The sequence below is a fragment of the Peromyscus leucopus genome, chromosome 10, assembly GCF_004664715.2.
Source record: "Peromyscus leucopus breed LL Stock chromosome 10, UCI_PerLeu_2.1, whole genome shotgun sequence".
NCBI lineage: Eukaryota > Metazoa > Chordata > Mammalia > Rodentia > Cricetidae > Peromyscus > Peromyscus leucopus.
Window position 1 is genome coordinate 21,749,568 of NC_051071.1, and position 72,089 is coordinate 21,821,656.

Sequence of the window (72,089 nt, forward strand, 5' to 3'; positions counted from 1 at the left end):
GGTGGTAAAGACATGAGGCAGAAGGGTGTCAGTGTTGTTCAAGGTCACACAGACCCTCCCACTCCTAGTGCACATAATTGCCTGCTCCAGCAGGAATCCAAACAATAAAATGAAATAGCTCTTTAGTCTGGAACCAGTCACTTGCCGGCCCTTCACAACATATTTCTGTTTTCTTTCTGCTGGGGTAATTATTTGTATTTATAAGGTAATTTTATTTCCTTATCAATCACGGTTCTCACACACATTTAAGAATTTCCTTGAAATGATATTCCACTGCCACAGAGGAGAAAAAATTGATTGTGATATGTTTGAAAGAATTAGGTGCCCAATTTAAAAAGCAATTATTCTCATTGACATCTTATTTGGCAGGAAGCTGGGAGACAGGGCCCTGGGCTGTAGAAACAGAGTCCTAGTAAAGACAGGCAAGGGAAGAGCTTCAAGCCAGGAGTCAGCTGGGATACTAAGGCAGGTCCTACCTGTGCTGGGGAGTCCTGAGTTTATGCATGTTCCTTTCTGAGTCCAAGCTCCTCACTGCCTACCTGTGCTGGGGAGTCCTGAGTTTATGCATGTTCCTTTCTGAGTCCCAAGCTCCTCAGGATACAAGTGCCTGGGCCTTCAGATCAGGGTGATTAGTTCTGCTGAATTTTCAGGAGAAACAATAAATAAAGTTGTCCATAGGGAGTGTCCAAACTTTTTAATACTAATACCATTTTTTAATTCAGTTTCAGGTCATCATCCTTGGGCCAAACCCAACCCAAATGCAGGTCAAATCTACAGGCCATCAGTATGTGACTTTTGCATAACATCAAGTCCCATCTCAAGTCCTTGATTCCCACCACGGTTGGCGCTTTTGTTTCCAGGCTGGGAAAACAATCTATTGGCTTCTCCCTACGGGATGTCTGCTGTGAGGATAACCCTTGAACAGTGACAGAACTGGAGAGTCCCCGTGGGAACTCCACAGGGTAGGTGACTGCTTTGTCTCCTGTGACCTTAATGCCTTCATCCACTGGTCCTAACCCGGTTCCACTCCTTAACATGGGGTGTGGATGAAGCACTCTAAGGGGGCCCTGCCGTTCTCATCAGCGAGCCTTCTTTTCCTGTGGTTTCAGGCTGACCTCTTTCAGCATGGTGCAATCAGACTCAGCTGGTTGCAGCAAGCTTCAGATGACCTCCTCTTACCCTCTTGTCACCTCAGTGACAGAAATGCTGAAGATAAGGCATGCAAACTGGAAACACAAGGGTCTAGAGCCAGCAGTGAGAAGGCAGCGACCCAGACTAAGGGAATGGTCTGCTCCAGTGGCCAAGCAAGTGACAGGGCCATAAACTCACTCTTTCAATGTAGACGTACGTGAACAAACCTCTTCCGTTGGACTTGACCAGCCACCCGATGACTCCACCCACGGCTACTACTGCCTCCTTCACTCACTAGTGGGCCAGTTTCACAGGCCTACCCTCTGTCTTCAATTTCTTAACTTTCTCTTGAGCCTATCTTTCCTCTAAGTGAAGTCTGCAGGGAAAACTGAATATGCACATAAGCAGAAAAGTCATGTGGGAAAAAAAGAGAAAACTCTGCATTTTTGTACCTTTAAGAGGGGAGAAAAATACTTTCTGTTATATATGCAAGCTAGGGAGACCCATTGGGTAAGAAGCTATTCAAGATGGTTTTCCTTGTTAGCCTAGGCTAGCCTTGAACTCCTTATATAGCTGATGACTACCTAGAATTTCCGATTGTCCTGCCTTTACTACCCAAGTGTTGTTATCACAGACATGGGCCATGTCACCCAGTTTTGTTCATGGCAATTCTCCAGTTTTCTACAGACATCAGTTTGCTGTCTTACAATTTAATCCAGCTCTGGCAGAGTTGGAGCCTCGGTGCCAACCCTAGAGGGGAAGGCCAGACTTGCCAGACTGCCCCTGTTTCAGGTGCCGAACACAAGGTGGACTTGCCTTTTGACTTATGACTGAGGGAAGCCAGGGTGGGAACTCAAGGCAGCAACCTGGAAAAAAAAAAAGAACTTGAAGCAGAGGCCATGGAGGAACACAGCTTGCTGACTTCCTTCCCCTAGCTTTTCCTGCTTGCTTTCTTATACAGCTCAGGCCCACCTGCCTAGGGATGGCACTGTTTACAATGGGCTGGGCCCTTCTGCATCAATTAGCAATTAAGAAAATGCCTCACAAACATGGCCACAGGCCAATCTGATTGAGGCAGTTTTTCAGTCGAGGTTCCCTCTTCCCAGGTGACTGTAGGTTTGTGCCAACTTGACAGCTGAAGCTAATTATGACACTTACTATTACCGGTTTATGATAAAGGGCACAGCTCCAGAGCAAACAAACGGAGGAGATTATCAGGGCAAAGTCAGGGAGGGAGTTTTTCAGGGGCTCGTGGAGGTTTCTAGTACACCACCACTTAGGTTAAGCTTTCATGGAGTTGTCTGCTATGCTTTGGAAGTGTCCCTCAAAGGCCCTTGTGTTGAAACTCGATCACTACCTGCTGGCACTATTGGCAGATGATGGACCCTATCGCAAGTGAGGCCTAGTAGAGGGAGTGTGACCTAGGCCAGCCTCTGTGTCCTCTCTTTGCTTCTCTCTTTGTGAGGCAAGTGTCTTTGTTCCACAATGTGCTCCACACCATGATATGTGACAGGACCAGAAGCAATGAACCTGACTAAGCAAAGACCGAAACCTCTGCATCGATAGCCCAAAGTAAACTCTTTATCTTTTTCACTTATCTCAGGTACTCATTCACGTGTGGAAAGCCAAGATCGATTACACGCACTATGTCAGCAGAGCTCATGGCAACCAGCTCCCAGGACCCAAGATTTTCTCCCACTCGCATCAACCCTGGTAGGGTCAAGAGGGGTTTGTCACACATAAGGAAAGATGTTCCTCTCAACTCTGCCTCCTCAGGGAATCACAGGGGTCTTCGAAGCTGCATGCCAGGAACCAGGGGCAGCACTGAAGAGATATTTTATCGGCTGTTACAGCTCTAACAGTCTTCTTGTCCCCGTCCGCAGGAGGCCCAGCATTTTCATTTCACAGTGAACCTCACAAATTAGAAATCATATGTAACCTACAGAAATTGCCTAGTGGCTTTGGTGGGCCACAAGAGAGGTGTCCAGCCTTCCTAAACCCAAACCACAACCCTTCGACTGTACCGTGATGGATACCATCCTCACTCAGTAGGTAAGCTTGCTCCAAAGCCATTTGAAACCCGGGATCCCGTGCAATGCTCTAACCTTCCCAAGTGTCGGCGGACTCTGAGGACAGTATGCCTCGTCTTTGCCTCCTCTTCTTCCACTTGTGATCTCTCTCTGCCCTGACCAGCAACATTACAAGTAAAATGAGGAGTAGAGGAAGGCAGAGGTTTGTGGCAGAAAGAGAGAAAGGCTATGCAGTGAGAAACCCGGACCTTTAGGATTCAGGCCCCTCACGTTGGCTATTGCCCAAAGATAGTCACAGCAAATGTTTACTCTGTATGAAACCCTCAGCCTGCTAATGACACACTCCTATGGCTGTGGTGTGTATTTTAAGGACTTACAGGGAGATTAAATTTGCTTTCCTCGAATTCTCATACTCTCTGTGTGGGAAAGTACCTGTTTTATTTTGATTACATTTTTGTCTGTTGCTAAACTCTGCCTCTGAGCCACAGATGAGTAAGCAGCGTTTCTGGGCTACTGCCTAGGTAGCATCTACCCAACTGGCTGTCTTTATTTTCACCAACATGCCATTTTTGAAAATCCTAATTCAACTATTGCCCCCCTCCCCAGTCCCTCAAATACTCTCCTCACTGCAGATCTAGCCTTTGAAATACGCAATTTTTCTGCAGGACCCAAACTACAGGCTGATCCACTAAAGAGCCTTGGGGACTTTGACACCTACCTGAAATGTGTTTGTACAGTTTCCCATGTGTGTATGTATGTATGCCCATTCATGCATTGTTCTGGAAACAAATATTACTCGAATGCCAAAAAAGAAAAAAAAAGTTCCAGGTACTAGCCAGTGCATTCTCCATTCCTGAAACAATTACAATCAATTCTGCCACCGGGTCGAGAGAGTCAGGGGCAAAAGGCTGTTACAACTTTCAATGCTAAATTGTCCTCATGAATGTTCCAGTTCTCAAAACACTTAGGAAGAGACTCCCATCTGCTGCCCTGTGGTAGCAGGAAAGTTAGATTAGCTTTCTCAGCCTATTTGCCCATCAGTAAAGTGAAGCTATTAGCACGTTGCAGGGACTGCTGTGAAAATGTAATGAGATAACATTGTATGTGAGTCACCCTCATCCCCAGGTCAGGGCCACCATGGGCTTGATACATGTAAGTCCTTGGCCCTCCCAAGGGAGGTGCTTTCCTGATTACCAGTCCTCACCACCTATATTCTCCTGTGCTGCTGTGCTCTGCAATTCCCAGCAGTCTTAGCAGCATGACCCTCCAGCCCAGAGATAAGATGCCGTGGAATTGCCTCTGCTACTCTGTTCCGTGGTCCCAATTTGATATATTACTAACGCAGTCAGCTGCTTTGCCAATGTTAGCAATTCCATCCTCTGCACACCTCCATTATGTCCCACAGCTGTGAATACAAGTGCCATCCTCTCTGGCCTGGCTGTGAGTCTAGAGCACAAAGCAGCAGAGGATACTGAGGTGAGCTAGTTCTGCAGTTAGGCAGCTCCTTCTGTTCCTTCTCCTGCAGTCTTATGAGAGTGTTTTTATCCTAGATGGCAGACCCTCGGCTCCAGAGAGAACGGCTGCCTTGCCTTGGACCAGGCCTGGCTAAAGCTATTCTGGGAAGGTACATTTCTGGACTTCCAGGTAGAGGTCTTGGGAAAGCCATGGGGAAATGGATTCTTACATGGCCCCAGTCTCTTCTTAGCAGACAGCCTCATACTCAGTCCCCTTTAAGCAATGCTGCAGGCCAAAAACATGCGCAGAGCCCTGGCTCTGTGAGAGGGCTTTCAACTTGTAGGTGCCCAACCCTAACATCAACGTCACATTATCTGAAAACTTGAAGTCTTGGGTTCTGCCCAGGCTTCCTGAGTCAGAAATGCGGGGTCTGCTCTGAGGGTCAGAACCAAGGACAATGGTTCTAAGGTAGCTTCTAACATGCCATCCTGGTGTCTCTCTCTCTCTCTCTCTCTCTCTCTCTCTCTCTCTCTCTCTCTCTCTCTCTCTCCCTCCCTCCCTCCCTCTTTCTCTCTCTCCCTCTTCTTCTCTCTCTATCTTCCTCTCTCTCCCTCTCTCTCCTTCTCTCTCCGTCACTCCCTCCCTCTCTAATTCTAATATTCATCTTACTTAGGAGTCTCTCCAGCTGTTGTCTAGTTTCATCTGTGTCGTTCTGTGACATGACCCAACTATGTAGCCCAAGCTGGCTTTGAACTCACACTCATCCTGCCTCAGCCTCCTCAGTGCTAGGATTAGAAGATTATAGTACCACATTCATCTGCTATGTGGTTGAGGCTTTCCAAATGTCCTGATAACTAGAGAATCTCTACTCTAATAATAAAATCATCTTCTCTCTCTTTGGGAATCTGTAACATATTCTCAAATCTGCTTTGTATCCCTTTTCACAGATGCAGGACATTCACTTGCCAAATTCCACCAGGACCTGGGAACCCACTGAGATTTTCCCAGGAGGCAACTAGTGCCATTCTCTCTGTGGCTCTGGGAAGGTGATTCTATGTTGACTCAGTTCACACACACATACACACACACACACACACAAAAAAAAAAAAAAAAAAAAAAAAAAAAAAACCTAGACACTCAAAGAGTACTGGGGCAGGACCAGCTTAATAAAAGGTGGTGGAATGAGATCAGATGTGCCATCGTCAATTGGCATGCCCCAGAGCATATGTATATTTCCAGTGCTGCTGCAAACCTGTCGTTACAAGTGTGGTGCTAAGCAGGATTGGTTTATACCACGTATCCAATCGCAATTGTATCTACAAAGCACATTAGCGTCTCCAAGTCACTGAGAATTACTCTTACCCATCACTGACCATTTCGGATTCCAGTCTTAACAAGTGTAGGCCTGGCCTCCTCTTACTCCTGGCACAGCCTGGTTTGCTTCACTTTCTCGCTGTCACTTTACTTCACTGTTGCCTTCCTGCCAAATACGTATAATTTATACATATATGTATATATGTATAAATTTGTATGTATAATTCTCAATAGCATGCCTATATCCTCTCTGTGTGTTTCTCTCTGTCCCTCTGTCTCTCTCTGTGTGTGTCTATCTGTCTGTCTTTCTGTTTTTCCCCCCACACATACCCAATCATACTCTACTGCTCCAGAAGACAGAGGATCTTCTAAGTACTACTCATTCCTATTCCTCCAAACTGAGCTCATGATTCCTTTCAATAGATAATGACTCTTTGGAGTCCACAGCTTCTCTAACTAGAGGGGAACCCTCAGAACCAGGCCCAGAGCAGATGGCACATATCATCCTCAGGAGCAGTGGCCCACACACAAGCCTCACCTGAATGAAGCCTCACACAGCATTTCTCCCAGTGCTGCTACCTGGGGTTGCTAATTGTAAGTACCAGTTTTATTCACTCAGTAGTTCATGCGCTGACTGTTGGGTACTTCCTGCATTTCAGGGATACAATTCAGACCTCCCACATTAATGTCTTCTGTGTGTTTTGGGGTTTTGACAGGGACATACTCTAGCCCAGACTGGCTTCGAACATGTGATCCTCCTGCCTCTACCTCACGAGTGCTAGGATTACAGGCATGCATTAGCTGGAGTTAGCATTTTGAATAATCATATATAATTTTCAGTTCGGATTTAACTAGGGGTTACTAGACCCCCAAGGAATGACTATATATAGACACAGAGTCACAGTATTGTCTCATATTCTTAGTGTGGTCTACTGATTCCTACTGTGTTGCCCTTTGTATTTATTGCAGATTGTTTTATGATTAATGTCTCATGCAATGGGCTTATGAAACCCTTCTGAATTCCCTTAATGTGCAATCCTGATTTAACAAGTGTTTTGCCACTGTAATTGCATAATTATCACTTGAGACATTTTGAGTCTTTTCAGCCTGAGTTCTCTATCTTTTGTTCTATTCTTATTCCAGCATTCCGGGCTTCTTTGGATGCCTGTCCTCTTTTCTACATCCATTCTGCCCCTTGCTTTGTTCTCAGCAGCACCTGACACAGTGCAGAGCAAAGAGCCTAATGTCTGACTGTCTCAGGCCAGAACATTTGCCACCGTGGAATAGCTAGCTGGTCCTGTTCAGCTTACGAAACCTCCCTGAGCCGGGGAAGGTCTGTTGAGATGTGCAGTATGGCAGTGCCTTCATAACTGGCCACAGGCTTTCTACAGACAGGTCCGAGTCCTGCAGAAGCACACAACTGATTGACTGGGAAGGGGGAGTGCAGGCACTTGCCAGGTGCTGGCTACATTTCTTCACAGTGGCCTTCTGCACAGTGACTACCCAGCAGACAAACACAACAGTCTTCTACTATGTTCTGCTTGCTTGCCTGGGCCATGTGCAAAGGGCACATACCCACTACTAAGAAGCTGTACTTTGCTGGACCCGAGACCTAAGTATGGGCATTTCCAAGTTATATTATGACGAAGTCTATAGCTCCATCTACATCTCATCTCTCTTTTATGTTCATGTTTCTATTTATGTGTATCATAGACACATAAATAAAAAGACATATACAGGAATTCATCAGCACTGTTTGTAAAAATTTCTCCAGTAGATAAGATAAAAACATGTTAAAGCTGGTGAAATGTTTAAGTTGGTAGTCCATACCTGTAATCCCAACACTGAGTGCAGATGATCAAGAGCCCATACAGCCTGAGTCATACAGCAAGATCCTCTCACAAGTAAACAAACACGGGAAGGTCAGGTTTGCCCCGTCAGAAAGAAACAATGGAGCAGTCGGGGAGCCGCTTGCTTCACTCTGACAGTTGTCTACAGATACACGGCTCTCATCTTCCAACACATAACTGCTGTTTCTCCTTTGGTACAAAGGATAGAAACAATCCATTATAAGATTCCAAGGTCTGCAAGACAAGGAACATGACTGATGCTGACATTTAGACCTGCGAGAATTCCTCCTTTGGGCCTTTATGAATGGATGCTGTGCAAAAGAATAGATGCCTCTAGCCCGCATTCATGGATTCATTACAGATTTATTGATTTACAGACTTTCATTCCTTATCTGAAAATATTAAAATGAAAATAATAACACAGGAGGATTTTCTTTCCTCTAGTCTCTGCATAATCCTCGGCATCTCCCTTTATGCAGTGAAAGGTTTTAACCTGAAAGCATATTTTCCAAATGAACTTGACGAGGCATTTTTTTCAGGTCCTGACTTCTTTTTGTGCCTCTGTTAATATTGTCCACATCCATGCCCAGACAGCAAATGTGCTGGCTTGTGATTAGAAGGGTTGGGGGATAATGCTGGAAGAATAAAATAGCCTTTTATTTTGAATGCATGTGGACATTTTCTCATATGTCATTTTAGTAAAATATAAAGTGTATGGATCTTAATATTCATTTTGCATTTGTATACTTTTTGATCTTCATGTAAGTGGATTCTCTCAAGGAACTGCCATTTTCCAAAACATCAGTGCCTCCTGCTATTTCCAATCCCCTTTCTCATTCTCATTTCTTTTGAATTAATTCAAACCCAGATGTGTCACACACACTCACACACACACACACATACACACACACACACACACACACAATGTCTAGAGTAGGACTGAGTGCCTCACTGTGAGTCAGAAAAAAATTAAGAATATAAGGGATTTGCTCTTAATGAATGTTAGTGGCTGCCATTTAGAGCCATTAGTGATTCTTAGCCCTGACAATAAGTAAGGTTTGATCTGATGGCCAGAAAATAATCACTGTCCTCTCAGTGTTTACCCTTGCCAAAGCACCTCCAGGACAACACTACTGGTTTTCAACTTTCTGTCTCCTTAGCAGCCTCCTGTGAAGATGCACAGACCTCAGAGTCGGGAGCATACAAGCGCTGGAGCTTCATTTCATGATGGGACTTTTCATCCCATGGCTTAGAAAAGGCTATTTCTGTTGAACATGTCATTAAGTATTTCCAAGTGAAACATTTTTGAAAACGTAAGAGTGATGTTTTTCATCTTGGGCCTCCTTCTGTGGTTCAGCAGTGCCACCCAGTGGTAAAAAACATTTCCATGCAAAAATTCTCCCCTTTGCCTTGTGAACGTGAACCTGGGAGTGTCTTTGAGCATCACAGCATGGGAAATCCCGCATGAGAAGAAAGTGGACATCCACAGAATGGATAACAATACACCTGGGCAGTTCAGAGAAGTTCTGACCTAGAATGCCACCAAGATCACCCAGGAAATAAAAGGACCTTCCATAATAACAGGGGGCAAGCCAGAACTAGCCCGGTACCATGTACTCAGTAGCATCCCAACAGTGAGGGCCACAGAGACAAGATCACGTGGATGACGAGTCAGTCATGGCTGGACCAGATCCCAGAGATGACATCTTTCACTTTATACATGAACTAAGACTAAGCAAAACTTCACAATATGCACAAATCTACAGCCAATGACTTTGTAGCTTAGATAAAAGTGTGCACCACTCACCTCCTGGGTCATCATTCTCCTCCAAAATGTCAAAACACATGATGACCTAGTGTGACAGTCCATAAAGAAGTATATGGGGAAAGGTAAGAATAAAAACATCTGGGAGGCAGAGGCAGGAAGATCTCAAGGAGCCAGCCTGGGCTACAGATTCAGATATTATCACCAAAAAAAAATGAACAAGGAAAAAAAATAAGAATATATTTCTCATCTCTATGTCTTTTTTGAAACTCTAATATTAAAATTCTTAATGTTTGGAAATAACAGAGTTCTATATATAAAATTAATTAGAGATAAAAAACAAGTGCTAGAAATAGCTTGTTGTGCTAAAATGAAAGTAGAGGCCATGGGTATGAAGCAAATCAAGAGATGTGCTGGAGAATCTCACAGGCTGGGTCCTTGTTCTGTGATAATCTGCTCTTTGTATAGAAAAGGCCGTCCTTGATCAGGGCCAGGGCTTAGACATTTGCTTTCCCAACAGCAGTTAGATTTACCTCACCACAGTTCCCCCACGGTGCTTAGAATGTGTTTTGTTTCCTAATGAGTGAAAAGCCAGTGTTGTGATGGAACCTAGCGATGTGGACATGGATGGAAGCCCTATTGTTCATCACCTGCACAGTTGGTCAGCTTCCTTAGCCATCCTGGTTCCTGGTGGCTTTAACCTTTAACTCTCTCTCTCTCTCTCTCTCTCTCTCTCTCTCTCTCTCTCTCTCTCTCTCTCTCTCTCTCTGTGTGTGTGTGTGTGTGTGTGTGTGTGTATGTGTGTGTGTGTATGAGGTAAAGGAGTCAAATCTATTTCCACCCTGTGAGTTCTAGGTATAGAACTCAAGATGTCCAGCTTGGTAGCAAGTGTCTTTACAAGCTAAGTCAACTCACAGGCCCCCTCCTCCTGACATATCTTTAAATATAGCAATTAATGAAAATAAGATCAAGTTCACGGTACCCAGTATTCAACTGAGAATTGTTTTCTGACATTAGACTGCAAGATTCTCTAACATGCAGAAAAATTGGAAACATTTTCCTATATGCATATACCATCTCACTTCTGCAATTATTTTTCACTACACTGGATTTAAAACAATACATGTATCTACTATTCCTATTCATTGATGAACCTGTTATTTTTAAGTGCACCTCACAGGCTCAAACATGAGTAATTTTCTACATGACATTTTATTTGGGAAGTAAAACTCACATGTAATGAAACACTCCTCTCTCTCTCTCTCTCTCTCTCTCTCTCTCTCTCTCTCTCTCTCTCTCTCCCTCTCTCTCACTCTCTTGCTCTTGTTCCGTGTGTGTGTGTGTGTGTGTGTGTGTGTGTGTGTGTATGTGTGTGTGTGTGTGTGTGTGTGCATGCATATGAGTGAATGTGTGCATGTGCACGTGTGTGTGCAGGTGGAAGCCAGAGGTCATTCCTCAGAAGCTGTCGGCCTTGGTTTTGGAGACAAAGTCTCTTACTGGGCTCCACCAATTAAGCTAGGCCCACTGACCAGCAAGCACAAAGGATCCACCTGTCTCTGCTCCCCCAGCACTGTGACTGTTTGCTCACACCGCTGTTCCTGTGTCGTCTTATGTGGGTTCTGGTGAGAGAATTCAGGTCCTCATATTTGTGCAGCAGCACTTAATGACTGAGCTGTGACGCCACCACACAAATAACTGAAGTGTACCATCTGGAGAGTTCTGAAAAGTGCTCACACTCTACAACCCAAGCCTCTGTCGTGGCACCTGGAGCACTGATGCCACCCCCTAGAATGTTCCACATGACCCCTTCTGGTAAACTCCTGACCCAACAACCAAAGTGCAACCGCCACCCAGACTCCTTTCCACACACATTAGTTTTGCTCCCGTCAAAGGCTGGCCCGATGGGACCCAGAGCCTGTGTTCTATTAACTGGAGGCTCTCACCCATTAACCAACAAGATTACACCCAGACAGGTACAGTCTCCATTAGTGGTTGCTGCTGGCTTCCTAAGTGTCACATCTACAAGATGACAAACGCAGTCCCACATAAAAATCAAGACTCTTATGGGATAGTGCATCAGTCTGTCTTTTTCTTTTTTAAGATTTATATATGTTAATTAAATATATATATATGTGTTAATTATACGCAATAACGGTTTCATTGTGCATTGTAATATAGGTATCTAAAGTATTTTAATAATATTCACGCTTATTACCCTCCCTCATTCCTCTCCACTCTTGGTGATTCTCTTACCAGTCTGTCCCTTTTGTATTTTCATCTGTTCTTTTAGCCTATCATTTTTGCCTTGGCAATGAAGAGTTTGACCGCTAGATGGCAGGAGGAACTCATTGTATCATATCCACTTCAGTGCATAGCTCACTCCCTGTGACATTTGATTAAAAACATAGATGCAAACAACAATCAAGAGTGGCCATATTGATGACTAGAATTTATGCACGGGAAAACTAATAAGCAACTGAAGAAATCCACAGAGGAGGTTAATTACTAGATGAGAGATTCTTGAGTGTCTGTGCACCTGTTCAAGGGCTCTGGGCAGCTTCTGATGGGGTATAGGGTGTGCTAGATGATGTGCCTCTGAGGACTGATCCGTGGAGTGCTGACTGCAGTCAGATAGTGATAGCTAACAGTGTCCAGAGGAAGGACTTCCACATCTGCTTTAAATAAAATACTGTGAAAAGCTACCGTATTGACTCCATCTCCACTCTCAAGTTATGATTTAAATTCACAAGAAAATAGACAAAGTGTGGAAGGCTTGCATCTGGACCATCATAAATAGCATTAGTCACATATAAAAATTATTGAAGAATTCAGAACACCCAGAGAAGGTGCCAGGGGCCAACTCACAATCTGTGGCATTGATAATAAGGTTTGCAATACAGGAAAGGTTACACTCGTGTTAGCCACCCAGGGAAGCACTAACATGGAGGTTCTCAACCTTCCTGATGCTGGGGCTCCTTCACACAGTTCTTCATGTGGTGGTGACCACCAAACATAAAGTTAGTTTCTTTGCTACTTGTAACTGTAATTTTGCTACTGTTATGAATCACAGTGTATATATCAGATATGCAGATAGTCTTAGGTGACCCTGTAAAAGGGTCATTCATGATCCACAGATTGAGAACCACTGCTAAACAGAACAAGAACGGATTCAGAAGGCAAAACATCTTCCCAGGATAAGAAACATGTGTTCTGTTTTGTTTTCTGTTGTGTGATAGACCAGAAGCAGTTTGGCAATAAGGGCTCTCTTTTATCTACAGGACATCACCAGTGGAGGAAACTCAAGGCCAGAGCTTAAAGCAGAAACCAAAAAGGACTTATTGGACTGCTCACAGGCTACCTTTATTATATAGCTCAGACCCAACTGACTGGGGATAGGACCACTCACAGTGGACTGAGCCCTCCTTCATCAATTACCAATCAGGAAAATGCTCCCACAGATGTTCCTGAAGCCCCAACTGGAGGAGACAATTCTTCAACTGAAGTTCTTCCCCACCCCCCAGATGTGTCAAATTGGCAACCAAGATTAGCCATGCAAAAGTGTGACAAACTTCTTTTCCTTTATTGCATATCCTTTCACTGAATCATCCACAGTGAAGGGTCAGAGGACAGTGAGATCAAGCCAGTGGCGTGTTAGTCAGACTTTGAAACTTGCACCATCTGTAGCGTGCTCCAGGATTTCCATGTGAAAAGTGTATTTGGGGAAGTGCTTAGATAAATATTAAATAACAATAGCTCGTGGTAGCCAAGTGCATCCTGAAACACCAGATGATCTCTGTGAGGTTTTGAATCACATGCTGCACATTAGCTGCTCACAACTCCAGTAAAAACCAAGAGATTCTTAAAGTTACAGCATTTCTTGGGGGCTCCCCTATTGAGCCCTTCCTCACCTCACAGCCCACACAAAGCCTGTACCTACCCTAACACCCTCACATAGCCACTCCTGGATTCCCAGGTAGATATCCACATTTATTTTTCTTAACAAAAAAATAAAATTACTTAAGTAAAAAAGTGTAAAACAGTTTAATTGATTATTTGAGAATCTCACATCATGCAACCCAATTGTGTTCACTTCCCATGTGGCCTCCCCCTCAAAAAAAAAAAAAAAAGTCCATTTTGTGTTATCCTATATTCACTGGAGCGTGGAGCATGATCAAATTCCTAGTACCCAGCCCACCAAAGGAGGGTGAGTTTTTCTCCATCAGCTGAGGAGAGCTGTGTGGTTGGTGTCCAAGGGTCTCCTGCACCCCTACACCCACACCATCACCTGCACCACAGTGCTGAGGGCTGGTGAGGGGTGGAGCCTGCTGTGATGGGCAGGGCCAGATCTCCTGCTGCCCACTCACACTAGCACCGCTTCAGGTAGCAGCCCAAACCACAGGCATCTGCATGGCCTTTGGTGGTAACACTGGCTGCAGACATCAACATGGCTCTTGGCCATATCAGGACCACTATCCTACTTACGGCCCTCAGCGGCTGATGACCATGAGCCTCAACACGACCTTAGGTGGCGACACATGCTACTTAAATCAGCACGGCTCCCCAAGGCAGCAAAGTCAAGGCATGGGGCAGCGACACAGATTGCAAACGTCCACATGGATCTCAGGCTTCATGGCGGTCCAGGCAGCAACATGGTCCTCAGACACCAACATGCCCTCTGGTGGTATTGAGGACCATGGTGGTCCTTTCAGGAGGTCCAATCCAGGAAGTGAAACTTTCCCATTTCGGGCCTCCATCATTGCCCAGAGACAGGAATCCTGCAGCCAGGTGGCAGGTTCAGGGAACTTATGTGTCTGCATAAGTTCCCGGCTGTTGTATACCATCCCACCAACCCTACCCGGCAATGACAGCATGTCGACCTCAGCCCTCTCTCTCACCTGTCACCACCATCCAGTTCCACCTCTCCCTAGCAAGCGCACCACTCGGTTTTTCTATCTTTCCACTTCTCCATCACATATTTGTTTATTGTAGTGGCGCTTGCCTACCCCAGGCTGCAGGGGCCCCAGGGAGCACTTGGGGGTGTCCATCCTCCTAGGCCACCTTTAAAACATTTTTAAAGTGGCAATAAAATTAGCATAAATTATAGAAATGGCAGAAACATGAGGGGAATACACTAATGACAGAAAGTTTAAAAAAAAATTACCTCCCAAAAGGAGCTCTTCTTAAAATCATATGGTCAATGTTTGAAAAAAACTAATAGGTAATTAGAGTGCAAACTCTGGTCAAAGTTTTAAGTCCATGTATTTGTTTCATATTCTCTCTCTCTTCTCCTCTCTCTCTCTCTCTCTCTCTCTCTCTCTCTCTCTCTTCTCTTCTTCTCTCTCTCTCTCTCTCTCACACACACACACACACACACACATCTCTCTCTTTTTACAAGCACAAACGAAGACAAGTCCATCCCATGCTGAAGCATTCCATATTGGTGTCATCTTTTCCAAACTCTAAAAATTAAGTGCATTGTAACTAGGCCCAGGGTGGGGATGTAGCTCAGTTGGTAGAGCACTTGTCTAGCACACAGTAAGTCATGGGTTTGATCCCTGGTACCTCATAAACCAACCAGACCTGGTGGCACATGCTTGTCATCTCAGCACCTGGAAGGTGGAGGCAGGGGGATTGCATCCTCCACTATATAACAAAGTGAAGGCCAAGTCAGGAGACATGAGATTTTGTCAAATAAACAAACAAATAAACACTCCACCATTAAATGTTCTCTTTAACCCAAAGTGGTGGCTGTGGGTCTTGGTGTATTGGTCATCTCAGGACAAAAGTCCCTTGTCAATGATCTACAAATCTATCAATCACTTGCAACAGAAGTTAAGATCACCTTAACATATGATAGTACAATGACATTGACTTTGATTCCTTATGGGGACAAGAAGCCCATACTGAAGGGCTATTATGAGTGAATAACTGTTAAGTACTTAAATGAATATATGGGTGTATTAAGAACAGTCATAGTGTGGCAGGTGACTGAAGGTTGAAACATCAAGATTAACATATGATTTGTGTATTTTAATTTCAATTTTAAAATTAAAATATAATTACACATGTTCCCCCTCCCTCTCCTCCCTCCAACCCCTCCCATCACACCTCTTATCCTGCTTCCTCTCAAATTTATGGCTTCTTTTTCTTTAATTATTATTGCCACATATATAAACAGATAAATATATAAATACAATTTACTGAGTATGTTTAGTGTTACTTGAATGTATAGGATTTCAGCACTGACCATTTGATATTGGATAACCAATTAGGGAGCTCATTCCTGAGGAAGACTAATTCTTCTCTAATCAGTTGCTAATGCCTGATGATCTATAGCTCTTTGTCTAGGGCTGGGAACAGTGAGATTTCCCCCTTCCATGTTATCATTATCTATGGTGTTGTCATTGTTCAGATCCTTTATGCAGACATATTGTTGAGGTATCATGGCTGTCATTTCCCTGTCTTTCTAAGAGACATGATCTTGCAGCAGACTTTATAGTAAATTTTTTTAAAGAATCCCATGACAAGAGCCAGGTTGCAGAAGACTGGAAGTCCTTTCTCACCTGGGCTTCATGTAATGAATAGAGCCAGCTCACGAAGAGCCTGCAAAACATGAAGGAGATGGACAGCCATTACGTAAGTGTCCAATAGAGGACTGCAAGCCTCTTGACCTGGTGTGTGAGGCTCTTTCCTTGGTTCACTAGCCCACTCCATTGGATGCTTTTCTTTTCATGAGACACCATCTGTTTCTATTTCTAATCACATCTCCTCAGTGGGATCCTTTGTCCTTGGACACCATAGCCTGGAATTGGGTGCCCCTGAACTCAGATCTCGAGCTCAGCACTGAGCAGGTGTTTCCTTCTCCTTTTCTTTGTCTCTGTTTTGGATACTGGCCTAAAACCTAAGCATGCTTCCAAGACACCCTTTATCAATGTTTTCATGACTCTGCACCTGACTTAAAAAGCATAGTTTTGTTTGTTCTCATCTCCTCTCCTCCTGGCAGCTGCCAGGATTTGCACCTTGCCTATCCTGTTGTTTTTCTCTCGAAATTTGCTGTGCTTGAGCTTCTTTGAATCTTTTTTTAAATTCTTTTATTAAAGAGACTGAGAATCCAGAAGGACATCTTAGTTCCCCATAACCAAAGGACCAATGAGCCTTCAGAAGACATGTTTATCTTGGATATATCATTCTCCAGAGCAGTGAAAATAGTAACTCGGGTGCAAATAGGCCAGCATAGGCAATTCAGATCAGAAAAGTTAGTAAATGTGTGAAGGAAAATATCGAGGGCACTAACTCTCAGTGCAACTTTGATTGCATGAGCAATGAATACCTGGACTCATTGTTCATGAAGGATGACTGACTGGCCTGTCTTCTTAAGCAAAGAGGTCCAACATGAAGGAAGTCAGCTGTGTGACCACCTCTCTCTTTTGTTAAATTTTTTAAAATTCATTTTACATACCAACCACAGATCCGCCTCTCATCCCTCCTCCTGCTCCCTCTCAGTCTCCCTTCCAGACACGCCCCCCATCCCCTCCTCCAAAAGGGTAAGGCCTCCTATGGGGAGTCAGCAAAGCCTAGTACATTTAGTTGAGGTAGGACCAAGCCCTTCCCCACTGCATCAAGGATGAGCAAGGCATCCCATCATAGGTAGTGGGCTCCAGAAAGCCAGTCCATGCACCAGGGATAGATCCTGATCCCACTGCCAAGGGCCCTTCAAACAGACCAAGCTACACAACTGTCTCCTGTATGCAGAGGGCCTAGTCCAGTCCCGTGCAGGTTCCATAGTTGTCGGTCTAAAGTTTGTGAGTTCCTATGAGCTTGGTTCAGTTGTCTCTGTAGATTTCCCCATCATGATCTTGACCTCCCCTTGCTCATAGAATCCCTTTTCCTTCTCTCCTGCTGGACTCCTGGAGCTGGGCCTGGTGCTTGGCTGTGGATCTCTGCATCTGATTCCATCAGTTACTGGAGGAAGGCTCTATGATGACAGTTAGGGTATTCACCAATCTGCTTACCAGAGTGAGCCAGCTCAGGCACCCTCTCTACTATTGCTAGAAGTCTAGTCTGAGGTTGTCCTTATGGGTTCCTGGGATTTTCCCTAGCACCAGGTTTCTCCCTTACCCCCATAATGTCTCCTTCTATCAAGATATCTCTTTCATTGCTCTCCCACTCCATCCCTCCCCAGCTCAACCATCCCATTCCCTCATGGTCTCAACCCCTATCCCATGCCCTCTATTGGCCCCCACCTCATCCCCAGTTTACTCATGGAGATCTCATCTGTTTCCCCTTCTCAAGGTGATCCATGTGTGTGACCACCTCTCTCAGAAACACCTGCAGAGACAAGAACCTGAACAATGGAACTATCAATAGACACACTAACATGAAAGGAAGAAAGTCTCACAGGATCCCACACACAGACAAAGATCTATAGGCAACTAGTGAAATGCTGAGAGAGAGAATTAGCCTCCCCTGAGGATGAGTTGCCTGCTTGGTTATCCAACAGGGGGAGGTCAGCTCTGAAACCGTACATACACAGCTCTGAAACCAAACAATAAAAATAGATTTAGCAGGTTATATTTATATATTTGTGCATATAATGCAACAATAATGATCAAATGAAAAAGCTATCACGTTGAGAGTGATGAGGGCATTAGAGGAAGAAAGAGAGGAGAAAGTAATATAGTTATTTTTTATTCATTCTAGTTGAATAGAATTACATCAATTTCCTCTCCTCCTCCCTCCAGCCATTTCATGCCCCCACTGTCAGGTTGATAGGCTCTTTTTCTTCGATTGTTATTGTTACAGATATGTGTATTTATGTACATGCACAAACAAACACACACACACACACACACACATACACACACACACAACCTGAAGTCTGTTTTTGTTTGTGTGCACGTTTGTGTGCATGTTTGTGTTCTCAAGGCTGACTATTCTGCATTGGACAATCAATAATGGGGCTCATCCCTGAAATGGGATAATTCTCCTTTCCACAGCAGTCACTAGCTGCCTGTGGTTCTTTGACTAGGAGACGGACCCCATGAAATTTTCCTCCTTTCTCCACTAACTTGCCCATTGATATTGCCTCTGTTCCAGTCTTGGTTTTGCAGCCATTCTTTGGAGACACTACTTCAAGCAGACTTCTTGCTGTTCAGGCTCTTACAGTCTTCCTGCCCCTCTTCTTCTATGTTCCCTGAGCCATAGATGTAGGAGCTGTGATGGAGATGTATCCACTGGGGCTGTGCTCCCCACGATCCATTGATATTTGCCTTATATTTGGTTATGATTTTCTGTCACGGTCTCAGCTTGCTGCAGAGAGAAGCTTCTTTGATGAGGAATAATAGCTACACTTAGCTGTGGGTATAAGGATAAGAGTTAGAATTTCGATAAGGAATTATCCCATCTCTCTCATCTGCAGTTCCTAGCTCCAAATCTTCAGATGTGAGTATATGAGGAACTACAGAAATCAGAAAATATAAAGGAACTCCATGTCCGTGTGTGTGTGTGTGTGTGTGTGTGTGTGTGTGTGTGTGTGTGTGTGTGTACGGGAGTCAGGGATTGAGGGGGAATAACAGAATATAGGTGATAGGAAAGGGGGAAATCAGAACAGAGGCTCTAATTGGGAAGATGAAGAAAGGACAAATAACACTGAGGTCATTTGATAACTGTCGGGGGCAGCTCCCACAGTTATTTACCCCAAGTACTCTTCAGGAATGAGGGATAAAAGATTTAGACAGAAATATGGAGGAGAGAGACAGACAGAAAGAAATACAGGATAGCCTCGGGAGGGCCTGGGTCAAAACCTACCAGCCCCTTCTGTCTCTACTAAAGGCTTTTAAAAGAATGCCAAGAGGTGGAGAAAAAGACCTCCCCCTAGCACAACCAAGTGCAGAATAATCCCAAACACCTGGTGACCATGCATGTGGTCAAGTCATCCCCTAATGTAGCCCTGCTGTGTGAAGCAAGCTCAGATCTCACCAGAAAACCTTTGTGGGCCTCCACAGATAACGCATCACAGTTTTAATGGTACTTCTGTTAGTTATTTAGCTGCGTTGTGTTCTTACCCTGCAAGGAAGTGTCATGAAACACGACAGAATCCGCTTATAAGAGTTCATTAGAGATAAAGGGATAGAGAGTGCGCAGACCTGTGGGAGAGACACGTGCATGGAGAAAAGAGAGAGAGAAGAGAGAACCAGGAACATGGCGCTCTGCTTTAAAACCGGCTGGGGGCGTGGCCAGGTCACGTCACTACTCCACGCGTGTGCGTAGATCACATGGTCACGTTGCGCGCTTACGTGGCCATGTAAAGTCACGGATCCTGGTTATGCAGACGCCTTGACCCGGAACTGGCTCTCCTGACCTGGAATTGGCTAGGCGGAAGTGTCCACCTGGTATATGCGACCGTGGGGGCGTGTTGTGAACCCTTCAACTTCCTTGCTTGATTTCTGCTAGGCACTATTTCGTAATTAATTATGAAAACTTTTTAAATTTCAGTTCTGTTAAATCTTAGAGATCTTCCCAGGAAACGTATTTGTAAAAAGTTTGCCTTTGTTGGTTCTTTTCTTTTCCTTTGACAGGATTTACTGGATCTGCCTCCTTGACCTCTTTCTGACCGTCTTAGAATCATTGTCACCACCACCTTAGCAACCTGGATGGCCTTCTCCTACCACCTACCTAAGTCCAGAACTTCCCCTCAATGCAGCCAAACAACACACTGAGTAACCCTTGCCTGACTGGGCTCTTTGCTTAAATATCCTCAATGATTTCTCTTTGCCACAGGGTGGCACCAATAAGAAGACATTTATCGTCGCAGAACAGAAATAACAAATCATTAAGTTAAATGACATGCATGTGACTTTACCAATTAAGATGTTTTAAAATGGTTGAGGTTGAAGACATGTGATCTTTCAAGTTCAGTCTGTAGAGCAATGTATGTTCAATCAGGTATGTGTGGGGGTTATGAAAGGTACGGCAAGGCAATAAAGGTAAAAGTGAAGGCAATGAGCCTACCTCTTGCCTGTGATGACAAGTTAAAGTGAAGCCTGGGTATCCTTAAAACCTCAGCTTGGTGCACCTGGGGATAGGTAAAGTCATCCTGTGGCTCCCTCCCCTAACAACATTATATGAGGATACAAAAAATTCCATGTAGATGAAGCATGGAGCAATTTGGGCAATAAGACACACTTCTGCCTCAGGGTTTGAAAAAGCTGAGAGCAAAGACAAGGTTATGGTAAAGGGCTTGGGCCTTGGCTATCAACTGGAGCAAGTTCACAACCCGCAGGCGTGAACCTAGAAGGCCAACTCCCTGTGCTCTGCCGCTCTGCCAAGGACACGGCCGTGCCTACGGTGCTCTCCTGGTGATGTCCTAAAGCGGCTTGAGCTGCTGTTGATGTCAGCAGTTTGCTGCCTGGCCACTCTACCTGTTCTTCTATAGTGCTACCACAATTTGCCCTCTGGGAGCTGCCAGGCGGGAGATGAACCTCTGTCTTTAGGGCAGTCTATAATGTTAATTATGGCCTGTTCCTCCCTCCACTTTCCCCAGGACCCACTGCTGTCCCCTCATCTCCCCACTCTCTGTCATGCTCCACCTCCAGAAGTCCTGACCCTCTCAACGAATCTCCTGCCCTCAGAATCCTTGCATGTACACCTTAAGGAGCCAGAAATGGCCACTTCCTATTCCCTCTTCTTCGACTGACTCAGAGTGAATAATTTGGAATTTTAGCTTTAACATTATCATCGTCCTAGGAAGGAAGAATGGCCCAAATTAACTCAAACATTATTTGGGTACCCTATTTATTCCTAATGACTTTATAATATTTACAGTATTTAAATTCATATTTTAAACTGTACTTGATTAAAGATACATTGAGTTGTCATAACTTGGAGAATTAAAAAAAATAGACCTTGTTTTCAGACAAAGAATGTATTTATAAAAGGTTTGGGTACAAAACAATGTTTGAAAAATAATGTAAAAAACCATAATAGTAGCCTATGTCATAATTAAATATGGATTTCAAAGACTGGCAGGAAAGACAGAGTTTGTCCATAGAGGGAAAAAAGTACTGAGAATTTTTAAAATATAAACAAAGCTGAGGACAAAAAAGTCCATCTTCTAGATGTGCTCAGCAGGGGAGGTGGAAAGAGAAAGCTCCAAATTAAGTCAACTGTCACTTCTTGCTACATCTTAACATCATAAATGAAGTGTCCAAAAATTCCTCAGTGTCTGTTGTTCAAGGAAAATCCAAGCACAAGGATGACATTCTCATCTGCCCCACCTCTGGCGAAGAGAGGCCACAGCAGGAGCCTGGCAGGTGGCGTCCGCAGTCCTCCAAGGCTGCTGCTTCACTACCACATGATGACTGTCTCCCTCCAGTGTGTGAACACAGAGAGCCCCACCTCACCCCTCCAGCTACCAGGGTCCTCTCTAGCAGCACAAGGCATGTTGTCCATGTTCTCTAGTCACTCAGCCGGTGGCCAGCTTCTTGAGACTGGAACCCAACAGAGACCAGAGTGTGACTTCCCAGCAGGATCACATGAAGAAAAGACACTTGCTTGGAGGGTTGGACTTTCTTCTCCATGTAATAAATTTTAATCCCCGTAAAGCCTTAACTCAAGGAATTTATCACATACATGGTTGACGGGAGCCATAAGCCTAAGCAACCCTTGACACACACTGCCATATTTGGGTTTCTCTCCTCTTTTCTTAGATCTAGGCCTTGCCTAAGTCTTCATAGCAACAGAAACCTCTTCCCACAGATACCAGAACCTCTTCTCAGATATCAGATGAATGAGCTGCAGTTAAGCAATTAGGCATTTAGACAAGGGTAGATAGATAACCTTCATAGCAACATTTCCTGCTGACTGAACAGCCCATAATTAAGTCCCTTCCTGCTTGCAACCCCCATAATTAAGTCCCTTCCTGCTCTCAACCCCCTTTGCCTACCTATATATGCCTTGAGAGTAAAATAAAATTTTGGAGCTTGATCAGACGTCCTGTCTTGCTCTCATTCTTTGTGTCTCTTGTCCCTTTCATTCACCGGTCCTCTCTTTAGGTCCCTGTTGATGACCCCGCTGGCCGGGGCACATTGTGGCAAATCAATCAGATAAATGAAGTAATTGGGCTTAAGTGGAAGGAAGAACTTAGTCATAAAGTTCCTGTGAAAATTTGTAAGTTAAATATTCTACTACCTTGCATCCATTTTAAAGAAAAATGAAATAAAATATTATACATAAGCAAGGATGTGGAAAAAATAGAACTTTTGTTTACTGCTGGAGGTACTGAAAAATGGCGTAGCTCCTAACCATATGATATCATAATGTTACTTCTGTTTGTATTTCTAAAATAATTAAAAGCAAGAACTTACAAAGATCTTAATACATACATACACACACAACAACAACTTTATTCACAATAACCAAAAGATGTAAGCACTGAGTGTTTATTAAAGGATAAATGGAAAAAGGAATTATACAGTTTACAGTTTTGAATGTTAAAAAGGAAGAAAATGTTGGCATCCTGAAAATGATGCTACAACATGGAGTGATCTGGAGGACAAAAGGCTCATCAAAATAAGCCAATAACAGAGCAAAAATTATATCATCTCATTTATTACAAGTGTCTTGATTAGTTAAATGTCTAGAGACAGAAGGCAGATGACAAGGACCAGGAGCTGAGTGACGGGGGGAAGGAGAGTTATTGTTTAAGGATATTGGGTTAATTACTTTTCTGTGGCTGTGATAAGACACCATTATCAAAGGCAACTTATGGAAGAAAGAGTATATTTTGATCTATGGTTCCAGGAAGATAAAAGTCCATTATGGGAGGAAGGCATGGCAGCAATTATGGAGGCAGGAACAGAAAGCTCAATGCTTATATCTTTTTTTAAAATTTTTTATTAACATATTTTTCCTTTATTTTACATATCAACCAGTTTTCTATCTCTCCTCGCATTCCCTACACACACACACACACACACACACACACACACACACACACACACACACACACACTGACTCCCATCTACTCCCCTCCCCATCCATCCACTCCTCCTCCATCTCCATTCAGAAAGGGGCAGGCCTCCTATGGGCTTGAACATTGCATGGCACATCAAGTTGAGCTCCTCCCCCTGGGGGAGGTAATCCAGCATGGGGAACAGGTTCCCAAAAGCCAGCCAAGCACCAGGGATAGGTCTTGATCTCACTGCTTACAAACAGACCAAGCCACACACTGTCACACACATGCAGAGGACCTAGATGGGTCCCATGCAAGCTCCCTAACTGTTGGTCCAGAGTCCATGTGTTCCCAGGAGCTCAGGTCAGAATGCTCATATCTTAACCATAAGTACAAAACACAAAAGAGAAAACAGAAATGTCACCAGACTTTTAATCTCAAAGCCCCCCCCACACACACAGTGACTTACTTCCTGCAGCAAGTCTGCACCACCTAAACCTTACCAAATAGTTTTACCAATTGGGTACCAAGTGTCCAAATGCCCAAGACTATTAGAAATGTTTTTCCTTTAAAGCATCACAGATATAGAATATCATTTTTGAAAGGTGAAAAGTTTGGTGTACAAATAGTGTTGTCAGTAAATGTATGTTTCAGAATGGATAAAAGTTAGAGTTCTCTGAAGAAACAGAGTCAATTGTGTGTATGTGTGAGCAGAGAGATTAGATCATGGAGGCCAAGTCCTAAGATCTGAGGTTGGCAAGTTGGAAGGCTGATAGTGTAAATTTCAACCCAAAGGCTACAGACTTCAGACCCATGAAATGCCAATGTTTCCATTCATACTGAGAAGACCAAGTAGACGCCACCATAACAGGCTGCTCAGCCTTCTCTCAGAGATCAGGCCTCAATTTCAGTTTCCTAAGATTGAGCAAGCAGTTTCTGGGAGGGCCATGAACAAAAGACAATTAATAACTGATGCTCCTGTCAGCAGGGACAGAGATAAGACACACCAAGCCTGGGCCACTGAGTCAGCCCCACAGTCAATATGTGCTAGGCCAGCCGGCCTCCACAGCAGTTCAAGGACAAAGCTCCAGGTCTGCCTCAAAATGGCTTAGTGTAGCCTTGACTAACCCCCACCTAACCCTAGCCAATTAAAAGTTACTAACATGATCGTCACTCGCATAAACCAATCCTGAGTCTGTTCCTATGTAATCTGTAGACCCCAAGACTCCCCCAGCCTTGCTTTACCCACTATTAAAACCCTGTCCTGTTGCTACTCAGGGTCTCTCCTGCTCCGCTGCATTGCCAGCCAGACAGAGAGGCCTGAGCTAACTCTCAATAAAAGACTCTTTGCTTTTGCATCAGTTTACCTCTCAGCATATTGTCACTCAGCTGAAAGAATGACAAGCACAATTCTTGTTTATTTCCCTTCATTCTCAGCTGGCCTTTAGTAGTCTCATCTCTCAACCTCTAACATTCTCTCCTCCTTGTTCTTGTCTCTGCCAACCATGGCACTCATCCCCAGGGTCACATGGTATTCTGTGCTATTGTTAATGACAACCTTCCCAAATCAGGAACCCATCATTTCCAGCCTCTCCTGCTTCCTTCTCTCTAACGCAATTTCCCTGCCTACCTTCCAGGCTAACATCCTGCCACAAGTGGATGTGAGTGTGTTTTCAGAATCAGACACCAGATGGCAAGCAAGGACACCTAATCCAGGAACAGGCCTGGCCATTCACTCTATGGAGGTTGAGAGCATGCACCAGAGACTAGTGAGGGGCCTTAAAAGAAGGCATGCAGCCAGCACATTTCCATGTTTACTGCGGTGCCCAAAGCTCACAGCACTAGCTGGTCTCTTCACCAGCTCTTCCACCAAGTGCCTGATTTCAGAGTGCAGAAGCACACCTTTCCATCCCTTTAGCAGCAGGACATGGCTGTGGTTTTCCACAGCTGTCTCTGATGGTAATCTACTCCTCCCAGAGAGTCTATGAGATGAGGGATTTCAGCTTTAATTCCCAATCTAGAAAGTCAGTTTGCTTATAGAAATGGTACAATGAATACTATATGGGGAATTAGTGGGAAGGGGGCCTTCAAACGGATGGAGAATAATAAGAATTCGTGTCTCACTCTTCAGAATTTCAGGAGACTTTTCTATCATCTTTCCATTACAGAATCAAAGATTGGAAGACATTTTAGCATAAATTATGTTGGCCATGCCATCTGCTCGCTACCCACTCCCTGTTCCAACCACTGGTCTCTGGGGACGTAGTCACTGTTATTTTTATGCATCAGTCACTTATTTTTTTACTTTGTTGATTAAGCTATTAAGAAATGAGTTCTGCAGATAACCATGCATGCGTGGAAGAGAACCCAATGCCTCAGAGGAGATGACAGCCCCAGCCAGTATCTAAATTGTAGCCTTCAGACATCCTAAGCTTAGGAGAGAGCTAAGCCCTTTTCTGACCCACAGACACTATGAGATAACAAATGTATGTTGTTTAAGCTGCTAAATTATAGCAATTTGTCACACAGCAATAGAAAACAAATATAAGCAATGAGCAACACTGTAGCATTATGGTGGGGACACTACTTTCCTTCCATGAAACTCTTAGGTACAAAGTGTATCTTTACTAACTTAATCTCTATTTAATGTACCATTTCCTCTGCTAGAACAAAATGATAAATTGTTCAAATTAAACCTGAGTCATTTGAGAGTTCTGTTTTTCCCTAAATTTTCATTTAATTTTCAGGCACATTTCAGTGTGATGGTTAACATTATGTTTAAAGTTTAAACTTACTGTGGTGATATATTATGTCCCCCAATATATTGTACACCCTAATAAAGCTTAGTGCCCCCTAATAAAACTTATCTGGAAATCAGAGAAAAAAGCCAGCCACTATATTAAACATAGAGGTAAGGCAGTGGTAGCACACACCCTTAATCCTAGCATTCAGGAGGCAGAGATTCATCCAGATCTCTGTGAGTTCAAGGCCACACTGGAAACAGAGTGGACCAGGATTTATCCCTAGTGCATGAAATGACTTTTTGGAGTCCATTCCCTATGGAGGGATACCTTGCTCAGCCTTGATGCAGAGGGGAGGAGCTTGGTACTGCCTTCACTTGGTCTGCCAGACTTTGTTGACTCCCCAGGGGAAGCTTTACCCTCTCTGAGGAGTGGTTGGAGGCAGGGTGGGGGTGGGGGGTAGGGAGGTGATTGAAGGGGAAGTGGGGGGTGTGCAGGAAGTGAGGAGGGAGGGGAAACTGGTTAGTATGTAAAATGAAAATGTAAAAAAAAAGGCTTTTAAATTTTAAAAAATGGAAAATAAATGGTTCATTAGACCTTGTATGGAACTAAAAAACAAAAACAAATAAACAACAACAAAAATAAACACCTGTGACTCTCTCCAGAGCCTGGGGTCAAGCACAACCTTTCAGGCCTGTGCCTCCCAAGCATACCATCTGGGGCTTTATTCTTTGAGGGAACCAACCCTTCTTTCTTCCTCAAGTCTCCTGCCTCCTTCATCAGTCCCAAGAACACAAGTATGGAAGGGATGAGGGAGAGAATCTCTCTCTCTCTCTCTCTCTCTCTCTCTCTCTCTCTCTCTCTCTCTCTCTCTGTGTGTGTGTGTGTGTGTGTGTGTGTGTGTGTGTGTGTGTGTGTGCGCGCGCGCGTGCCTGTGTCTGTTTCTTACTGGAAATTAAACCTAAGAGCATGTGCTCTACCACTGAGCACACTCCTAGACCATGACGTATTTTTCCAGTGTTTGTTTTATACCAGACCAAAACACTTCTAGAACAAGGATTTGATGATATGCTCCCTAGTCTTTTAGAACACTGGAAATCTCAAATCTTGTGCCAAATATTGAATCATAATCAATAAGCCCTGTTTGACCTTCAGCAAGAAATACAATCCCTGAGAGTTAGTACATAAAAATTTGCTTTCACACATATAGCATCTGCTCTTAGCAAGACAACTCTCATGGTTGCTCCCTGCTGTAACTCTGTATCCAGGTAACTTGGATTTGATGGCTCTGTGTCCAATGTTGGCTCATGCTGGCTCGCCACAGCCAGGTCTTGGTATCTCCTCTCCCTTCACACTGGATGATAATACATACTAACATAATGTTGGGAGATACCAACATGTTGATTTACATTTATCAGCACACTACTAATGGTTTATTTCAACACATTGTCACCAAGGTAACCAACACAAAGGAGTATATATCTTGAGAGTGCATTGCTAGGTATTATATGACTCAATCTACATAAAACACATAATAACTCCAATATCTGCCCATTGAGCAGAGCATGCTCACCACCTATGTCTGAGTACAGAAAAGCTAAGAAATGTGACCTAGCACATGAGTATTCCATGGGAAGTAAAGGCCCATGTGACACTGCAGGAACGGCATTATCAACTACTAACATCAAATTCCCTACTACCTCCCTACAGAAGAAGTCTGGATGGGCTTACCTGGAAACACAGATGAAGAGACAGCTTTCACAGAGACATCAGAGGAATAGCAGTTATTTCAATTACAGAATAAAATGTATAGAAGTCGCATATGACAATTGCTTCAGATTTTGAAAGAAGTTCCATCTGTGTGAAGATGCTAATGGTTTTGATACACATCTCTCCAAAACACATACACTGAAATCTACTCACAGAGGCGATCATATTAGAAGGTGGGGTCTTTAGGAAAGAGATGAGGCTATGGGCTCTTCTCCATGGACTGGAGTGGTGCTCTTATAAAAGAGGCTGCAGAAAGCTGTCGTGTCTGTCCATCCTTTCTGCCATGTGAGCACACACTATGTTCTCCTCCAGAAGATGCCACATCACAGTGCCATCCTGAAAACAGAGAGAATAGATACTGATCAGACTCCAAATCTGCTGATGCCTCGGTGTTGGACTTCAAAAACACTGCACACCTTTGAAGAATAATTTCTATTTTCTGTAAATTATCTAGTCTCAGGCATTTTACTACAGCAGCAGAAACAGAGTGGAGTAGAGTGATTTTTTACTTCATAGAGTTTGATTTAAAGAATGAATAAAATGGATCATCAACGCTAAATTAAGTAACTGGACATAACTAAGCACTAAAATGAAATCAAACAGAAATAAAGAATTGTAAGAGAGTGTGAACAGAGGCATTCTCTCCATTTAGATTGGGTAAAGAAGACTATGTCCTGGTGATACTGAGCAGCAATGGCTAATCACAAGAAGAAACAGGAGTGTGAGCAAGCCAGTGGGTGAATAGTCTAAGATACTCATGACTCCATAAAATAATGTTATAACAATCAAAACCAATTAGCCAGTGAGGATGCATCTTGTCCAAAAGTCTCAAAGATGACTCATTGTTGTACTGAGATAGTGACTTAAATAGATGTCCTTTGGGCTCCAAATTTCAGTGACTTGCAGGTGGGTGTTGAGTGTTTGGAAGAAGGATGGTAATTGTTGTCAACTGGGAAATAAATAATCTAAGAAAAAACGGGAAAAATGAAGAGCACAGAATGTCTTCCTTTGGAGAGAGAGGAAACATGAAGCTCAGAGCAGCAGGCATGCTTTGTCGAGAATCTGAAGAATGCTTGCTCAATGAGCTCCATGCCTCTGCCTCCGAGACCCAGTCTTGCTTAGAACTACTGCTACCTGGGGAGAGAATAGGAAGCACAGAAGTTTCCCTGGCTGCCCTTACAGAATTTCCCTTTAGGGAAACCAACACAAGTGAATTTACATAAAACATTATTCTGATGTCCTCTTGGCCAAACAATCATGAAACACTAGTTTCCCCAAAGCAACGAAAAGGCTGAAAAATGAAAACAAAGCATTGTGTACCGAACAGATTTGATTGTATTATTTAGGCCTCACTTACTGTTTAGTTCTAAATAGTTGCCTGTCCGCGGTCTATTTGTCCATTTGTTTGTCTTTTTCTTCTCTATCTCTCTGGACACTTATTGCATAGCTTCATGTTTCTAGGGAAACATTTGAGTAGACACTTTGCCTCTCCTTAGGTGCAGGAAATGGCTACTTTGAGAAGCCAGCGAGCCCCAGAAGCTGTAAGTCCCCCAAGTTTTTCACACTTTCCGTGAAGATGACAGACAGCTTTCATTTCAGGGCCAGACTGCTGTTCTGGAAGGTGATTTTGCCCTTGGGTCGGGAGCAGGGTGTGTGTGTGTGTGTGTGTGTGTGTGTGTGTGTGTGTGTGTGTGTGTGCTGTGCGTGCGAAGGTGACAATAAAGCTTGGCACTGTGTGTGTGTGTGTGTGTGTGAAGGTGGACAATAAAGCTTGCCACTGTGTGTGTGTGTGTCTGTGTGTCTGTGTGTCTGTGTGTGTGAAGGTGGACAATAAAGCTTGCCACTGGTTTGTGGCTTCTTCCTTAGGCAATCATTGCTATTTGTGGGCTGTATTTTATCACAGTTACCACTAGATGGAAGTGGTTCCCGCAGATTTGTGTCCAAGGGCTCTGAGGCAAGCCTTTTTACTGGCTGAAGCTTGGGCAGTCTGGCGAGCTGCCTAGGGAACCCTGCTGGCTTCTCTCAGAGGATTGGATGCAGCCTTGCAGAACAACCACTCTGTGGCTCACTCTTTTCCTCTGCCCCGCCCCCACCGAAGAGAGCTGTCCTGGTAACCAAGCTCAGGAGCAAACAGTCATCCCCCACCTCCATGAACCATGCTGTTCCCATGGTGCTGCTCATACAGGATAGCAAGCTGCCCTTCAGAAACCCTCCGAGGTTTGTGCAGATCCTGATGGCTTGGGCATGACTGTAGGTAGCACTTAATGGGACAGCGTACCTGAGCCAGTGCAGAAACAATTTGTCCATGAACATGGCCTTCCACATAAATCTCGGCAAAGTCTCTGCTCCAGCTTCAGGCTCTCTTTAAACTAAATAGACTTCATGTCTTTCCCTCTAGCTGCCAACTCCCAGCATCCCTTTGGGCTACGTAGTCGCCTTTCTTCCCCTGTTCATTGTCTCTCTGACTGTTCATCATCTCCAATTCTCTGACCTTGGCCAGGGTTCACATCCCTGAGCCTGGTTCGAAACTGCTTCTGGAGGGGACAACTCCTGAAGCCTGGTCGACTATGTATAGTTGGTAAAGGACATAGCTGAGATTTTTAAGGCTAATTTCTGTGTATGTGTGTGTGTGTGTGTGTGTGTGTGTGTGTGTGTGTGTGTGTCTGTCTGTGTGTGTGTCTGTGTGTGTGTCTGTATGTCTGTATGTGTTGTGTATTACTGGGTATTGAACCCAGGGCCTTGCACATACTAGACAAATGCTTTACCACTCAGTTATATGTGCAGATCTTCTCCAGTGTTTACACTGTCATGGACCAACTGTACCTCTCCTATTGAGTCCACACTTGAAAATGCTGTTCTAGGCAACTGGACACTTATTTAATGCATGTTGAAAATAGGGGCTGCAATGTTCTGTGCCCATATCAGATATTAGTAGCAGCTCTTCACTCAGCCGAGGGGAGGCTTCACCCAGCCCAAGTGGACTCATTAATACATCAGATAGTACTTGATATGAGTTACTGGCTACCCCAGCCTAAGAGCACTTCTCTACTAAAGCAAAACTCCTATTTTTGTGATCTGAAAGTGGTTTAATTACCTCTGCTTTTATAAATGTGTTTTTGATGATGGCTTCATCATAAAACACAGGCAAGTATTTCTCCATCAGGAGAGTTTAATTACATTTTCAGTGTGTCCTATTAAGACATTCGTCTATTTTAATTGGCCAATTTAGTAGATGCACATATTAATCTTAGAAACAGAGAGAAGTCAGCAGGGAAAATATAGGTATACAGTTCCAGGAAGTGACAGCTGCCGGAGTGAGAAGTATGACACCAGTCAAGTTTTTTCGAGAAACTCCAGGGGAGCCATATAGATGCTTGGTGTCACTGGTGGAGACGAGAGGGCACAAGGCAAGTGCTCTCTCTCTCTCTCACTGGATGTCTTGTACCTAAAGCCAGATATCACTGGTTTCCAATTTTGTAAAACCATAAATTCTATTATTGATAAGTGCCAAGTCATGTAATTCCTCCCCTGAGGACCAGTCATCAATGTCTGATAGCTGCTCATTTGAATAGCGCAAACATTTCGCTTGTGGATATGTCTTCAGTCTCTAGATTACAGGCCCCGTTCTATTAGGCTGTGGTGCCTTTCCTAGCTACCCTTTTGTTCTTTTTGGCTGGTTCATTTTACTATCACTAGTTGGCTTTCCTGTACAGACAATGTCCTCCATTACTATAAATTATGCAGTTGAATCCCCCACATTTGGAGAAGTCACATTGGGGATCAGCAAAAGTGCAGCAGCATGGACCTAACCCTGGGAAAGCTAATGTCTTGGTCCTGGCATCTCTCCTACCGAGTAAACATTATCATTTTACTCTTAATACAGACACTCTAGAACAGAGAAACTGGAAAGGGGAAGTGATTTCCTTACAGTAGTCACCCATTTCAGCAGCATCTTCTCCATCTGCCCTTACTTCCATTCAGATTATGATAAAGCAATTACCCAGCATCAGGTTTCTCATCTCAAAACATTTTACCATATTCTTTTAAAGGGCAAGTATTCTTTTTAAACAGTACACACAGTCATTCCAAAACTGAATTATCAATTGTACCTAATACCATTCAATATCCAGAGGATGCTTGGGTATCTCTGAATGTTCTCTTTATTTCCGTGTTTATTTTTTCAAATAAAATCTCTGTTAAAGTTTGCTGATAATGGTGTCCAATGGTCACTTTTAATATGAAAGGTTTTTTCTCTCTCTCTCCCTCCACCATTCTTTCCCGTAAATGGATTTGTTAAAGAAACAGAGACTTTCTCCTGTTCTCTGAGTCACTGCACACTGCTGAAGATCTACATCTACTGAAGAAGATCTATATCTACTGAAATCTACATCTACATCTACTGAAGATCTACATCTAGCTGAAGATCTACATCTACTGAAATCTACATCTACTGAAGATCTACATCTGCTGAGGATGATCTATATCTGCTGAAGATCTACATCTGTTGAAGATGATCTACATCTGCTGAAAATCTATATCTACTGAAGATCTACATCTACAGTAGTATTGAACACTATCTTCCAACTGTACATTTTCTGTGACTCAATCATTGTATCTAGGCTTTGTGTGATTCACAATTATTTGGTAAAACTACATAGACAGGACTAGGCTCTAGGTCAGCATGCACTTAGCATGTCTGAGACCTCAATCCTTGTCATAGTTTTTGTCAACTTGCTATAAACTGTACACATTGAGAAGAGGGCACTTCAGCTGAGGAATAGTTTCCATCTGCCTGGACTTTGGGTACGTCTGTGGGGCATTTTCTTAACTTCTGGTTGATATGGGAGGGCCAGTGTGGGCAGCACCTCCCCTGTGCAGGTTGACCTGGCCTGAATAAGGAGTGTAGCTAAGCAAACTATACAAAGGAAGAAAATAAGTATACAAAGTAAATAAAGCAAAGTAATAAAGCAGAGTTCCTCTGTGGTTTCTGCTTCAGTTCCTGCCTCCAGGTTTCTACTTTTGAGCTCATACCCTGCCTTCCCTCCATGAGTGACTCTAACTGGTAAGCTGAAATAAACACGTTCTCGAGTTGGTTTTGGCCGTGGTATTTATCACAGCAACAGAAAGCCAACTAGGATGATCTCCTACAACAAAATGAAAACACATTTCAACAAACATGATTGGCTTTGTGTATTTCTATTCTTATATGACTGATTGTATCCTGGGACAGCTGTGGAAATCAAAGATTGCTATTAGATCCAGAACAATTGTTTCTTGATTTTTCAATATAAAAAATACAAATACAATTATATTTTTGGTTTATTTTCCTAGCCATCTGAGTTCAAAAAATATTTGGGGCCAATATGATATACTACATTACTCCTGGGAACTTCATGGGGTCACTATTTCACTGTTGTTAGCAGAAAGAAATGTCAATCCAGAGTGTGCTGTTTGGGCCTTAATTGATGTTAGTCTTTTATATTTATTCCCAATTGACCTGTAACTCTAGGGTCTGTGCATCGGGCAACAGAGGAGGTAAACACAGCTGGGTGGTGGTAAACACAGCTGGGTACATCTGTGAAGAAGGGTCAAAGGGGAAGACACAGAATGAGACAAAATGAGACCTGGAAAGGGGAAGAAGGGTCAGAATGGGCGAGTACAAAAGCTGACATAAGAAGGATTGACTTTTCACACTGGGTCAGCCTACTGAGATGAGCCCAAGGGAAAGGAAGAGTCTGGGATGATGAATACAAGCAATTCTTCCAGGAGGGCCTTAAACAGAGGTGCTGTGGTGGGTCTGCTGGGCTCCATGGTTGTTTGCACAGCCCCATCCCCCTGTTCCTCCCTTGACATGGGCAAGAGGCTCTGCTCACTCAGTGGGAGTTCACAGAGGGATGTGGGTTTCCCTCACGCCTCCTTTTTCCACCCCAGCCACAGCAGGCACTGCTTTCCCAGGGACCACCCTGGAGCTTAAGAGAGGACCTCCTTGTTCTAGTCTCTACCCCCGCTCCCCCACCTGTGGACAGGGCAGGCCACTGAGGCCCAACTAGACTGCAGTGGCCCAGTAGGATCAGATAAGGCACAAGAAAGCAAAAAGGCATGTGTGCTTATAAAGGAAGTAGCCGGCAGTACTGGTGATGGCCAGTAGTGTTAGTGGTGAGGAAGTGGTTATGGTAACAGTAATGGTTATGAGGATTATAGTAGTACACTATCTGCCTCAGTCAGGCTAATCTTATAGAGAAATGTGTTTAGCTTACAGATTTGGAGGATTGAGAGCATAAAACGGGCACAGCTCGGCTGTGTCACATCATGGTGAGACTGTGTGTACAGGGAAGAGATGCAAAACAAGAAATCAGAGAGAGTCTGGGGTCACAGTATCCCTTCTGAGAGCACATCCCCAGTCGAACCAAGGACATCTTACTATGGCCTACTCTTCACAGTCCTCTTACCAAAACACCTCTGAATCCAGCCTCCAGCACATGATTCTTAGAAAACAAACCACAGCAGAGATGGCACCGGTGAAAGCGATGTGGTGATGGTGGTGATGATGACCGTAGAGTTGCTGGTGATGGTAGTAATGGTGGTGTTGGTGATAGTGAGCATTCCAGCGATGCAGGAGATATTATAACGGTGGTGATAGTGTGGAAATGATTCTGGTAACAGTGACAGTCGGCAAGTCTTAGTGTCTACTGAGGACTTAACCATAAAGCACCATAAGTGTACTGTATGATTAAATCTAATTAATCCTCATAATTCACCTTCTGAGCAGTACCTCTCTCCCCATAGTGAGTATCCCAAAGGACCACCCATGCATGGCTCATTCATCAGAAAAGGTTCCCAGTCAATATCAAAAGGGCAAAGGGACATCAAGGCTACCAGCACTATGAGTAAGTTGTTACAACTAGTTAGAAAAGAGCTTGGTGATGCTCAGGAGGGGGCGTTCTCATTATATAATAACAAAGCATAAGGGGGAAAAAAAGAGGTTAGAGACCTTGAAAGTGCCCAGTGAATATCCTCCATTTAATATTGTGAGCATACTTGGTATCTAGTGGGCAGACAAACAGATATTCCCAAGCCTCCATCACCAACTAATATGTATATATGAGTTTAAGAAAGTGTAGTAAGTTAGAAACCAAAGTGTGCATCGATTTCTCAGGACATCGTGAATTTCTGTGAGCTTTGGCACCAGTGCAGACATGCTTTCCCAGTCTCCACAAGTTTCTGCTGGGAAAGAAGACCTGTCTAAAACATAGGCACACTCAGCAGCACTCTCACGCTGCACCCTCTCATTTGATTTAAAAAAAAAAAAAAAAAAAAAAAAAAAAAACCACTCATCTCCTATCTGAAACCAGACTGGAATGGATGAGGTGAGAATTGCCACTGAGGTTAAAATAACACAATATGCAGCGAAGGATCCACAACTCATGTACTGAGTCTAGGGGAGAAAAAAAACAGCCCAATCTTCAAATACATAATGAGATCCAATGCTAAAATACTGTAGGGAAGTGATCAATATCCAAAGGTTATATAGTTGGACAATCTCTCTCTCTCTCTCTCTCTCTCTCTCTCTCTCTCTCTCTCTCTCTCTCTCTCTCACACACACACACACACACACACACACACACACACACACACACAAAAGACAACATTGTTCAAGGATGTAATGCCCATGACCTACTAGCAAGACACTGTCAGTTACAGTGTCTTATGACTGTGTGTATGGTGGGCAGAGGAGGGAAACAGGGTTAGAAGCTGGGTGCAGTTAGCATCCTGGAGCAAGTGCAATGTATCTTGGCCTCCCACCCTATTATTTACCCAGAATACAAATATCACAAAGGGATGTCACACGGAGTCACACAATGAAATAAATGAGCAAAGTTCAGTTCTTGAGCATGAGCCTCCAACCAGAGTCACAGCTGATGCTTTCACATAACATGTCTCTTCCAGGGCCACTCCGCCCAAAGCCCCTAGACACATTGCCACTGCTATAAGTGAGGATGTCCCACTGAGTGGAAGGACACCTAGAGAAGGACTGCACCAGATTTTGTACAATCACAAAATGTACAAAATAAGATTCGAAATGTCCTACCTGCCCTGGCCTGATGGCAACAGAATTTCAGGATTTGTCACTGTGGCTGTGGCTGTCAATAAAATGTGACCCTCTGATAGTGAGGAGTTACTATTCTCACATGGATTGTTTAATGAATTTTTTTTTATTGTGATGAATGTCCCAAGAAATAAGCTTGGAAGCAGAGGCCCTCACTCAGAGAACAGTGAATACCAGGAAATTGAAGAATCATTCTGTACTGCAGAAGGCACAAGTAATATGTTGTCAGTCAGGTTTTTGTCACTGTGATAAACATCAAAATCAAACAACTTCAGAGAAGAAGGATTTATTTGGTTCAAGACAAGAAGGATTCACCATAGCTCAGTTTCAGAAGCTTTATTCAATAGTCAACTGGTTCCATGTTTCTGGGTCCATGGCCAGTAACGCCACATTAGGAATTCATCAGGAGATTAATCCATTCAGCAAGTCAGAGCCCTCATGAACCCATCATTTCCCCAAAGTCACTCTGAACAGCCTTGTAGCAGGGACTAAGCCTTCAAAACATAAGAGTCTTTGAGGGAACACTTCGTATCCAAATTCTAAAACAATATGATTTCACTGGTTAGCTGCCAATATCTTCAGGACCTCCTATAGGACCAAATAAGCATTCTTCCCTCTTGAAGAAGATTGGATTCCAAAACAATGGTGGAAAGAAGACTAAATGCAGGCGATTTCAGAATGTTCTAGAGTCTCCTGAGTAAAGGAAGTCTACATGTCTAGTTGGGATAATGTCCAGGTGCATACTGTGTGTGTACTTGCCTAGGGAGATTGTAGAGTTGTTGTCCAGAATACCAAGACAGGCAAATATAGACCAGGCCTGCCTGGAAGGCATCTCCTGCATTCGCCACTTCTGCTGGCATCATTGGTTTACAGGAATGTTTAACTTTGTAAGTGCCTGCACGCTACGGAGGTAGAACAAGAGTTAGAGGCCAGACAAGGCCTGTCTCAGATGGTAAATACACACTGGAGGTTGTAATCATCTAGTAGACAGTCTTCATCAGAAGGCCATCTCTGTGCTAGATAAAGGAGATGTCCAGCTAAGTGGTGATTAGTGCCTCTGCATCATACCTTGACTTTAATCCCAGGGGCTGTGATAGATAGAGAAGTTGATCCTCAGTGCCTGTCCATCAACTTCTCCAGCATGCCTTTTTCAGAGTGTTTGTGCTGCTATAAAAAAATGACATAGATTAGATAGTTTATGTACAATAGGCATTTGTTACAATTCTAGTCTGGGGAGTGGAGATCAAAGCATTACCAGTATTAGCGAAGGATCCATTTTCTGGTTTGTAGATGGCCGTGTTCTAGCTATGTCCTCACATGTTAAACTACCTTTGTAAAGGTAATCCCAGACATGTGAGCTTACCTCTGAAAACCATCTCACTCGGGTAGTAGGTTTCAACATATGAATTTTAGAGGAACACAGACATTTAGACCATAGCAACAACATTAGGACCAATTTAATTTATCTAAATTCCTTCTTTATACACCTGGTCAAATACAACACTATTGAGACACTAAGGATTAGGACTTTAGCATATTAATCACAAGGAGCACAATCAGTCCATAACATTAATAATAATGCATTAATGATATATCAAGTGATGACAAATACAAAGAAAAATAAAGTAAGGACAAAGAATTAGGAAATGCAATTTTAAATATATTAGTAACAGATCTAGGGAGATCTAATAAGGTAACTACAGGAAATGAATTTTCAGAGAACATGCAGAGTAGAATAGAAAGATGTAAAGCCATGGAGCAGAAGCTCTCCCTGTGTCCCATAGGTAGGCAGACTGGTCTCAGATTCTCAAGCTGTTACCTCAGCTTCCCTAGTTCTAGGACTACTTTAAAAGGCTTATCTTAAAGGGAAGGTGCCAGCATGAAGTGGGGGTATATATACAGGCAAGGATAAGTCAAAGGTGACACCAAGGACTAGCCTTGAGCCACTCAAAACAGGGTTAGATGGGGTATCATCTACAAAACAGGGTCTCAGTAGAGAATCCAATCCTGAAACAAGTCCCAGAGACCTTCAGAATAGGCATTTGCGTAAAATACACCTTGAATTTTAGAAAAGCTGCCCATACTTTCTGTTTCTAACACAAAGTATGCATCACTTGTGTGTAAGATAAAACAATGGGATTTTAAATACAGTTTGATATCAATAAACACTTTAGCAATGAAATATTTGCCATCATTAACCACTACAGATAAACATTAATTTTCTTCTATTTACCAGTCAAATTAGACAAGTCTGATAAAATAATAAAGACTATCACACTAAAGAGTCAGGGGCTCTTCAAAGAATGGTGTGTAGGAAAGGCTGAATCTGACGGCATCAGCATTTGTCATTAGAAACATTCACATCATGCCAAGCAAATGGGGATATTAGAAATCTGATGCGTCCAAAACGACCAGAAAGGTTGTTCTTCGAGTTTGAGCCACCCATTTACTTACTGTGTTTGCTCAAATGATAGGCAAAGTACATCCTATTGTTTCTACAGGAGTTCAATGCCTATCTGTAAATCCTATGAGAACATGGTCAAGCAAGACCCTTCTATCTTTGAGAAAAGACAGAATAAGGTCACAGTACCACGAAGGCCCCCAACATTCTTTGGTGCTTTTCTGCACCCTGTTACAATCTGTTACAATGGACATGTGTGTAGAGCAGACAAGAGAAATAAAATTTTCACACATGTATCATCTTAGAGGTCACGTGGAGGGAACTAACAAGCAGGCATAATATATGAAATGTCAGGTTAAACGTGAGTGAGAAAAGGAAAAAAAAATAAATGAGGAAATCTCACCACTGCGTTATGATTGACTATTCATGGGTAAAGGGAAGAAACTGATTTATGCAAGATCCTGTGCTATGAGTGCTTTTCTGAGACAGGGATGGCAGGCAGCCAGGCCCCTCTGCTCCTGAGCCATAGTTCTGCAGCCTTAGGTAGCTACAGGCTGTGCCCTGCTCATGTGTCTCCATAATGATCCCCATGCAGCAGAGGCCTCCAGACACCAGCACCTGTGTTTATTTTTACAATAAATGGAGAGGGCCAGGCAGTCTCACCCCCAGCTAGATACCCCCACCTTGTTTTAGTGACCAGGGGCGGGGGGGGGGGGGATGTCATCTGCATGAAGAAGATGAAAACCAGGCAAACGCACACCGTGTATTCCTTCCAGCACATAAGACCTGAGCTCAGAGAGTAATAAAATATACAGAAATCAAAGACGCTAACTGACAAATTAAACCTTGTTTTCTTGAAAACTTCAAAGATCCCAGTGAGAACATGAAAACAAACAATTTATATTTGTTTACTTTTCCCTGGAGACTCAGAGACAGGCTTTTCCCTTGTACACTGGACACTTGACCTTGATCTGCCACCCAGCTTTACTTCCACTCCCCACAGATCCTTTCATGTCCATACTGGATTCAAATCCTATAGCTTGGTGCAGCCTTTCCCAAAATGCCCTTTTGCCAGGTGGAAGTTTCCAGCATTCCACAAGGCACAGATTATCTGTACATGGAGGACAGTTGCCCCTCTTTGTTTGCAGAGGTTGTGTTCAAGCCTCAGGGGAAGGCAGAGACCTCAGATTTGCTAAGATTTCTATTGGTTGTTTTTTCCCTATATATTGTCCCTTGCTTTCTGAGGGCCACTGGTTCTAGGGTACCCTGCAGTTGCCAGAGTCAAAAGATGCTTAAATCCCTTTCATAAAACTGCAGAGTGTTTGCTTATAAGCCACCAACATCCTACTATATCCTCTAAGTCGTCTGTAGATTTCTTACAACACTGAGGACAATGTGTAAGTAGCTATTAGTCTTACTCTTAGAGAATACTGGCAGGGAAAAAGTCTATACATGTTTAATAATGGATGAGATTTTTTTTTCAAATATTTTCTATCCATAATTGGCTGAATCTGTAGATACAGAACTTGCAAGTATGAAAGGCTGATTATACCTACATATCTATTAAAAAGTTTAATTTATCAATTTGGCACAGTGAGAGATTTATGACAACAATAATAAAACAAATGGTATAATGATATGCCAGAAGAAAGTATTTAAAGCCTACATGGATTATTTCTATAATGCTTCAAATAATATTTTAATACAATAGGTTACTATGGCTTACTAAAACCACAGAAAGAAAAACTGTGGTTGAGGAGAGTCCAATGTACTTAAGTCACATTATATGCCCTTCAAGACTCCATGGGTGGTAGGCAAGTTCTCCGCCACTGGGCTACATCCCTAGCACTGGTACTTCTGCTGTTGAAACACATCGAATCTTGGAGAATTAGATAAATGTTTCAGATCCATCTCAGGATTCACTTCAGCTCAGTGTTAATAGTTATTATCATAAACATAAAAGGTAGAAATTAAAAGTTGCATCCTTTCATAGCGTGTATACATGAGGAAAATGCAGAAACACAGCTGAGGCCTGGGAGCTCCATGCTGCAAGATCCAGTGTTGACTCAAATGCCGACAGGGGCTAACTGCAGTGTTATTGTGGGAAGGTAGGGAAACCTGCCTCCTGCACCGTCATTCCTCTATGAGCAGAGCATGGAGTGCTCAAGGCCAAAGACAGATGGTAGTACTGAGAATTTAAGCCAAGCACTTGGCCCCATCACGTGTATTTGTTGCATGTTCAAACAGACAGAGGAGGGTTAAAGAGATAACTCAGTCAAGCACTTGTCACACAAGTTGAGGACCTGAATTTGATCACCAGAAGCCATGAAAAAAAAAAAAAGCTCAGGGACACTCATTTGTAATCCTAGCACTAGATGGGCAAAACAGGTAGATCCTTAGGTAGGACTCAACAGCCAGCCAATCTAGAGTAAGCTCCAGGTCAAGGCGAGACCCTGGTTCAAAAAGCAATGTAAATATCCCCAGAGGAACCTCTGAGGTTGACCTCTTGCTTCCACATGTAAATCCCTGTAATCACACACTACGCATACGCAAGCATTTTAAAATAAAATAATAAAAGAGAAAAATGTAAAAGTCATACATTTAGCAGATGTTCTACAGATACTTTTATAATTAGATAAAACTTGAACTTTTAAATAAAAAACATATTTCCCTAAAACTGATCACAATAGAAATGGAACGCTTAATCAAGAACAATTACCATAGAAGAGACGTGTAAAAAATGCTTCTTTATAATAAAAGCCATGATCAGAAACTTCTTTTCTTTGTTAGACATAGGTGTGTGTGTGTGTGTGTGTGTGTGTGTGTGTGTGTGCACATATACACATGCACATGCACGTGCGCACACACATGCAGAGAGACAGAGAGACAGAGAGAAAATGAGTAAAGAAAGAAAAGAGTGACCAATATGGTAGGGCTTTCAGTAGACAAGGATACACATAGCAAACCTACCAGTATCTAGACATTGCCTGCTGAAGAAATTGGTCAACAACGAGAGGGAATTAGGATTTGAATGTAGAGTTGACCAAACGTAGTTTTAGTTAGTATAACCTTTGTCTATGACAGAGGTCATATCATTTGCATATTCCCTCTCACAGAGCCTTACTATTATCTGAGCTCAAGGTCTTATTCTCAGCTTGTCAAACGTAGCCTACCACATATTTGATCAAAGACAATGATTTGCATTAACTAAATTCCCAGGTGCTGCATGTAGAAATTAGACTGTGTTCTGCTTTAGTTGTGATGAGCAGGCATCATCAAGGAAATGGAATGAAATGCATAGTGTGATCTCTGTTCACACATGCCATTAGAATTGCAATAGAAAAGACTGACAATACCAAGTCTTGCTATCTATCTATGCCAGCAGGAAGCTCCACTCAGTGTTGCCAGCTGTATAGTCTAAGGAACTCTCTTCCGAGACCTACTCTGATGAAGCTGGGATTCTTAACTTACACCACAGAAAAGAAAAACATCAGGGCAAATCAGTATAAAGCACAGTTAAAGTTTACTAAGAAAATTAAGTTTCAATATGGATATAAGCATGAGTGCTGCAAAAGATGCTTAATAAAATGCAATATAATGAATAAGACTGAAATGTAGTTTGTGAGGTACATTGCACAAGTTCACAGGCTGATAAAATAGAGCATAGATAAAATAGTAAAAGGTATTCTTACCCTCCAGGGAAGTCAGAGCCTATGTTTTGACTACAGACATGGTTCACTGCTACTTTAGTATTCTTATTTGAAGTATCTCTCAAAGAGAAAGGAAGATTGTCTCTATACAGGCGATCGTCACAGGGGAGTTTGTTGTTGTTAGTTGTACTGGAATTTTTGAATCTCAGCCAGCAAGAGACTTTAACCAGGTTCCAGGGTAATGGCTCATTTCTCTTCCCAGGTCCTCTTACTTTCCTCTGCATTTCTATCCTGCTTCTTCAAGAATAATCACTAGTTCACAATTCACGGGTGGGACTTTAAATCTGCATGTCCACCTTGGGAACCTATCAGCAGCATCTAAAGCTGAGCAGGTCCCTTCCCATGATTCAACAATCCATTTCCTGGATAAGACAATAAGGGAAGCAGTTATACAATTCCACACAAGCGCATGCACTAAAATAGACATAGAATCTTTACTTGTATTAATAAATTTAGGCAACGCATCTGTGAATTACTACTATGTTTGAAAATGAAGTAGAATGTTTTCATGCAATGGAACATACAAAGCAAACAGCTGGCCCTGTAACTCCATAGACAAAATTCATGGTCAGAAAAAACTACACAAGAACACATAGCCTTTCCTTTGGCTGATGTTTCAGAACATCAAGCATTCCGAAAATACCCTTTGTATACTTTGCAAAATTAGGAAACTATACATCTGCAATAACAGCGCCTTGACAGTAAGCATGGCATATAACAAACACCAAAAGTGAAAGAATTTAATTGGATGTTGAATGGAGTTTGGCAAGAAACATTAACATGTTATCACACAAATAAGACCCATGTACTTTGAAAACAGGATATTAGACCCCAAAGAGATGAATCATAAAAATTTTCTAAAGACTGGAAACCCTGTCTCTCAAAGAAACTATTTCAAATCTAATGCACCACCCCCTGGGCTTAGACATATTTTCTGGACAATAGTAGGCACTCAATAAATATGTTGGGAATTAATAAATAGAATTAATAAATCAGCATTGATCCAATTAAATAACACAAAAGATAAGTACTTGGAGATTAAAACATTAGTTTGAACCAGTAGATGAAAGAGCAAATTGATACTTCATCAGCTTGCTCTCTCCCTCTCATTACATATATTTCTTTAATTTCCAATGTGTTTATATTTGAGATAGAACTGAGGCTCCAATTTGTGGCTCCACTACAACTTGTTTCAATTTGTATAAATCTGATACATTTGGGAAGCCTTCTAAACTTGGTATGAATTCAATTAGGAAATACTGGATTGGGTCCAAAGTTTCAGGAGTCCCCAAAGAAACAACAGTAACCTGAAACTCCCATAGAAGATCATAAACGCTGCCTTTGTCAGGCTTCTCCAGCCGAGTGAAACCTGCCTGGCAGGGAAAGTGTAGAAACTGGAGAGTGACCTCACGATCTGCCAGTTTCAATCTATTGTAGAAAAGAGCCACTTAACACAGAGCAGGTAGAATGACTCGCAATTAAATTTTCCCATATGCTGCTACTCAGAGAAATGACATCTCACCCAAGGACACTTTCTCATCCAATGGACTGAGAAACTTGTCTTTACAGACTATTATAAGTTATAAACACAAACAAACACATGTGTCTGTCTTCTCAGGCTGTAGCAGTCAAATTGTAAAACACCAGCAAGCACATCCTTACCATAATCTGAAGACCTTCAGGGTGTCAGGGTGACTGTCATGTGCAGAGATGGAGTGGGCTGGCAACAGATTCTCAAAACTCTCACTCAGTCCCAAGTTATGCAAACTCCAAGACCTGTGCCTTCAGGCTGGTCAGCCACCTCTGAGTACATTTTTGTGGTTATGATTTGTTCTTCATGCATACTTCACAGCCTGGTGGTGTCTGCCTGAGTAGGCCACTCCTAGGCTCGGGAGAACACACAGCAGAAGGGGTTAGTGTTGCCTGAAAGAGAAATGAGAGAAAGGATATTTAGTGCTATCCCCGGCTCTTCCTTGGAATGCAAAGACAACTGCATTTGGATTTGGTGGTGTGGTTCTGACAAAGTTACAGGATGGTGCCTGTGAAAGAAGTACGTGACTGACATCCTATGGGTCTTTGCATTGCAAAATCATTGAAATTCAAGATCTTAAGAGTCTCTGGCCTTCAAGAGGGAAATTTTCATGTGTATGTGAGCTTGATACCAATTTGTTTGAAAAAAAAAAAAAACTCCCATTAACCAAATACACAAGAGGACAATATAGGAATAGGACACCCACTTGATAAATTGTGATGAGACATATCAATCTTAAGAAGTGATAGTAATTACACTCAGTAGGCTTCATGCTTCTGTGGGAAAGTCTGCAGAGAAAACAATTATACAAGACACAGAGTTTTACACCTCTAGACCTGTACATCCTTTGTGGCAGTTTCTATAAGCTCTGAGGCCCATCAATTATGAGTGGATGTTACCTGCTGGACTTTCAGGGTATGCTGCCCAAGTTCTTAGGAGTACATCACATGACAATACCATGTACACTGCCCACAATTGCCTCTTCATTATGACATTAATATCTCTGTATCTTGGACAAAGTAATTCACCTTTTTGCAATGAGCTATATAATCTGTACATTTTAAGCATATTGGGACGAATAGAAAAGATGGCTTCTTGAGAATTCTTTAAACCTGAAGTTCATGACTTCAAGGAGAAATAAGCCTAAAATTTATATATTCCCATAAAGCAGAGCTAGTGTGTATACAGACACCACTGAAGACATAGCCCATCTCTTCTTGCATGATTCCTAAGGGTCTTCTGTTAAAGGTCTCTTAGCCATCAGCTAAATTGCATATCATATAATTCACTTGTCATACAGTGGTCTCTTAGATCAATTTGGCTTGAAAATCAGTGGCCTAGGTGTGTTTCATTGTATGAGCCAATGGTCAGAGGCTAGCAAACTGCAATCATGGCCCAGTAATTATGCCTGAAGCAAGAGCATGGATTTTGCCTATTCTTAACAAACATATAAGCATTTAATTATCACTAACAGTAGTGTCCTTGTTTTATAGATTAAAAATCACTTCAGAAGTTTTAAGTGATATGCCCTAGCTTTCAATCCCTGATAATTATAAGCTGTGTGTCAAATCATGGAGATTCTAACTTCAAATCTGTTATATTAGTCTTTTCACAATTACAGGTAATCATAGCCCAATAGGTTCCTATAACATTTTGCTTTGGTTAACACAGTCAGTAAGAACAGCATTCCAGACAAACAAAACAGAACTTTCTATATGCTCCACCCTTATATCCCTGAACTAAGAATGCTCCACACTAGGGAAACCTTGGCTAATGATACAGGGAATTTCGGCACCACTCTGAGTGTCTGAAGTTTCCGGAAGGCAAAGAAGGGAAAGATGCCAGGGCCAACCTGACACCAGGGATCCCATACGCTCTTCCTCCTAGACTGAAACCCAATGCCTGCCTTCACAGCACACAGCCAACCGATCCTCTTCCCTATTTGGAAGGGGCTATCACCACACTAACTTGAAACCCAAGCAGCCCGGCTGCTGGACAGGCTGTATTGTATGTCCTGGGAACATCAGATGCAGACGTGCTAGGTGCTCCTGCACTCATTCTGGGAGCCTCTGCTCAGGAGTCTCTGACTTGGAAAGCCGTGTACTGAATATGTTTCAAAACACAGGCTGATGGTCTAATACTGGCAAGCTGTAATTGTGGCCATAGCTGAAACAAGTGGGCAACTGTGAAGACTTTCTCTCCTTTACATTTCATCAATATAAACTGATCAGTCAATCAATAACTGCTTCTACCCAATCAAATCAATTCCTCTTTTCTTTGGAGATGTTCCTGAAAGCACATGAGAAACTGAAATGGAGTTTAATTACTATATCTTGGACCAGAGAAGCCAGAGATCTCATGTCCTCTTATCTGCTCCAGTTTCCTTCAGTCCAGGGGAAGAGAATTGGTAATGTGCCCATTCACAAATGCAGATGTAAAATAAAAGCCAAATTTAGAAATGAAGCTATACCAAAAGTTGTAGAGCACTTTGCCTAGCATGTAATTCCTAGCCCTAGGAAGAAGTGAGGAATTTGAATATTTATAATAAAGCATCCTTTTATATTGACATGGCTACCAGGATGTGAATACTGAGAGATTTCTTTATTGCTCTATATTTGAAATGGGCCTGAATCTTAGTTAATACTTTCAAGTTCTATTTTAAACTAATTTTATACATATTTACATATATGGTATATATAGAATTACACAGGTTGATATAGGTGTAAAATCACAACAAATCCTAACAGGAACAAACATTCTTAATGCTTATGTCACTCTAAATATTTATGGCCCTACAAATTTGATAGTGTATGAGCTATACAAAGAGATAATGAATATCATTCCATTAAAACAAATTCATGAAAGAACTTTATTGCAAAAAAAGCATAGTTAAGATACCTGAGCAGTGATCATATTTTAATACTAAAAATCATATTTTATCTAGTGGCATATGGAAGCTCTCTTATGGAAATGTATGACTGGGGTCTTAATAACTTATCACAGCCATTTCCGGTCTGCAGGTGTTTGTCAGAATTTGATTAGACATATTAGATATTAAAGGCTTATCAAAGAGCAATTGTTAAGTTGAGAAGAAATAGCTAAATATTCTTTAAAAATGTCCAAATAAGCATGATTGACTTGTATTCGTGACTTCAAAATACCGGAACAATAGAAAAATAGAATTCTCAAATGGTTATGATGCAGCCTAGAGGTTTCTTTTCAGGGCGGAAGGGTGGCCTCTGTATAGGTAGATTGCAGGACATGTCACCAGGACTCTGAGCCCATTACAGTAAGTGAGGAAGGTAATCGGAAGATACCCATCATCCCTCTGGTTATTAGAGATTGACAGCAGCTCACCTCTCAGTCCACTGGCAAAAGAGTGGGTATTTTGCCTTGCACTAGTTTATGCCATCTGGTTTCACTGTGACAGCTGAGGAATACTCCACTATGGAGCATTGCTGTTCAGTGATGAACAGGAAAGGCTGCAGTGCAGCTGCTCATTTGGATATTTTGCACAATCAGAGAAAACATTTACAGTGTACACTAGCCCAAATAGCAAATGGCTGCTTATTTTCCTATTTACGGACTATCTCTAAGTTACACATCTCAACACAGCACAGAGAATTGACTTAAGTGACATCCTAGAGAGCTTTCTTCACTGAAGGGGGACTTTCATGGCCTCTGATAGGCAGTGTGTTGTTCCAAATCCTACCTTCTCCGCAAGGTGCAAAGTCATAGTTTTCCTGCTAAACATTGTGTTTATCATCTTAGGCAGTGCACTCCACTCTGTATACACACATACATACACACACACACACACACACACACACACACGCACGCACGCACGCACACGCACACACACACACACACACACACACACATGCACGCACTAAAAGAAAGACATTAAAGGGGTGAATATTAAGATCTACAAATTATATTCCAATGGACAAGTACCAAAGGGAATCCCACTCTAAGTAATCTTACCTATGAAAGTATGTTTGTATGTTTTTGTGTGTTTTCTTGCTTGCTAGGCTTTCATGGGAGGCACAATGTATATAGCACATAGACCAACTCACAGCAAAGCAGAATGTCTGTCACTCCTCCATCTCCAACGGCAAGACTTTCAGTGCTCTCACAAGTCACAGTTCCTACTGGGAGCTTTTAACACTTACACACAGTTTGGAATTTTCTTTCTTCCTGATTTATGTTTAAGCCATATGGACAGGCACTTTGCATGGCCTTAGAGAATCTACCTTTTTTCACTGTCCTTCTTTTGCTGCTTATTCTATGCGGCAGTAATCAAGCCGTGGCCTTCTGCCGTGGACCATCTTCCCACAGATCTCCTTGAGTTCCTATTTCCATTGTCACGTCCCTCTCCTTGCCCAGTTCCACTGCCCAGCTCAGTCACTTCCTAGATCCCTAACCACCAGGGAGCTAGGAGGAGGGAGATACTGTCTGCTGTATACACTCACAGGTCCCTTGCTTTTTGGGTGTGTGGCCTGCCCATGTCCTAACCTTTATTTCCTCACAGTTGCACCACACTCACCGCTGCACTAAACAGTGGGAGCTATTTTTGCCAAGGCAAATATGAATTGCAGCCATCGCTTCCAGAGCCCTATTTGTCCCTGTGTCTGCTGCAAATATAGGAAGTCATGATTGCCATGACATCTCATCAGGTCGTTGATAAAGCTGTTAAGCAATGCTAGACCCAGGCTGGGGAAACACCTGCTCTTTAGTCCCAGGTGTCACTGATAGGTGATAGTCACTCCCAGTACCGACCTCTGACCAGTCAGCCGGTCATCTTTGTGGTGTATTTTCCTCCTGGTGATTTTAGTGATACGGAAACAGTGGTCTGTTCCAGGCTGCGCAATGGCCAAGATAGATGCATTGTTATAATTGTAGATTAATATTTAATATGGTGATTAATCATTTGTTGTGTAAAAGAGTATTTATTAATGTGTCTTGTATGTAAAAGAAAACAATGAACTGGTGCATAAGGGGGCACTGTTGAATAGGACAGCCTTTGCTCTGTCCTTGGGAACAAGCTCTGGGACTGTTGGCAGAATATCCATAAGAAGCACACTTTGATTATCCTTCAGGAATGGCACAGAGTTCATAGTTTTTATATCAGTCTTGTCTTAGACTTTTTTTTTAGAAAGTTTAATTTTCTTAGAAAGAATGTTCTTTATTTTATTAGGATTTATTTTTATTACCTTTGGTTATGTGTATTTGTGTGTCTGTGTGTAGATATGTGCACATGAATGCAGGTGTCTGAGGAGTCCAGAGGCATCAAATAGTCCCAGGGCTGGAGTCACATGTGGGTGATTGGAGCTGCACTCAGGTCTTCTGCAAGAGCAACACATGCTCTCAACAGCTAAGCTATATCTGCAGTCTTTATTTTCTTATCTAGCAGCTCATGACCCAGTGGAATCGTTCTAGGTCATAACTTGTACCTTAAGATAAAAGAAGAATTCAAGAGAAGCACACCTCAAAGAGAGTTCAAGAATGAGGAAACTTTAGACAATATCATCTGGAGATTCTTTAACAATACAGTATTTTATTTACCCATGATGGTTTACTATATAAGCACAAGATGCATAATAATAATAAACAGAAAATTATAATAATAAATAGAAAATTTTAACAATATATTGAAATAAGTTGTTTGGGTTTAAATTATTTTTCTTAGCACATATTAATTATATATAATAATGTACTTCACCAGTGGTTATACCACTGAAGAAGTCTCTCTGGTTCTAGTCAACCATTAACTGTCTATAATAAATGTAAGGGTGGGGCCTCATGTGTTCTTCCCTCCTCTGTGGCAGAATATCAACAGGCCTCATCTCATGGAGTTCTTGTGCAGGTCTGTGAATTCGTAAGTGCCATGTTTATCTTGTGCATGAACGACAATAGTCACAGCACCCCACCCTTCCCCCAGCTCTGACAATCTTTTGCTCTCTTTTCTGCAATGTTCCCCAAGCCTCACACTGGATAATATAGATGCCCCATTTATGGCTGAGCATTCAACTGTCACTGGTTTTTATTTTGTCGACTAATTATCATCTCTGCAGTAACTGCTATACCCTGAAAAAGGAAGCTTCTCTGACAAAAAAACAAACAAACAAACTATGTCACCACTCATCTTTGGCTAGAAACACAGTTGTTTAAAATGCAATTTGATGGTAAGATCACATTCATGTAGAAACTTAGACTACTGGGTTACCCACTAGAGAGAGCCTGTGACTTCTGGAACCACAGGCTTCTGATTGAGTATACCATACCAAATGTAAGTTCCATCCCATGGAGCAGAACTCAAATCCAAACAGAAGGTAGCTGGTTACCCCCATAACAGACTTGAAACTATTGAACCAGTAAGCATATCTTGCTGACAAGTAAGTCATGTTGCAGGAAGAGTCCACAGCTGAGCAAGACTATTGACAACACAAAAGCACAACTCTTGCCTCAAAGTGAATAAGAAACAGCTTATTCTGGAGTCAAATATGAATAACTATGGCCTGGGAACAGAGATTCAGGCTGCCCCAAATTCTATGCTCATATATGGAAACAGTTTCATGGAGATTCTATAGTAACAGAATAAAGAAAATCTTAAATCGTAACACCTTTCACATCCATTGGTATAAATGTCAGGTGAGCAAGTTACAGAAAAATAGGGTGGAAACTCAGATATTTAACCTAGATGCTATCTCAAGTCATTTTCAGTCTATTGGTTGGTTGAAGCTAGTGGTTTGTTTTTACATACCAAAGGATTGACTCAATAGTCATAGGAATATTAGGTCAGACATGGAGTTTCTGGCAGAATCCTTAGAATGAGAATAGCATCACCTATAATAAAGAAATCGACTTCTTCCTTTCTTATTTGTAACCCTTTAATTTCCTTCTCTTGCTTTATGGCCATTATTGCTCTAGCTGAGACTTTAGGCACCATCATGGATAGGAGAGTAGAGAGAATAGACATCTTTGTCTTGTTCCTGTTTTTAATTTAAATATTTTATTTTCTTCCTCAAGTTAGCATGATGTTGGCTGTAAGTTTGCCATATACAACCATTATTGTGTTAAGAGACGTTCTCCTCATGTCTTGTCTCTTCAAGAGATTCCATGCCAAATTTTGTCAATGGCCTTTTCTAGGTGGAGATGATTGTGTGATTTCTGCCCATCAGTCCTTTTATGTGACATATTGTATTTGTTCATTTGTATGTGTTGAACCATCCCTGTATCTCTCATATAAAGTTAACTCAGTCATGGTGAATGATATTTTAAACTTACTCTTGAATTCAGTTTTTGAGTATTTTATTGAGAAGTTTTGCATATAGGTTCATCAGAGACATTGACCTATAATTTTGTTTTTTGTTGTGTTTTGATATGATTTGGTATCACAGTGATAATGGCTTCATAAAAAGTTTGTAAGCATCTATTCCCTATTTTATGGAATAATTTGAGAAGTATTGGAGTTAGCTCTTTTTAAATGATCTTATAGAAGTCTGCAGTGAATCTGTGTGGATCTGAACTTTATTTGGTTAGGAGAGGTACTTTTTTGTTTTGTTTTGTTTTTGTCTTTGTTTTTTCCCTGTTTTAATCTCATTGCTTGCTCTAAGTCTGTTAATTTATGTGAGTTGGTGTTGACCTGAAATACATCTGTTTCTTTTAGGATTTCCACTTTATTGGAATGTAAGTATTTTTTCGGTTTGTCCTCTAATCTATCTAACGTGATCTTTCTTGTTTCCTGGTTGCATTTTCCTGGACCATTTTTCCATCCATTCACCACAGGGCAGTGTATTAGTTGATTGATCACTGATTTGACAAAGCAGATGATAAGCGCATCTTACAGAAGGAAGGATGATCCTGTATCTCGTCAAGTTGACAAGACTAACTACTACAGGTAGTGTCTATCTTTGATGGCCAAGTGTGTTTCTTAGAGGCAGAAAGATACAGGAATTCTGCTTTTAAATGTAACCCCAGTCTGTGTCTTTTAAAAATTACAAACCCCATTTATGATTTTTAAAATACACTTGAAATAAAATGATTAAAATGAAAAAAAAATACTACATGTATTTATGTGGTGGAGGGGAAGGAAGACTCTTGCCACAGCATGTGTGTGGAGATCAGAGGAAGACTTGTTAGAGTTGGTTCTTTCCTTTCACTATGTAGGCCACAGCAATCAAATTCAGGTTATCAGAATTGGCGGCAGATGCCGTAAACTCCTGAACCATGTCTCCAGCCATAGTCTGTGCCTTTGGATTGGAGAGTTGAGATCACTAATATTCAAAGTTATTTTTGAAAGGGTGGCATTAATTTCTGTCATTTTGTTGATTTTGTAGTGTTTGGCATTTCCCTCATTTGCTTAACTACTAACTACTATTTTGCCATTGTTTAATTTTACCTTGTAGCCCTTTAGATGTGTTTATCTTTCTTTTCAGTCTGAAAAAATCATTTCAGTATCCTCTATGGAACTAGGTTAGTATTTCACATTCCTTTAGCCTGCTTTTCTCATGAATATTTTTTTTTCAACAGTGATAGGGTTTTTTGTTTTTTTTTTTTTCTTCCGAGACAGGATTTCTCTGTTTAGCTTTCCTGGAACTTGCTTTGGAGACCAAGCTGGCCTCAAACTCACAGAGATCCGCCTGCCTCTGCCTCCTGAGCGCTGGGATTAAAGGTGTGCACCACCACCGTCCGGCCCCAACACTGATAGTTTTAGTAAATATAGCAATCTGTGTTGTAAGTTGTCTTAGGATTTCTATAGCTGTGATATAACATCATGACCAAGGCAAATTATAAAAGAAAGCATTTAATTGGGTTTATGGGTTCAGAGAGTTGAGGTCCATAAAGACAGAGTAAAGGAATGATATAACAGTTGAGAACTCACAACTTGAACCACAAGTAGGAGACAGGCAGGGCACACTGGAATGACATAAGCCTTTTTAAAGCTCAAAGCCCACTCCCTGTGACATACCTCTTTCAACTCAAAATGAGCCTATGGGGGCCATTCTCATTCAAACCACAACTGTCCACTCTCTGCTCACTATAGGCTCATGCATTTAGTCCAACTTCAAAAGTCCCCATAGGATTTCAGTATCAACACTGTTTAAAAGTCCAAAGTTTAAAGTTTGTTCTGAGACTCAAAGAAATCTCTTAATTATAATTCTCTTATATATATATACACACACTTCCAATATACAATGGCACGGAATATAAATTACCATTACAAAAGGGAAGAATTGGGGCATGGAGAAAAAATACTGAACCAAGGCAAGACCAAAATCTATCAGCTTCAACTCCATATTCTATAGCTCCATGTCTGATATCAAAGGAATTAGATGGTTCTGTTCTTCCAGTTTCGCTGCCTCCAACAGACATCTCCTGGGCTAGTTCCCCCACCTGTGTGTTACTCTCCTTGGCAAACACCTCGTCTCTGGCACTTTGAACTTCTTGGGGTTTCCAGTTCAATCCTGGCTTTGCTTCCACAGCCTCGTGCAATGACCATTCAGTGCCTTCATATATGGACTGTCTTGCCATACATTGCCGGGCTTCATCAGTTCTCAACCATGGAGGAAGACTCCATAGCTGCTTCAGTCATGTGTCTTCCATGACAATAAAGCCAGAACCACATAGACAAGACTGCATATTATAGAATAATCTTTTTGTACATTATGAAGATGTGTCTTTGCCAAGGTGTCTTCTGATTGGTTTAATAAAAGGCTAAATGCCTGGTGATAGCTAGGCAGGAAGAGGTTAGTCGGAAGAGCCAAACTAAGAGGATGCTGGGAAGAAGAAGAAGAAGAAGAAGAAGAAGAAGAAGAAGAAGAAGAAGAAGAAGAAGAAGAAGAAGAAGAAGAAGACAGAGTATTGGGGGGCTCACCAACCAGAAACAGAGAGAAAGCTGGAGATGAACATGACATGCTGGAAGAAAGGTACCACCATGTGGTTGAGTATAGATAAGAAATATAGGTTAATTTAAATTAGAAGAGCTAGTTAGTAGCAAGCCTAAGTTTTCAGCCCAGAATTAGTAATATATCTCTGTGTGATTATTTGGGAGCTGGCTGGCAAGACAGAAGACCCAACCTACAACTATAAGTTCAGCTATCTGCTTGAGATGGAACCTATTCCCATCCCCAAATCACTTTTGTAGCAGCTTTCATTTGTTAGGGTGTTTTAAGAGCATAAAATTCCTTGGCGAGTTTCCAAGGGCGCTCCTCCTTTATCTCATTGGGGATCAGGCTTCTCTTTAATCTCTTTATCATTTAAAGAACAAGCCTTGGCTCCAACATCAAATTTCCTGGTGCTCTTTTTCTCTTCAAATTATACGTTTTGTCTTACTTGCACTTTTTCATTGTAGGCCTACACAAACCTGATTACTAGTAACAATGCAGAAGAATCAATTCTAGGCTGCCCTGAAATCTCCTCTGCCAAAGAAATCAATGCAATACTTTTCAATTTAGCCTCAAGAAAATTCTTAGGACAAGGGCAGAAGGCAGCCACGTTATTTGCCAGTTTCACAAGAGGAGTGTCTAGCCCACTTGCTAATAGTGTTTGCCTCTAAAACCCTTTGAACTTGGCCTCCACAGTCTTCATGACTCATTTCAGTGTTTTCCAGGCACGTACTAAGATGATTCATCAAGTTTCACTTACAGCATTCAAGTCAAAAGAAAGAAAGAAAGAAGGAAAGAAAGAAAGAAAGAAAGAAAGAAAGAAAGAAAGAAAGAAAGAAAGAAAGAAAGAAAGAAAGAAAGAAAGAAAGAAAAAAGAAAGAAAGAAAGAAAGAAAGAAAAAAAAAGAAAGAAAGAAAGAAAGAAAGAAAGAAAGAAAGAAAGTCAGGTCTGTCATAGCAATAGCTGATTTCCTGATACCCTATGGTCTCTACTGCTGGGATAAAACACCATGATGAATGCAACTTATAAAGAAAAGTATTTAATTGGGCTTACAGTTTCAGAGGGCTAGAGTCCATGATGGCAGAGCAAAGGCATGGTGGCTGGGACAGCTGAGAACTCACATCTTGAACCATAAGTAGAAGGCACACAGGGCACACTGGAATGACATGAGTCTTTTTAAACCTCAAAGCTCACCTCTAGTGGCACACCTCCTTCAACAAGGTCACATCTCCTAATACTCTCCAAATAGTTCCACCAACTAGGGACTACATTTTCAAACATATGATACTACCGGGGGCCTTTCTCATTCAAACCACTACAGAAGCTGTGATCATTCAGAACTGAAATAACATTATCATCCAAAGACCTTTTCTCTTTTGATGTTTGTGCAAGAAATCATTTGCTATTCTGAGGGGTTTGTCTTTGTATATAACATTGTGTTTCTCTTTTGCGGCTTTCAATGTGTTTTCTTTGTTCTGTGTATCTAGTTTCAACTATAAAATGGCACATGAAATCTTTTGCTCATTCTGTCTGTTTGGTGTTCTATATAGTTGTTATACTTGCATGGGCCTTTCCCTAGATTTTAGAAAGTTACTGTAATGGTTTTAGTGAAAAATGTTTTACATGCCTTTGTTAGGAGTTCTCCTTCTATGCCAATAATTCATAGAAACAGTCCTCTTATGGTGTAATGGTGTAATCAAGATCCTGCACATTCCACTCACACATCTGTTGTCCTTGACTGAATCTTTCAACTGGTCTACTTTGTCTTGGTGCTCTGATAGTCCATCCTCCTCATCATCTATCCGATTGTTGAGGTTCTTCATTCAGTTTTGTATTTACTTACTGACTTTTTCAAGTCCCATCATTTCTATTTGGTTCATTTTTCAGTACTTCTACTTCTTTACAGAATACTTTTACATATCCTATATTGAGTTTCTTATCTCATTTAGCTATTTGTTTTCATTTAATTTATTCATGAGTCCATTCATATCTTTTATTTTTTTGAAAATATTATAATCATTCTTTTGAATTCTTTGTCCTTAGTTTCATCAAAGTCATTTGCATTGGCAGCCTTTATGCTGAGATTTGTGGGTTTTTGTGGAGTCCTCTAGTCTTGGTTTTTCATATTACTTGTGGGTTTTTTTTTTTCATTAGGACTTGCACATCAAGAGTTAGATTGTAAGTTGAATTCTTTTCTTTAAGTCATTTTTCTTCTTTCAGTGAAAGTATTTGCAGTGTTCAAGAGGGATTAATTTGTAGTAGGATTGAAGTGTCATTTTATCTGCTAAGCTGTTATCCAGGGCACCAGGCTCTATCCCTCATCTTTCACTGAGCATAGACTATGCTCTGTAACAGCTGTGACTCTGCAGGGACAGTTTCCCTACAAAACCAGTGTAATAAGCAACTGCAAAACAACTTCTCCTAAAGCATCAACAGTTTGATAGAGTAAAGGGACACTGATTGTACCGTGAGTGCCAGTGTATTAGTTATTATAGATGAGGGGGAAGAAAAGAAGCAAAATACAACAAGACTAGTGATTAGTATTAGGATAATAGAAAAGAGAATGTAAACAGAATAGGGAACCAGAAGGTCTCTCTCTCTCTCTCTCTCTCTCTCTCTCTCTCTCTCTCTCTCTCTCTCTCTCTCACACACACACACACACACACACACACACACACACACACACACATACACACACACACACAAGCTGGAGGATATGAAGTCTGACTAAAGGAAAGACTGAGAAAGAAATGTAAAGATATGGTATCATAATGGCATCTAGTAATCTCTCTCAGGAGCTAAGCAGCCGAGACCCTGTAAACCAGGCCAGGAAAAAGAAAGACAGAAGTATAAGGATAGGGGGAAAAAGCCATATAAGGCAAGATCAGATCTGAACTGCTGGATAAACTTTGAGTATTAAACAAAAAAAAAGAACATGTATAGAGAGAAAGAGAATCAGGTGAGGATATAGGAAATGAAACTAACTGGCCTGGTGGCTGAATTCCTTTTGGAGTCTCTCAGGCTCTCTCCCTGGCTCCTAAAAGCCTGTCTCACTGCTGTGAGCTCCTCTGTGATGGAGTGGTCCCTGTGGCACTTTGAATCTTACTCTGGGTGGTGGGTTTCCTGATGCTGTCACAATCCGTGGACAGCATGTCACAGGTGGAGTCTCAGATCGTAGTGCACCTCTGTAAATTCCTTCAGGACACACTGGATTTGCCCCTCTGTAGCTCTTACGATAGCCTGTGCGCTGCTAGTCTGTATGAGTTTCCCTGTTGGCCACCACCAGATTTTTAACATCACTGAATGCTGTGCAGATCTCTCTCTCTCTCTCTCTCTCTCTCTCTCTCTCTCTCTCTCTCTCTCTCTCTCTCCTCCTCTCCTCCTCCTCCTCCTCCTCCTCCTCCTCCTCCTCCTCCTCTCTCCTCTCTCCTCTCTCTCCTCCTCCTCTCTCTCTCTCTCTCTTCTCTCTCTCTCTGTGTGCCTCAGTTGCTCAGTATTTTCTTGCTCAGGTTTTAGCACACAGTCCTAAAACACTTCATCTGAGTTTCCTGAGGTTCACAGAGGGTCTTGGGCTGTCAAGAGCCACAGCTGCAGAAGTGTTTTTGAAATGGTGTCCTGCCTCTGCTCTGTGGGAGAAGGCTTTCCCTGGTGTCTTTTCTATTAACACTCGATGCCCTGGATGTGACCTCTTTTCTTCCCATCTGTTTAAAGTGTTTGCTGCTTTTCTGATAGCTGGTTTTCAGCCTTCACCTGATTATTCCCTGGAGATTCTCTGAGGTGGTGTCTGAGTGCAGCCTGCAATCTTGAAAGGAAAAAAGAAAACAAACAAAAAAAAAAGCATGGAGTTTAATTTTGCTTGATCATCAACTCACACAGTTGACTAAACTCTGTCGGGTGATGTTTTGAAGGAGCTCCCTTTCAGGGCTTCCAGGGACTATATGAATGTCTTGGCCCCTCTTTCAGTGATGTTGTTAGAAATTTCTCCTCTCTAGACTGGCTGTATTGGCACACAGATGCAGTCCCAACTCTGGGGAGGCAGAGACCAAAGGACCAGGCTAGCTAGTTTACACAGTCAGTTCAGTCAGCCAGGGCTGCATAGTGAAACTCGGTGTCAAAAAGTACAACTACTGCCACCAACACACACACACACACACACACACACACACACACACACAGAGTTGAAAAGAAAAGCATTGAAAAGATGTTTTTTTCCTTCTCTTATTCAAAGTTGAATTCTTGGATTCCTAGCCACCTGTGTAGCTGGACATACGGAACGAAGCGGGGCCTTATGTCCTCACATTATCACTAATAACCATGCTATGCAGTAATTGGGCAGTTGCTTAACTACCTAGTTTTTTTTTTTTCATTTGTAAAACTGAAGGAAAATCATCCATTTGAGGATTTTAAGTAGGTTAATATATCTTTTTTCCCCCTTTTTTAGTTTTTTGAGACAGGGTTTCGCTGTGTAGCCCTGGCTATCCTGGAACTTGCTCTGTAGACCAGGCTGGCCTCGAACTCACAGAGATCCGCCTGCCTCTGCCTCCCAAGTTCTGGGATTAAAGGTGTGTACCACCACCACCCAGCTGATTAACATATTTTTGAAAACACTTAGGATATTGTCAGTCATCTTAGAAACAAGTCTATAAATTTACAAGTTGAATGTACCTTATCTAAAATGTTTAAGACCAGAAGTGTTTCAGAAGGATTTAAGAAAAAAATTAGGGTATTATTATCATACACATAATAAGTTACTTAGGGGTATCTAAATGTAGAATTTATTTATGTTTTATATACTACATTTTATTTACATACCCAAAGGTAAATCTAGACAATATTTTAAGTAATTTTGTGTGTTAAAAAAAATTCCAAGGTGTGGAATTTATCGCTTCTGAAGTCATGTTGTTACTCAAAAAGTTTTAGATTTCATATTTTCAGATTAGAATTGCTCAATCTATATGGTTTTTACTACGGCCATGGCGACATCAGGGCCCAAGCTGCTACCAAGGGCCATGTCTGGGTCCATGGTCTTGCTATACATGGAGTCTGTGTTGATCTGCGTGGCCCATGTTACCACAGGGGGCCACAGTAACCACTCATGTTAAAATCCAAGGGTTGTACGGAGGTGGCACTGCCCTGTGCTGACCCTGGGAGAGCTGGCCCTGCTCCTTGCTGGCCACTGCAACAGAAGAGCTGGCCAGACTCCCACCCCTCATGGAGGAGATGCCTCCCACACACTCAAGAGAGATGGTCCCACTCCTCACCATAGGTGTGGGACAGCTAGCCTTCATGGTATGGGCAAAGAAGAGCTTGCTCTGCCCCACACCTGAGGGTTGTAGTCCCAACAGCCAGGACTGACCAAATCAGCTACCACCCAGACCCACATCCCAGGCTTTCTGTTGACCCACTCCAGCATCCCATCTTCACCTATGACCTGCCTAAGTGTAGTGGGACTGGTGCTGCAGACCCATAATGACAGGATCCTCATGACTCAGGGTAACAACAGACTATCTGAGAAGAGTTTTGGTGAGAGTCCAGAGTTGATGGTGTACTCGAAGCCAGAGGCCTTGAACCAGACCAACAACTCATTGCCATGTACATTTGCAAATAAAGTTGAGTGGACAAATGGATATACTGCTTGACACACAGCTGCTCCCAAAGCCACTGAGATAAATGAAAAGATGTAGAAGAAGCAGGAAAGATGCAGAGATGCAGGAGCAAAGTGTTTTGAGTTTTTGTTTGTTTTTGTTTTGTTTTCAGTTAATATGTTTTTAGTTTATTTATTTATTTATTTATTGTTGGAGGAAAGGGACAGATATGGAGAGACTGGAAAATGAGCAGGATTGGAGTTCATGATGTGAAATTCCCAAAGGATCAATAAAAACAAATTTTAAAAAAAAAAGACAAAAAAAAAGAAATATTTGCATTAGTCAGAAAACATAGAACCAAGTTGAACTGGAGAACTATCTTAAATTGTAGAGGACTCTGGTGAAGCGGTAACTAAATGCTGCCTGGGGCCCTGGAGTAGATAGAAAAAGAACAGTCGAGAGACTGGCAACTTTTAACTAACTGCCGTAGTTTAATAAACAGCCTCACACCAATGTCAAGTTCCTGGTTTGAATAATGATGCCATTGTTATAGACGATTTTAACTCAGGAAATTGATTGAGGGCACCCACGGACTTTCTGTACTGTTTTGAGACTTGTTAATAAGTCCAAAAATTATTTAGAAACACTTTGAAATGCTACTTTTAATGTTAAGAGAATCATAAATTTCAATTCAGTTCTTTAAAACTTCTGCATGTTTTTAAAGCAATTCTTTAATTTCCTGTTGCTTTTGAAGGCTTCTTTTATATTTTTATGATTGTACATGGTTGAGGTTCAAAGAGCAGAGCAGGATAGGGAAAGACCTAGCACTGGCCATTGACTTTGCCCGCATGCGGGACCCAGTGATACGAACAGGCAAATAGAGTTAGAACAGACCTGAAGAGGAGATGGGAGGGAGCTGGCAGCAGCAACAGAAATCGCTCTCAGGGTTGATCTTGAAAGACCGTAATGAAAGGGGGAACCAAACACCAGCAGCTGGGGGTATTTAATATGTGGGCTTGGTGACAGGAGTGATCTGGGAAAGGGTGATTATGGAGGTCACAAAGGTTGGGGGAGCAAAGCCCTAGGTTGGGGAGAGGTAGCCTTAGGAGTTAGGGCCTTGAGCCTATTAGCAAGGTGAGAGACGGGGTTATAGGCAAGTTACCAAGAGGTTAGGAAGAGATTGCAAGGTTCTTCTGATGACAGACATCCCTTGGCTTCTGGTGGCTTGACTCCATGATGATGTGGAGGCAGTATGCCTACAACAGAGGTGGTTGGGATGTTGACGTTTTTCAGCCCGGTAGTGTGTTCGGCTTATACTCCCTCTGGGTGCAGAGTAAGGCAGTGAGTGTCCATGGCTCTAGGCAGCTTCTCCAGAATGTGGATTATTAACCAAAACTCTGTTATGCCCCACTGTTAAACAAGGATGTGCAGCATCAGATATAGTAAATATACTTTCTGATTATAGCATCTTTTTTTTAAAATTTTTTTTTTCCGAGACAGGGTTTCTCTGCGTAGCTTTGCACCTTTCCTGGAGCTCACTTGGTAGCCCAGGCTGGCCTCGAACTCACAGCGATCCGCCTGGCTCTGCCTCCCGAGTGCTGGGATTAAAGGCGTGTGCCACCACCGCCCGGCTTTGATTATAGCATCTTGAAGGTAATGATAGGCTTGTCAGTACATAGCCCCATCCTAAGCTAGGAGTAACTGTACTTAATGTTTCCTCATGACACAATTACCAAGGTTACTAGCTCTATTAGTGAGAATTTTCAGAGAACTAGAACAGAAAGATGCAGGTACACATATCCATTTAATCCATTTAGGCTTCTGCATCCTCAGGTTCCGCATCCATGAATTCAACTCACAGGGTCAAAAGTACATGGAAGGGGAGGCTTGAGAGATGCCTCAGTGGTTAAGAGCATTTGCTGCTTTTACAGAGGACTCAGTTTGGTTCTTAGCACACAAAAGGCAACTCACAATGGGTCTGTAACTCCAGTTGCAGAAGATCAAAGCCAGATTTGCACAAGGTGCACAGATTTACATGCAGAAAAAAACCCCACTCATACACATACAATAAAAACAAATTACTGTTTCTTAAAGTATGAGAAAAAGCTGTTTTGTCTGCATTGACTCCCTCCCTCTCTCTCTCTCTCTCTCTCTCTCTCTCTCTCTATATATATATATATATATATATATATATATATATAGTCATATCAACACATATAATTAACTATCACAGCAATGAACAAAGAATCAGAGAAGAGGCTCAGAGGTCTTGGGAAATTCCAAAGGACATCAAGTGGTGTCATGCAAGGTGGGAAATGTAATCACGGAGCAGTTCCTGGGCTCCCTTGAGGTGAGAGGTCATGAGTTTAAATGAGTTCACTCTCCTGTACAGTATGGTTTACTGCAACATTCAATTTCTCAAACAAAGTACAGACCCCAACTGCACTTTTGCTGCAGCGCAAAGCAGGTGGGAGAGGAGGAGTGGCTCCCACAGTTCGCATGAAGTCAGCTGAGGACTTAATGTAACATAATTCACTATAATTGGTGGGTCTCAAGAGAAAGAGGTTTATGACTTTCAGTATGTTTGTTTAGTTAAAACACTTAAAATGCTATTCCCTCCCATGTCTTAATGACCATGTAAATTAGATGGCATAACCTGTAATCAGTGAGATCGCGGCAGATGCGCTGTACGTCAGGACAGCAAAGGCTTCACTGACTCACCCTGGGCCCACCAGGCTCTGCTCATCACATTTCCTTTCTCAGTAAATTGCAGTTTTAGGAGGCAAATGTGTTTTCCTTCTAGGCTCTATTCTAAGCAGACATAATACAATTTCAACATCTCTAACAAGAATTTATGGAATCATAAATCCTCCTGTTTTTAAAAACTATGATATTGTCTTCCAATTATTTCTTCATTTTACTTTATATTTTGGTTGACTAGGACGACATTTCTACAAATTTATAGGGCATAATGCGACATTTTGACGCATATGTCCAATGTGTAATCAAATACATTTGCCTTAGCAGAGGGCAGAAATCATGAGGTATGTAATGCTGTGGCAGCTTAAACATGGAGCCCTATCCAAACAGATCAGCAAGGTGGGGCAGGATATGGTGTGAGCCTTAGCTAGGCACTTTTCCCTGTCTGTAACCACTGAATTAGCTTCTTTAAGATTATTACACATGGAGCCGGTTCTCATTTCTCCTTTAAATCCATACAAAAATTTAAGCATATGATTAGAAAACTAGTAGACAGCCCATTCACTCAATGAATTGCTAAAGAGTGTTAATTAGGGCTGGAGAGATGGCTAAGTGGTTAAGAGCACTGGCTGCTCTTCCAGAGGGCCTGAGTTCAAATCCTAGCAACCACATGGTGGCTCACAACCAGGCCCTCTTATAGCATAAAGGCCTACATGCAGATAGAGTGCTCATATACATAAAAATAGATAGATAGATAGATAGATAGATAGATAGATAGATAGATAGATAGATAGAAATTTTAAAGCATTTTTCGCTTGTGATTCTGAGATACTATGTTCACTTTATGCCTGAGGAAGTTGCACCCAGGGCCATTAAGAAGCTTACTTGGATCCAATTGCAAATGTGTCTGTTCTTAGTACACAGCATGGAAAGGATATCATGATAAATGCTGAGTGAAATATCCATGAAAAATCAAAGGAAGCTTGAGCTTGGTGCCAACTGAGATGAGGAATGGAAACTCTGAGCTCATGGAGGACCATGGAGGAGGAATGTCTGGACTTGGTTAAGAAACCTCCTTTTACCTGCTTCAATAAACAGGAGATTTTTTTTTTCTTTAGGGGTAGATTAAACTTAATATGTATGTGCATCAGGGGTATCAGTTCTTCCTTTATCAGAGATCACTGTGGGAGCAAGTCCAAGAAACATGGCAGGGAGTCACAAGGAAATTATATGCAGGCATGCACACACACACACACACACACACACACACACACACACACACACACACAATCACCACTACCATCACCACCAACATACACACACACACACACACACACACACACACACACACACACACACAATCACCAGCACCACCACCAACACCCACTGCCACTACCACACCACACCACACACTTTGGTTAAATTCAGACTTCCAGTCAGGCCTTACATTTGATGGTGATATGGTTGGACTAATAATGAGAAGAGCAATAGCCTCTAACATGGAAGGCTGCTACCTCCAGCATTCTGTTCTCTCAGAGAATGAAATTAGCAGCTTGTTGTGTATTTCTATATGTTTTATATATGTGCGCATATATATATTATATATAGAAAATATGTTAGATTTAGTCCTTAGATTGTTTTGTTTTGATTGACAAGTAACATAATATTATGTAGACTTTTTTTTTTTTTTTTTGATTTTTCGAGACAGGGTTTCTCTGTGTAGCTTTGTGCCTTTCCTGGGACTCACTTGGTAGTCCAGGCTGGCTTCGAACTCACAGAGATCTGCCTGCCTCTGCCTCCTGAATGCTGGGATTAAAGGCGTGCGCCACCACCGCCTGGCTTATTATGTAGACTATTATGAGTGTTTTCATCTACCTGTTCTGTACTTAAGTTGTTTCCAGCTTAGGAGTATGACAAACAAAACTCCTTACAATGCTGGTCTATATGTAATATAGATATGTTTCTATCTCTGTTGGGCAAATACCTAGAAGCAGAATGGCTGGATCACATGGTAGGTATATGGCACTTCTCAACTGTCTTACAGGTAGAATCTACACTAAGTCATTTTTTGTTTCTGTGATAAAACACAAATCAAAATTAAAGATACATACATCACCAAGGGAAGCCAGGGCAAGAATTTAAGGCAGGAATCTGGAAGCAGAAACCAAAGCAGAGACCACAGAGAAATGCTGCTTACTGGTTTACTTCTAGGCTCAAGTTCAGCTTACTTTTCTTATGCAGCCCAGGTCCTCCTGCCCCAGGGATGACACTGCCCACAGTGGTTTGAGCCCGCCTATATTAGTGAAAAACTAATAAAATTCACCACAAATGTTCCTATAGGCTGATGGATGGAGGCAATTCCTCAACTGAAGTTCCCTCTTCCCAGGTGACCATAGGTCTGCATTAAGTTGGCAGCCAAAATTAGTCATCACAGCATCATTCCACACTCTTATAAGAAGTGAATGAGAGTATTAGTTCATTTACACTTTCCCAGTACTCTCAGTAAAAATCAGTCTTTTTCTTTTGCTATTTTAATCCCCAGGTTGTAGTGTTTTCTTGAGTCTTATATGGCCAACAGGTTTTGAGCATTTTTATTCTTTATTATAAACCTATACATCTTCCTTTGTGGTACTTATCTTCAAATCCTCTCCCAATGTTTTAGTTGGGTTGTCTTTGGTGTGTGTGTGTGTGTGTGTGTGTGTGTGTGTGTGTGTGTGTAAGTGTGTACATGTGTAAAAGGGAAAGAGACAGAAGCAAAGACAGAGATGTGCATTGCCAATGTTTTCTTACATTCCAGAGGTTCTTGTTTTTCATCTTCCAAGAGCAGAATTTTAAATTCTGGCAGAGTTTCATCTTCCAAGAGCAGAATTTTAAATTCTGGCAGAGTCAAATTTGTATTATTTGTCTTTTATTGTCCTTTTCTTTTATTGTACTTTTATTGTCATATCTACTAATAAATCTTACCCCAATCTAGGAGCACAAACTGTTCTTGTATGATATTTCCTCAAAGTTTTATATGTAATTTCGAGTTAAATTTTGTCTATTTCACGAACCAGAATTCACATCAATATTTCAAAATATGAATACTTGCTTATTATAGTACTAGTTGTTGAAAGGTGTGCTCTTTCTATATTGAATTAACCCTACACTGAGAGCCAGTTGCCCAGGTGTATGTAGAATTACTACTGGGTTCTTATTTTGTATAGTTGTAGCTGCTGTACAAGGTGTGGTTTCATTGCTTGAACAAATTAGCACGTCCCTGATATGCAGTTACTGATCTGGCAAATGCTCTTTTTATATACATTATTAAAGACTTCAGGAAGAAGTTTGGTTTGAGGTGACAAGGTCAGGAGTGTACTTTCTCTGTCTTAACTCTTCAATTCTATTGCATTTACCTATAAGGGAACTTTATCCCCCTTTCTCCTCTACAGGATGTGGCATGGTATATCCCCTTTATGGCACTATGGCATTTTCATTTAATAATCAAGAAAAAGAAGCTACTCTAGATGTGTTGATAATATAGATACATGTTCAGGGTTGGACATGTTTTATTAAAATTCAGGAGCCTTCTACTTCAGTGAAACATTCTGGGTTCCTGTGGCAGGGCGAGACAGCCATTCTAAAGCAAAGGATACATCTCTGTAGTTATCCTTTCTTACAATTGAAGAAGGGGCACATTGCACAGTGGGCCTCATAGAACAGTGCAGATAACCCATCTCACATATGGCTGCGCTACTCTATTCCACATCATAGATAAACACAAAAGCTGCTAGTTTTAACTGGGTTCCAGGACATGCAGAGGTATCACATGGGCCTTTCTGCCATGAGTTGATCAGTTGTTTGGGCCATGTGATATGACAGATCCATTGGCTTTGAGCTGTCATTGGAGAGCCAGAAGGGATGTAGAGCATTTTCCAATCCTTTATAGTTGAACTGTAACACAGAGCCTTGGGATTTTGGAACAATGCCCTGCTATCACCTGCAGACACCTTCTTCTTAGTCAGAGAAAGATTGGCCTGCTATGGTGCCTTAATAAAAACAGAATTATGATCATGGGCTACTAAGTTCCTGTACAGTATTAACTGTCCTCTGTACACTGGGTATTAACTGTCCTCTGTAAACTGGGTATTATCTGAATCATCAAGCTATAAATCTTGACCTACACAGCAATATCCCATCATCGACTGGAGTGGTTTGTAAACGATCAGGCTCTGAAGATATAGTTAAGCTATGGAGAAGTAAAACAAACCCCACAATCCTACTTTGATACACTGCTTTCTGTCTTTCACTCTACATCTTGTTAGGGATTCCCTACCAGCAGGGGTAGAGCTTTGACATTGTAGGAGTAAGAAAGAACTACAGCCTGTTTACGAATGGCTCCTTGTGATATGCACTTTCCACCTAAAGTAGATGTCTGCAGCACTACAACCCCTCTCTGTCACATCTCTAAGGCACAGTGGTAGAGGGAAACCCTCTACATATGAAGAACTTTGAGTAGTATATATGCTTAGAAGAAAAATTATAAGACATTTGGAGCCGGGCGGTGGTGGCGCACGCCCTTAATCCCAGCACTTGGGAGGCAGAGTCAGGCGGATCTCTGTGAGTTCGAGGCCAGCCTGGGCTACAGAGTGAGTTTCAGGAAAGGCACCAAAACTACACAGAGAAATCCTGTCTCAAAAAAAAAAAAAGACATTTGGATATATTCATAGGCTTATATTCAATTCACTGGTTTGGCTGAATTGAATTCTATTATAGAATTAATAGAAAATGATTGAAAAATTGGTGTCAAAGAACTTTGGAGAAAAGAAAAGGCTAGACTTCTTTTTCATGAATAGGAGACAAGAAAGTGTAGTCTAAAGGTTTTTTCCAGTTCTGAATTCCTGTGGTCCAGCCCAGCCCTATGGTCCCTCCACCACTTATAAAATAATCACTCAGGCTTAATATTATTTACAAACTGTATGGCCTATGGCAGGCCTCTTGCTAGCTATCTCTTATATTTTAAATTAACCCATTTCTATTCATCTGTGTTTTGCCACACATTCCGTGGCTTTACCAGTCTGTTGGTATGTTGCTCCTTGGGCAGCAGGCTGGCATCTCCCCAGATGCCACCTTTTTTCTTTTCTGTCTGTCTCTCTTTGGATTTCCTGCCTGCCTCTAAGATGTCTTACCATAGGCCAAAGCAACTTATTTATTCACCAATGGGAACAACATATATTTACAGTATACAGAAAGACATTCCCCAGCAAGAAGGTATTGGGACACCCATGTCAATGCACATCAAAGGAGGATTTTAGCAATCAGGTGTATAAAGTGACCCATTCTGTGGACCCATCAACTTCTTTCTCTAGCCACCTCCAACATCATCTAGTATGCAAGGACAAGGTGACTATGGTGGCAGGGATGGAAGTTAATCACATGATGGGTGATGTCGTTCTGTATTCTGTGAATATGTGTTGCTCTGATTGGTTGATAAATAAAGCTGTTTGGCCAATGGTAAGGCAGAATAAGGTTAGGCAGGACATTCTAACCAGAGAGAGAGGAAGGAGAAACACAGAGCAGAGGAGACACTGCTAGCTGCCACCAGGAGAAGCAAGATGTAAGGATACCAGCAAGCCACAAGCCACGTGGCAAAATATAGATTTATAGAAATGGGTTAATTTCAAATGTAAGAGCTAGCTAGCAAGAAATCATAGCTATAGGCCATACAGTTCATAATTAATATAAGCCTCTGTGTGTTCATTTGGGTCTGAGTAGCCATGGGACCGAGAGAGCAGGGCGGGACCAGAGAAAACTTCCAGCTACAGTCACATGCTTAATACTATGGGCTGATCTAGCTCCAACCATATCAGATTCTCTAGTATGATGTTATTCTGTGTAGTGATCAGACAGTTATATGGCAATATTGGATATACTGTATCACTTCTTTAGTGGGAGAAATATCATTTCATTCTTACTAGACTCTTACTAAAAACTGGATTTGACTTCTCTGCCTACATCATCTTTTTCAAAACCCCCATCCTTAGAAATAGAGAAAACCTTATCTAGCATTATATGTTACACAACACATTGGTTCTAATCAAAAATTTCTTTTCACAGCCAAAGAAATATAGCATTGGTATCATGCTCATGGAATTTAATATGAACTTCGGCACCCTGAAGCAGTTAATCTGTAGAATAGTGGATGGCTTCTGAGGATAACAACACTTGCTCAGTGGCATGTCTTGCAAGCTGGACACAGTTCTTTAGAAGGCTGCTTATATTCTGAGTTAGGTCCTACTATAAGGTGTTGTTTTTCTCATAGCTGAAACGCATGGGTCTAGAAATGAAGGGGTGGAGCTGGGAGTGGCCCCACACACCATGCCTATTAACCTACTAGAAAAAGTTTGTTTCCTGTTCCCACAGACTTATGCTCTGTTGGCCTAAGGTTCTTAGCTCCAGATCAAAGAATTATTCCACCAGGTAACAAAACAATGATTCCATTGAACTCAAGGTTGACACTGCCACCTGGCCACTTTGGGCTCCTTGTGTCTCTGAGTCAATAGACTGAGAAGGGAGTTACTATGTTGGCTAGGGTGGTTGATCTAGACTGCCAAAGGGGAAATTGTTTTGCTATTTCACAATGGAGGTGGGGAAGACATGTTTCTGAAGCACAGACCATTTCTGAGAGCATTTCTCAGAATTACAATGCCCTGTGATTAAGGCCAGTGGAAAACTACAACTGCTCAATCCAGGCAGAACATCTGACAGCCCTTCAGGAATGCAGCTCTGAGCTACTCCACCAGGTAAAGAAAAAAGCTACTTGCTGGAATGACGCAGAATTAATAGTAGAATAGTACAAATGCCAGCTATGACCATGTGACTAGTCATGGAAAGGAGGATTCTAATAGCCTTATTTAATTCAGAATATGCTTAAGTGCATATAATACATATAATTAGTGAGCATCTTTGTTTTTGCTCCTGTGTTATTCCAGTAACACAAAGGGGAAAATGTACTAATTTTACATAAATCTTGTCAGTTTCCCATCATAGCACTAAAGTTATGGGCTACCAGGAGAAGAGTAAACATTACTTGGGGTCTTTACCATTGATTCTGGGAAGGGATTAGTCAGTTTTGTTTGGGTACAGGAGACCTGGGTTGTGTTAGATCTAAATAGAACTTTACAATTGTCTTTATTTGGAGGTTTAGTTTGGATTAAGGTGATATGGCTGAGCACCAAGTTGATAAGAAGTGAGCTTTGGATCATTCCTTTTATGTGACCATTTCACTAATCTAAGTTTGTCTTAATATCTGGCAAATAATGATATAGTTTTTGTTATTTTATTTTTATGTATATGTATGTATGTATGTATGTGCACATGCATGCACACATATGTGCTAGTGTCCATGGAAGTCAGAAGAGGCCATTAGACTCCCTGGAGCTGAAGTAACAAATGACTATGTATTGTACAATGTATGCAGAGATCTGAACCGTGGCCCTATGGAAGAGCAGCAAGTGTTCCTTTCTACTTCCCCAACCTCATATTATTAATTGTAGTTGAAGTGGTCTTTTAAAAAAATAATTTTTTTGTGTGTTGAGTTTGTGGACCATAGTGGCTGTGGGGAAGTCAGACAATCATTCACAGGAGTGAGTTCTCACCTTTCAGCCCACGAAGCTCTGGGTTTGAATTCAGGTCATCAGGCTCCGTGGCAGGTGCCTTTACTCACTGAACCACCTTATGGGCTCCTAAAAGTAAGCTCTTAAAGAAGAACTATACCTATGTTGACAACATCATGCACAACAGCACAGTGATAGCAGTAATACGGGCAGCAGATATACACAATGGTGTATTATTTAACTTAAAATAGGATCTGCTAACACATGCTGTAATACACAAGGTGGAGGACGTTAGGTTATGTGAAATGACCCAGTCACAAAAGGACCAGTAATGATTTCATTTTCACTCAGTCATCAAATTCATGGAAAGTAGAATGGTGGTTACCAGGCCTGGAAGGAAAGCAGGAACTTGAGGAATTGTGGTTTAATGGGTACAATAAGTGCTCTTAACTGCTGAGCCTTCCCTTCATCCAAATGGTATGTCCTTGGAGCGTCTGTGAGAGAGTTTGGGAAAGAAATTAACATTCAAATGAGGTGACAGAGTAAAGAGGATTGCTCTCCTTAATGCACGTGGGTATCATGGTATCATTCAGTCCACTGAGGCCTTGGATAGAAACAGGAGGAGAAAGAATGAATCCTTTCCTCCGTTGATACTGCAGAATCCATCTTATTCTACTTGTGATTTGTGAGACCTTTGGGCCAAGACAAGGACTTACACCATTGGCTCCCTAGTTTCCACATGTTGAGGTTTGCACTGAAACTGTTACTGACTTTCCTTGGCCTCCAGCTTGTAGGTGGTCTGTGGTCATTTCATGGACTCCATAATCATGTAAGTCAATCAATTAGTTTAAATTTTGGTCTCTGTCTCTCTCTCTCTGTCTCTGTCTCTGCCTCTCTCTCTCTTACTTGTAGATGTAACTAACCATCTTATTAAATAAGAAACAGAGAACCAATGCAAAGAAGAAAGCCAAGAGATCAGAGCTAAGAACCTTACCCTGCAGCTAGCCTCTTCAGCCAAGAGACCTCTCCAAAAGAGACCTACTTCCTGTATGTTTGTCTTTATATAGTCTTTCTGTTCTGCCTTCTCGTTGGTTGTAAACCCAAACACATGACTGCCTCGTCACTGCCTGTCTGTAGAGACTTCCAGGTCTTCTATGGTATTGAGATTAAAGGCATGTGTCTCCAATGCTGGCTGTATCCTTGAACACACAGAGATCTACCTAGCTCTGCCTTCCAGGTGCTGGGATTAAAGGTGTGCACCACCACCACCACCACACTTTTGCTATGGCTCTAATAGCTCTGACCCCCGGGCAACTTTATTTATTAACATACAATTAAAATCACATTTCAGTACAAATAAAATACCACCATATTTACTGATTGTTTTCTCAAGAGAATCTTCAGTTACTGATTGTATATCTATAGTTACGGGGTTCTGTCTATATTCATGATAGTGCTGGCTGTTGTCTCTCTCTGAATTGTATCTCTCTGTGATTTTGGTATCAGGGAAATTCTGGTGTCTCTGAACAAATTAAGAACTATCACCCCCTCTTCCATTTCTTGGGGAGTTTGGTGAGCTGTAAAATCACAAACAAACACATTTACACACACACACACACACACATACATACACACAAACTTATGTTCACACACACACACACACACACACACACACACACACACACACACACACACTTCTTTGGCCAGGACAGTAACTGGATTAATTGAGAATATCTAACCCATGCTGAGTGGTGTAGAAGTCATGAGATTTTTCTCTTTACTGGAACGTCTGCTCATTGCATTTGTTGGCATATTTATACCACTCAAAGCAGAAGATACTGACAAAGAAGGAAAGAGAAAATTAAGGCAACTCATAACTCTTTTTCCATTTAGTCTTCCCTTATACAATCATAGACAGAAACAAAATAAAAGCAGTTTGGTTAGTTTTCTGAAGTTTTATTTAGCAAGTTCTGATATGAACAAAATACATCACATGTGGGAGCTACAAAATATATACTGTGTCATTTTGGTGAGTCTACATATGAATTAAAGACAACTTGTCTTTTAAAAACTTTTGATTTGATGTATATTTGCGTGTTCATGCCAGTGTGTGTCTATGTGCACCATGTGCATATAGAAGTCTTCAGAGGGCAGAAGAGGCATAGGACCCTCTGAAGCTGGAGTTGCAGATGGTTGAGAGCCACTGTGTGCATATTGGGAACTGAACCTGGGTCCTCTGCAAGAGCAGTCAGTGTGCTTAACTGCTGAGCCATCTCTCTTGGCTCTGCCTTTATTTTCATTTAGAAGTGGCATTATGCAACAAAAAGATCAAAAGAAAATAGATGTTCAGGATTTAAAGTTTCAGAATATTCTCTACTGGGATGACAATGACCAAGTGGAAATCATTATGACAAGTTAAGAGAAATCTTACAGAAAAAAAAAAAAAGACAAGAAAAAGCTTTACATTCAGAACCTTAAATGCTCCTGTTCAAATATTGAGAATGACCCCTGTGTTTCATTTTGCAGTAAGTTTTATGGAGGCCATATCTCCAGACCTCCTTGAAAT

The 72,089-nt window shown here is 41.9% G+C and overlaps 1 pseudogene; it reads right to left on the reverse strand.

The window, feature by feature from the left end:
• Nucleotides 1-31,715: 31,715 nt before the first annotated feature.
• LOC114702522 lies at nt 31,716-31,868 on the reverse strand (annotated as a pseudogene).
• Nucleotides 31,869-72,089: the final 40,221 nt, after the last annotated feature.